The following is a 72089-nucleotide window of genomic DNA, read 5'->3' as shown; positions in this document are numbered from 1 at the left end:
CCGAGATAGTTGCTCTAACTCGGGCTTTAGAATTGACAAAAGGGAAAGAAATAAACATATACACAGACTCAAAGTATGCATTCGGAGTAGTGCATGGTCACGGAGCCATTTGGAAAAAGAGAGGACTGCTGAACTCTCAAGGGAAAAATATTAAACATGCATCAGAAATACTGCAACTTCTGGAAGCAGTCCAGTTGCCAGAGAAAGTAGCAATCATGCACATTAAGGCACATCAGAAGATAAACTCAGAACTGGAAGAAGGAAACGAGCTGGCGGATAGGGAAGCAAAAGAAGCAGCAAAAATTGAGGTAATAACTGAGGCAGCCCTGATCCCAGATAGGCAAATTTCCCTCGAAGGTAAGCCAAAATACAACAAATTAGATGAAAAATTGATCCATGAGCAAAAAGGAGACTGTAACCAAGAGGGATGGGCCACCATAGAAGGAAAATTAATTATTCCCCCCTATTTATTATGGTCCCTAATAAGGGAGGAACACCAGAAAACCCACTGGGGTATTGATGCTCTATATAAATATCTAAATGAAAGGATCATAACTAGACATTTTGCCTCCAGACCAACCCCAAGAATATTCCCAAACCAAAACTTGGCCAGATTGGGAAGGGCTGGGGCAGCAATGGCAGATTGATTTCACGGAATTGCCAAGAAAAGGGGGGTATAAGTTTTTACTAGTGCTAACAGATACCTTTTCAGGATGGCCAGAAGCATTCTCCACCAGGACTTCTAAAGCTCAGGAGGTAACTAAGGTATTGGTACAGGAACTCATACCACGCTTTGGAGTCCCGGCCACAGTCTCCTCAGATAGAGGACCACATTTTTATGGCAAAATTGGTGCAACAGGTTAGCCAATACTTGGGCATAGACTGGGAACTTCACACCCCATATAACCCACAATCAAGTGGTCAGGTAATGAAAATTAATAATTTGATCAAACCACAAATTATACAACTGGGACAAGAGGCTAATTTGCCATGTCCTTAATCCCTCCCATTAGCACTACTGCAGATTCGAATCAAACCCAAGACTAAAGAAAAGCTGAGTCCCTTTGAATTGCTTTATGGGAGACCATATGGGGTGCAGAAGGGAATGTCTACCCAAGACGTGCCATGAACCTCCGATATGATCGCTCTAAATAAACAACTCAGAGCAATTGAAAAATATGTGGCTGGAACCTGGGGTACAGGGCTCGATGCACCAGTACATGACATACAACCTGGAGACTATGTATATGTTAAGTCTCTTACAGAGAAAGCCCTGGAACCACAATGGGAGGGACCATACCAAGTGCTCCTTACTACCTTGACTGCAATAAAGATTAAGGAACAAAATGCATGGATCCACCACAGCCGTGTTAAGAAAGCTCCAGAAGCCACTTGGAGATTAACACCGGGTGATAGTGAACTGGAAATGAAACTTACCTGGACAAAATGAATATATCATGGTGGGTGGGGATTTTTGCTAAAGTGTTGTTTGCAATCATAGTTGTGATCCAAAAATTAGAAAGTACTTCTAGTCAGAGCAACTCTGAACAGCCTTGGTCCTAAGCCTTTACTCAATACACCAGATCCATGGAAAATCTTCCGATTTAAAAGGTTTAAATCTAACAACTCTGGTCATGCGCAGTAACCAAATATATAAAAAGCAGGAGTGGCAGAAACAGAGGTTGTGATCACTTCAAGGGACCATACGGGAAGTAATTAAGATAGGGTGTTGAATGATTAATGGGACTACCCATAGTAAAGCAACCCAAATCAGTGTGAATAAGCGCTGGAAGATTTGCAATCATCCAAATGAATTAGCCTGTTGGTACAACTTCATATTAAGACAAACTGTCGATGTGGTTTGCCTCTGGGCCTGCAACACTATTGGGCTGTCTTTCAAATTTATGATAAGTGCTATAGCTAAGCCCGTTACAACCCAACCCAGCACTCAAGCACAAACCCAAAATATGCCATTTAAGCTTGAACCTAAGGTTTATTAAATCGGCCCATATGTTATAAGGAATACGGCTCAACAAAAACTGTTATTTAACCCAGAATGGTCCCTTAAACGTGTCGAACTGTTAATGCAAACTAATATCTCGACGCTTCAGCCAGCTTGCTCCCCCTTCCTAAGGTCATCCTTTGAGGGATGGACAAAATGGCTACAAAAACAAGTACACTTCAGGGGCAGAATGCAAAGGCATCTAACCGGGATGTTAGGGACCGGGTTAAGGGTTTTGAATGGGATTGACTCAGAAATATTAATGAACAAATTAGCGGTAGCAACTAGCGATCTGATAACATTAAAACAGCCTTTACAATCATCTCTGTTGGCATTGGAAAATAGTCAGTGGCAAGTCTCAAGGGTGTTGCCAAGATGGAGAGAAATTGAAGATCAAGACCACAGTAGACACATTAAAGGGGGCACAGGATAACACATCTTTAGCCCTTAGCTGTATATAAACACAATTATGGATACAGTCAACAGCTGCTTTAATCATAAGAGAAGGGAGTGAAGGGGTGTTTCCAACTGAAGTATGAAAGGTTGTCTGGGACAGTGCTACAGACTTTGAGAGAGACTTCCAATCTTGGTGGACCATGGTAAATTTTACATATAATCCCACGACTAACACAGCTACTGCCTTTGTGCTCACTATATGTAATGCCACAGTTCACGCTATTCACCCCATTGTTGCCTTAGGGTTAAGTCATGAAAGGTCGGTATTATATCCCTCAGAACATAGGGTATTGTAGCAGGCAAAGGCCCTGCAAGGCCTCCCTGGCGGTCACTTGCCTAAGATAAGAAATGCATAGTCATGATGAGTGGACCAAAGCAGCCCCTCTTCCGCCCTCAGACCCTTGTTATCTCTCTGTAAGGCTATAGGTCATATTCTCCTTAACCCTGGCCATTGGACAATTTCTAACACCCCAGAATCCTACATAAAACCCATCTCTGCCCAATTCGGCAGAAGAGCTGTCACTGGAAACCTTGTCAGGAGCTGCCAATAAAGACACCGCTGTGGAACTCCATACAGGCTTCACCTCTCTCTGTCCCTGCGTCTGCCGAGGCACATAGCGAGCAATGAGCTGAAATCACTAAGAGCTGAATTCACTAGAGCTGAAATCACTCCAGAGTTGCTCGCTAGGTTGCCTGCGGCTGGGAGCTAGCCCGAGGGCCCAGACAGGCTGAGCTGATTCAGCACAGCGCTATCTGGGACAACTATGGCAGCAGCTGCCCGGGGGGCCAGACAGACCCCTGGGACCCCAGGCCGCTATAGGGTATGGGCTTGGAAAATCCAAGGGTAATGGCAAACCGTTAACTTAGAGCCTTGCATTGCTCAGGAACAACAGGGATTCATCTGTGAGAGTAATCTGATTAGTGCTCAAGACATATGCCTTGACACTGACCAAGGCATTTGCCACTTTGAGATCCACCCAGGCACCAACCAACAAACTGTACTAGTATATATAGGTGATGGCTGTGTATGTTTAAGGACTGTATGTGATGTCATAGAAATTGATAAGAACAAGGTCCCCTTAGCTATTAAGAATCATTTCAATTTTTGTGTTTGCAACTTTATTAAGGTTACCGTGTGTGACTTTGTGTATTCAGCAGCAGTCGTATCCCACCAGTTAATCACATCAAACTACACGACATACAACAAATTACCACACACACCCATTGGAATTAATTTAAACCTAGTAAAACAATTAATGAAACATCAAGATCTAATCAAAATTGTTGAAGAGATTCAAAAAAATGGACAGAGAACTCTGGTAACTGTCAATCATGATATAACCAAAATAAACAGAGTCTTGCAAAGAGTAAAACAAGACACAAGTCATAACTGGTGTGATGCATCATTTGGATGGTCACCAACTGCAACTGGGATCATGAACACCTTATGTCACCCCATTATAGTTTTATTAAGTTTAGTTACTATAGGTTTAATGATACCTATTTTAACACTCATGTGGAATTGGAGGATGTTAAAAGACATGGCCATTCTGACTTCACACTCTAGAACTCATGGAATCTTGCTGAAGGAGAACTGTCATGATGGTAGGTCAGAATTTAGATCAGGACCCTTGTAGTAAAAGAATTTACTGTATCTTTAGAAAAGGGGGGACTGAAATAGAGATTTTTGTAGTTCACTTAAGTTAACAAAATGAATTAAGCATTTATATTTTAGCTTGTAGGGTTCTGTGTTGAATTTTAACCTTTTACTTCAGAAACCTCTGCCATGGTTCAAAGGGCATAAGAAAATGCAAATTTCTGAAGCTTCTTGCATAAAAGAACAATACCCAGGGATGAAAAGAACCCAGATAAAGAAGCCCCTATGTCTCCAAGCCTATCAAGACTGTCAGACGTACACAGATAAGCACCAAAGGACCAAAAGCGCACACACAGAGAGGAAAAGTTGAAAAGTTCAGTCATGAGGAAGACCACAATCTTCAGCCTCAGAAGACCCCCCGAGAGACCCCGTGCGACCACCACAGCAAACCACGCGTGCCCAGAAGGGCGTGGACCTATTTAGCATGAGACGCGAGGACAGGCGGGGCCAGGGGTTGAATATGCATGGAAAAGTTGTGCAATGTATTGCATATGGAACGCCTTTGGGAATAAAAGTGTGGGTCAGACTGAGGCTTGGGGCACAAGTTTTCAGAGAGCTATCTCACTTGTGTCGGGTGCTGACATACATACCCACTTCATAACTACACCAGGTTGTGGAGTCTATTTATTTATTCTGCGTATTGCTTCAGGGAGTTCTTAGGGGTGCGCATGTCCTTTGAAGGATGTGCCCAGCGCTGCAAAAAACATAACGGCTTTACAGCTTTTACAAGTTGTGAAGTTTGATCTTTTATCTGCAATTCATTAGGTCCCTCTTTTAGTGAGGTAGGGTGTTAATAAGGTCCCAGCCCAACGGCTGCTCTTACGAGCAAAGGCTCACCCACAGAAAGGAAGAAGCAGTACAGGACTGTACTCCGGCGGAGACAGTGAATTCTCCCCGCAGTAAGCAACAGCTTGACGGTCCTGCTTCTGATGCTGAGAGCAAGAGACAGCAGCTACCCCCAACCCCATCCTTTACCTGCCCCCAAAACTCGAGGTATCTTCCCCTTCTGAGAGAAACTCCCAGAGAAAAAAGAAGTGTAGCCTGATGCTACACTCCTCTCCCCACCTTGGTCACTTCTTTTGTTTTTCTCAAGTACCCATAAGTACCCAGTAGTTAGTTTCCTAGCAACTTATAGGAAAAAATTCTATAAGTAAAAAAGAGAGAAACCCAACCCCCAACACACACTGAACCCGAGCCAGAAAGGTTTATACATAGCTGCCTCAGAAGAGCTTTACAAAAGGGAGATTACTGAATTTTTGCAAGCTATGCCTGTGATATATCACAATCAAAACCCACATCATGAACAGTTGTCCTATGAAATGGTTAAAGAACTAAGGAAATTGGTGAAGGAAAACGGCTTGCATTCCTCCTTTACAGTGAATTTAATAGATAGTATAGCTGAATTGCATACCATGTTACTGGTGGACTGGAAATCTCTCTTTAAAACAGTTTTAATGGGGGGGGGGCAATACTCTGTGTGGTGGATTTGGCTCAAACCCAGGCATTGAAGAATGGTAATCAGCACCCAAAAATTAATATCACGGCACCCCAGCTCTCAGGGACCAACACGTATGCCACTGCCTGTGCCCAGCTGTAATTACAACCCCAGGCCTGGGACCAAACAACAGCTATAGCTTTGCATGCTCTAAGAAAAGTACCTGATACAAAAAACCTAGAGACAGGATTTGCAGCCAGTCATCAAGGTACCCAGGAACCATACATCACCTTCATCAACCGACTGCAACAGGCAATATGGCAAATTGAAATGCAAGTGGCAGGCAATGCTGTTTTAAAATCCCTAGCTTATGGATTCGCCCTCTGTTGGGAGTTACAACAGAAGAATTGTGATAAACTGTGGTAACTTGTTTATTCATCAAAAGAATTGGAATATTAAAGGAGGAAAAATAAAAATTAATGTATAAGGGACTAGCCTTATACTAGCTTGTAGCAACTGCTACAAACCGCAAGGCTATAGATATATTGCAAAACCGCAAGATTACAAGTATGATTAATCACCATATAGGGAGCTTTTTGTAGCTTTTTTGCAGACACAGGCTAAGAATGTCGGGGGATGGCCGGAGCTGATTATGAAATCAGCGACCACCAGGCAACGGCCACCGGACTAGACAACGTAGGAGTGCTCCAGGTACGCCCATCACTGTCCAGAGCCGATTGTGAAATCAGCGATCACCTGCCTCGACACAACGCAGAAATGATGCAGAGAGATGCTCAAGCTACGCACACCGCTATCGCAAAAGACACGAATGAAGAAACCTCCAAGAAACTATAAAAAGAAACTGAATAAGGGAGTGGGGTGTGGGGCACTGCAGTGTGGGACACTGCAGGAGGGGCGGTTTGGAGACCCCTACCCACCCAGCGCTGTTTTGCTTGCTACTGCTTGCTGTAATTAATAAAATGCTAATTGACCTTAAAAAGGCTGAATCAAATTATTTGCCTCAATTTATCACAGAATTATCTCCTTTATTTCAATTGTTAAAAGAGGGTCCAGACCTCTCTTCCCCATGGCAATTGACAAAAACTGCCCAAAAGGCTTTAGAGGCTGTAAGTGATAAAATCAACAAGTCCTTTCCCAAACATCGAAACCCAGATTTACCTTTACGGCTGTTCCTGATTTTGCAATCTTTCCAGCCCTGTGCTCTTATTGGCCATTATGATGTGCAAGAACATTGTCTCTGGTTACTAGAATGGATTTTCTTGCCACACACCTTTTCAAAAACTATAACCACTCAACTCAAAATTATTATTTGTCTGCTGTTGATGGGATGACTGATGTCAGAGCCTGACAGGATATGATCCAGCAATGATACATCTGCCTATTACTGCAGCAGAATTAAAGAATCTTTTCAGGGATTCACTGTCATTTCAAATTGCCCTTGCAGTCTATATAGGACAAGTTTTTTCACACAATGCCTAGATATGCACTGTTGCAGTTCTTCAAAGAACTTCCCTTCCAAACAAACGTTTACAGTAAAACCCACCTATTCCTGATGAAAAAACTGTTTTCACTGATAGATCAGGGAAAACACACAAAGCTGTGACCCTGTGGAGAAATCATATAGGACAATGGGAACACTCAAAAACTTTCCAACCTTGTCCTTTTCAACATAATTAGAGCCTTTAAAGACACACAAAAAACAAGCTATGGTTGCACTTGCTTTGTCTATGACCCCAAAAAGTAGAAAAGGAGGAGTTGTTTGGTTTACAGGTGTTGGCGTAAGGAAAGAGTCAAACAGAGAATGACAGCAGCAGCACCAGCAGCATGTCTCTGACATAGCATGTACCTGAGACAGAAATGAACGAACGAGTTTCTACTTTTACATCTAAACATACACTCTTCATGCTCCTTTACCACGGCTTTGGAGAGAACAGTGGAAAATGCCAAGAGGACAGATTTATTGTAGGACTGTGATTATGTCTGTAAGCTGTAACCAGAGAAAAAGCTCTTACAAGTAAAGATATATATACTGATGCTTCCGAATAAACCTCAGATTCACTTTCTCTGCTGGTGGATCTTGTCCCTTCATGTATCACAAGAGATGAACTCAGGTGGAAGACTGAGCCCATGGGACTTTGCACCTGTAGGAGAGCCATGGTGTCCTGGTTAGATCTAGGGTAGAGCTAATTTCTTCTCAGTAGCTGTTACAGTGCTGTGTTTTGGATTCAGAATGAGAATGGTGTTGATAACACACTAATACTTTAGTTTCTTGCGAAGTCGTGTGTATCCTAAGTCAAGGACTTTTTTTCTTTGTCTCATGCTCTGCCAGTGAGGTTTGCAAAGGAAACTGGGAGGGAGCATAGCTGGGACAGGTGACCCGAACTGACCAAAGGGATATTCCACACCACAGACTGTTATGCCCAGTATATAAACTAGGGGAGTTACCGGGAAGGGCCAATCTGGATTCGGGAGGGGGTCTCTGGCATCGGTCAGCAAGTGGTGAGCAATTGCATTGTGCATGACTTGAGAGTTTTCCCCCCTTTTCATTATCCTTATTATTTTTATTTACTATTACAATTGTATTTTACTTTATTTTCAATCATTAAACTGTTCTTATCTCAACATAAAAGTTTTACTTTGATTCTCCTCCCCATTCCACCAGGGGAGGGGAGAATGGGGGGGGGGGAGTGGTGAGCGAGCAGCTGTGAGGTGCTTCATCTCCAGCTGGGCTTAAAACCACAACAGTCCTTTTTGGTGCCCAAACAGGGGCCCATGGGGTTGAGATAAGGACAGATACAATCAGAGTGTGTTAAAAGCAAATTGTTATAACCATTAATCGCATTGGTTTAACAGTTGCTAGTTACAGTGTGGACTTATTTGCTCTCATATTTGTGGCATTTTTTCTCTTACACCAATTAAACCTTACTTGCTGTGAAAAATGCCAATCACTTCTGTTAAAATTTTAGAAGTTTAATAGTAATAAAATAGTAATAAAAATTAGGACAATAAGAATTTGGACAATCAAACTTAGGACAATAAAAGACAATAAAAAGCAAAGAATTACGGACATCTGGATGCTCTTGGGTACTAAGCCACAAAAGCATGCTGTGGAAGGGGCTAACAGCAGGCCTGTTAGCTAAAGGAGCGAGAAGAAGCTGAGAAGCAAGAAGAAGCTGATAAGGAGCTCTCTTCAAGGCTGTTACCAAGGAGACCAAGAGAAGAGAGGAAGTGAAGAAAGATAAGGAGGGAACTTTGCAGCTGGACAAGAAAGTTAGCTGAAGTCACTGTTACTTTTCACCAATGGTGTTATGTTGAATTATTGTGGCCAATAGTTAGGGTAGAAGAAGTATAAACAATTAGAAAGTGTATAAAAGGTCAGCCATTTTACATAATAAAGAGTTGCCATCAGAAGACTGCTTGATGTCTCTGCTTTGTGTCGTGACCACTTCAACGACATCTGATGATCACCGAGTGGAACAACAGCCTGAACAACATATTCGGTTTGGACCCACACAAGGTCCTAGCAATTGGCAACCGTGACCCACTGGGGAGTAGTGGGGTAGGCGGCATTGGTGCAGCTGACAGTGGCGTGTGGAAGCCACAGGGAGGTCCGGACCTGAATTTCTCCTATCAAGACACCTGGAAGCAGGTGAGCCACCAACTAGTAATAATGGGAAATAACTTATCTAAAAAGGAAGAGACTGTTTTTGCTACATGGAAAGTTTTGTTAAGAAATAAGGGAATTAGTATTCAAGATTATGCCCTTCATAGTATGTTACTGTGGGCTAAATCACAAGATTTTGTCACTGATCCTGACACGGCATTTAGCGTTAAAGCATGGAAAAAATTCAGGGACAGACTGTGGGAAGTCATCCGAGCGGGAGATAAAACTGTTGTCAATTTAGCTGTTACTTGGGGATCGCTTTCTGAGTCATTAAAGGAATGGAAAACAGAGCGAGAACAAGCACAGCATGGAGCGGAAGAAAAATCAGGCTTGATAACAGAGACTGACGGGGAGGATGGGGTCTCTGATGGGGAACTTGTTGAATCCATCTTTGAAGAAGGTGCAGGTGCCATGGAAGTTACCAGGCAGGCTACCAAAGCTTCTGGGAAAGCTGCCAAAGCTTCCAGGCTGACTGCCAAAGTATATCCTTATCAGACTCCTAAACCTCTTTATCTCACACCTGCACAGCAGCTCGCTATGGTGCCTGTATACACTACACCGTTGCGTCAGCTAGCTGAAATGTCTTTAGCAGAGAGAGAAACCCAGCCGTCTGCCCCCCTGTTTCCATCTCCTCTAGCCCAGCCATCTGCCCCCCCACTCCCCTCTGAACTGCATGAACAACCTGTGAAGTCGTATCCTCCGTTGCCTGACAGTGATAGTGAATCAAGTGAAGAGTCACCTGCGATAACACCTGAGCAGGGGCAAAGAACTGTTGACAGTTCATCTTCTGATATATCTAGCTGTACTGCCCCATGGACTTTGCCTCCATGTCAAGTAACAGTACTTCCTTGACAGCCTCAGCAGTTTTGGGAATTTGTTAGGAAGAAAGCAGCTGAAGAAAAGAATTGGGACATAATAGAAAGATTAGATGTCCCAAAAGTACCTCAGGAGCAGAGTGCTAATGCAAATGTTGCTTGTGATAACCCTATGGCTTTTCCAGTTTTTAAAGCAGTTCCTGGAACAGGGCAGAATGATAGTCATCACATCTTTGCCTGGAAGGTTGTGCAAGATCTCCAATCGAAAGTGGCTCAGTTTGGTATTAATTCCTCAGAGGTAATGCAATTGATACATGTAATTAATGCAGATATGCTTGCACCTTATGACATCATGCATCTTGCTGCAATTTTATTCCAACCAGTAGAGTATGGTGTGTTTCAAGAAACTTGGAGACGAGGGGCTGAAAATACAGCTTTAACAAATATGCAGCTGCCTCAACATGACCCTCGTCATGCTGTGGGTGTTGATGCCTTATTGGGCACTGGGCCTTTTGCCAACCCAGATTTACAGACAAGGTGGGATCCTTCAATTTTGACACAAGCTCAGCAAATAGGCATGAGTGCTTTAATTAAAACAATGGAAATGGCAGCTCCAAAACAGAGATACGTTACTATACAACAAGGAATGAGAGAACCATTTTTGCAATTTGTGGAAAAGCTTGCTGCAGCTATTGAAAAACAGGTAGATGATGAACCTTTACAACATAGATTGTGTATACAATTGGCAAAAGAAAATGCAAACCCAGACTGCAGAAAGATTATTGATACCTTGCCTGGGGAACTCACATTACCTGAAATGGTTACTGCTTGCTCAAAGGTTGGTTCAGTAGAGCATAAAATGGCAGCTCTTGCTGCAGTTCTAAGACCTCCATCAAAATGTTATAATTGTGGACAGCAAGGGCATGTAAGGGCACAGTGCAATACCCAGAAAATAACATCTAAGTCAAATGCAAGCAGCAATGTTACGTGCAATCGTTGTGCAAAAATTGGGCACTATGCTAAACAATGTAGGAGTAAATATCATGCAAATGGTCAGCTGTTGCAGGGAAACAGGAAGAAGAATGCAAAAGGGCGCGTGGGGACACAAATACCCCGACAACCACAACAACAATTACGGGCCTTCCCGGTACTGCAAAGCTACCCATTTGCGAACAATACTCAGGGGCAACAAGTGGGTCCGCAGGGATTGATATACCCACCACTGACACAGTAACTATTTTGACAAAAGAAATATGCAAAGTGCCCCTTGATGCCTATGGCCCAATAGGACGGGGATTAAGTGCATTTTGGATAGGAAGATCAAGTACTACACTTTAAGGTATTCATGTGCATTTAGGACTTATGCTGATTATTTAGGACAGATTCATGCTATGGTATCAATTGATGACCCCCCTGTCACTATTCAGAAAGGAACTTGCATTGCTCAACTCCTACCTTTTGTGAGTTCTGTTCCCAATACAGTGGACCAAAGTCACGGCACAGGAAGTTTCAGATCAACAAGAGTACCACAAGTGTTCTGGACTGAGAAAGTAACGGAAAACCATCCAGAAAAGACATGCATCCTCACAGCCAGTGGATATTGTCCAGGAACCATATTGGTAACAGGTTTGATTGACACTGGAGCAGATGTTACAATACTTTCGCAACTTTGTTGGCCTCAGTCGTGGCCTCTCACTCGTGCAAGTTTTGGAACCCATGCAGTTGGGTGGTGCTGCAACAGGTGGCTTGTCAGCCATTGTAATTAATGTGAAACATCCCGATGGCCAGCAAGCTAACATCAGACCTTATGTTGCCGAGGCTCCTCAAAGTTTGTGGGGATGAGATTGTGTCCTAGGGGGATGGTATGGTGCTTGTATCCCAAATCGTGTGTTCTGTTTATGCCTGATATTATGTTCTGTGCCTTCAGGACTGACTCTGAAAGTGAAGGATTGTTTTGTCTTGTTATCAGCCAGCTCACCTCCCCCCATGATCTGTGTCTAGGAGAGGCTTGGCTGGCTTGCTTGCTTGCTTGCTTGCTTTGCTTGCTTGCTTTTGCTTTTTCTTTTTCCCTTCCCTTTCCCTTTACTGAATATCATCTGAGCCTGCTCTGGACCTGGACCTGAGAAACATCAAGAAACACCGAGAGTCTGCATTTTTGTGACCTGCAGCAGCCATCCCCAGCGCCGGAGACTGATAGCTGGGCGACCACTCCCAGGAGAGACTTTCTGAATTTGTCATCTCTTCAGAGCGGTGAAAGAGTTTTGTCATCTGGTGTTGTTTTTTGTACTGGGGAGTGTTTTGCTTGTTAAATAAACAGGGTTCTTTCCACTTCTTTCTGAGGAAATCCTTCCCGAACCAGGTGGGGGGGGGGGGGGGCTGTGGGGGGTTTGCTTTCTGGGGGCTCCTTATGGAGGTCTTCTCCCAAATTTGCCCTAAACTAGGACAGATTGCTTATCTCAATGGGGTGTCAAAATTACAATGGATTTTTAATAGGGGCCACTGTGATGCAGGGCAGTGAACGTCCAGTTGTAGCCTTGACATGGTTGACAGATAGACCTGTCTGGGTTGATCAGTGGTCCCTTACTACCCTGCAAGAATTAGTTACGGAACAATTGCAAGTGGGACATACTGAAGAATTTTTCAGCCCCTGGAATACACCTGTTTTTGTAATAAAAAAGAAATCAGGAAAATGGAGACTTTTACATTATTTACGGCAGATAAATGCTGTAATGGTAACAATGGGAGCTTTAAAACCAGGCATTCCTACACCCACAATGATTCCACAGGAATGGCAAATAGTTGTCATTGATTTGAAAGATTGTTTCTTTACTATTCCTTTGGCTGAGCAAGACAAAGAAAAATTTGCTTTTACTGTGCCTTCCACGAAGCATGTTGAACCCAATAAAAGATATCAATGGAGAGTACTCCCCCAAGGCATGAAAAACTCGCCAACTATTTGTCAATGATTTGTGGCACAGGCCTTGTCAAAAGTGCGGGATCAATTTAATAACTGTTATTGTTATCATTACATGGATGATATCTTGTTGACATCTGACAACAAACAACAGTTATCAGCTCTTAAAGAATGTGCTGTGACAAATTTGAAAGCCTTTGGTCTTATTATTGTCCCAGAGAAAGTGCAGGAACACATGCCTTGGAAATATCTAGGTATGTTGGTGACTAACACTCAAGTTATGCCTCAACTTGTAAAATTAGACATTGATGCTAAAACTGTTACTGATGTACAGAAACTGGTTGGTGCAATAGGTTGGATTCAATCATATTTAGGCATAACTAATTATCAGATGCAACTATTGTTTGATTTACTATCGGGGATTACTTCCTCTCCTGATGAGAGGCAATTGACTCCGGCAGCAAAGAGGACTTTAGAAGAAATTGAATTAGCCTTAGCACACAAATTTGTTAACAGAATAGATACCTCTGTTGGTGTCCAATTGTTTATTTTGAAGGACCATGAAATACCATGTGGAATACTGTGTCAATGGAGTGATAATTGGGAAGACCAACTGCATATTTTGGAATGGATATTTTTATCTTTCAGATCTCAGAAAACAGCTCCAGGCCTTTATGAGCTTTTTGCAGATATTATCATCAAAGGTTGCAGGCGTTGTCATGAGATTCTGGGATACGACCCTGTGACCATTGTGATACCTGTACAACAGTAGTATTTTGAATGGTGCTTTCAAAATAATCATGAATTGCAATCTGCCTTATCTGGTTTTACAGGCCAAATAAAATACCATTTGCCTGTTTTAAAACTTACCAAGGAGATCCCTTTTGAAGGGAAGCAAATTTGTTCTCCTGTTCCAGTGGAAGGTATAACAGTTTTTACAGATGGATCAGGGAAAACGGGAAAGGCAGCTGTGGCCTGGAAAAAGGATGATCACTGGGAGTATGAGACAATGATTCAGCAAGGATGTCCTCAATTGGTTGAACTTTGTGCTGTTCTTTTGGCTTTTTCTTTATTTTCTGATTCTGTAAATATAGTTACTGATTCCATTTATGTTGCTAATCTAGTTAAACATTTATATCAAGCAGTGTTGTATAATATTCAAGAGAAACCCTTATTTACCATGTTAGTGAAGTTATGGACAGTTATTTGCGCTCAAAAACATCCTTATTTCATTATGCATATTCGTAGCCACACCTCATTACCTGGATTTTTTGTTGAAGGCAATGCTTATGTAGATTCCCTAGTAGCTGCTGCTGCTGCAATCAAAACTGTACCTAATGTGTTGCAGCAGGCAGTTTTGTCTCATCAATTTTTTCATCAGAGTGCTCAAGCTTTACAGCAGCAATTTAAATTGTCTCCTGGTGAAGCAAAATCAATTCTTTCTTCTTGCCCTGACTGTCACATGACTCATGTTTCTCAATATTATGGTACCAACCCTAGGGGTCTATCTTCTTTAGAGGAATGGCAAACTGATGTTACAAAAATGCCAGAATTTGGTCACTTTAAGTATGTTCATGTTACAGTGGATACTTTTTCTCATGCAATGGTTGCTTCAGCATTCACAGGAGAAAAAACTTGTGATGCTATTAATAATTTTTATCATGCCTTTTCTATCCTAGGTGTTCCATGTCACATAAAAACAGATAATGGCCCAGCATACGCTTCGCAGAAAATGCAAGCATTCTTTCGTTCTTGGGACATTGAGCATTCAAGAGGCATTCCACATGTTCCCACGGGCCAAGCGACCATCGAAAGGGCTCATGGTCTTCTTAAATGTCAGGTTCAAAATCAAAAAGGGAGAATGCAACAGGAGTCGCCTCAAGTGAGATTAGATAGAGCTGTTTATGTGTTAAATTTTTTGCATCCCCTACCTGACTCACAGTTCTCTCCAATTTTTTACCATTTTTCCTCTTTGAATTCTAAGCAACCAGATTTTCGTAGAAATGTTAAGGTATGGGTTAAGGATTTAATTACTGGTATGTGGTCTGGTCCAGTGGAACTAATAACCTGGGGGAGAGGTTATGCTTGTGTTTTGACAGATAATGGTCCTCGATGGGTTCCTGCTCGCTGTATTAAACCATATCTGGAGCGTGCAGGAAGGAATAGAATGGATGGTTCCACAGCTGAAGCAGAACATGCAGATGACACTGGCTAAGGCCATATATCAGGACATGTATCTCATCAGTCTTAATGTGTTTTCATAGTAATTAAAGGATGTGGGTTTGCTTTGCACTTATCAGGATCTTCTTTTGAGCACTTTGGGTGGTTATAGTTCATTAGATATATAACTTGATAGGATAGAGTAGTTAAATTTAAAAGCACTTATAGATGGATGAAGGACGGGAATGATTGTGTTAAGAATGGTGTTGCATCCCGGGTTGCGTTCAGATTAGAGGTTTTATAATGTTAAGTTACCCAGTTCTGTGTACCCCTTTGTACAGCCCTGTTCCCCCCGTGATGGTTCGCTCCAGGCTCCCTGCCATTGGAGCTTCCCCATGTCACTCCAGTAACCACCCCCATTCTTTCCTGAAACTTCCTTTTCAGTTACCCCATCCCCGCATCCCCATTCGTCCCAGAGAGCTGTGTCCACCCCTGTCGCATCCTGGTTGGTCGCCGTGGTCCACGTCACCGCCACGGTGCCTGTCCCCATTGGGCGGGAGAGCTTCTGCCCTCCTTGGCCCGCCCCCTATAAAATCCCACGCGTTCCCGGTCCCAGCGCCATTTTGTCCATGCGGCACTAGGGAGTGAACTGCACTTCTCCCTCGCAGCTCCATGCAACAATAAAAGCTCTCCAGCTAGCCACGCGGACTGATTGGACATTCCTTCCCTCTTTGTCTCGTCCCTCGCGCCAGTAACAAAATGCGACCAGCCCCACCCTGGTGAGCGGAACGCAGAAGCGCCTTTGCCGGGCTCTCCTGAGCTGCCCAGGACCGGTGAAGACAAAGTAAAGCCGCAAGTGACGCCCAATGTAGGGGCCACGGCCAGTGGAGTCGCCGGCACAGGTGGAGATTCACCGGAGGCACCTCGAAGCCGCGCGGAGAGCCGCCGACCAGCGAGCGCTGCCGCTAAGCCGAGCGAGCTGCGGTCCGCGCCGGAGCAGTGTCTCGCGTCGGACCGAAAACAGGAGCGCAGACTCCCTAAAGTACGTCAGTGAAGACTCCACCACCCCCGAGGAAAGTATGCGGTGCTTTCCCCATGTGGGAGAGGAAGCGCAACTTTTCACGGCACTGAAAGCCGGAGGGAAGCCGTTTCCCAGGAACTGAGGACCTTGAGGCAGTTTTTGTTTGCGGACACTCTGGTTTGGTGAGTATAAAAGCAGTGGGGGAACCCGGCTAATACTCCCCTTCACTAGGGTGGGCTTTACCACATTCCTGGGGCGAGGGGACGCGCCGTGCACAGAGCAAGCAGTAGCCACCGGGGTCTTTTGCCTTTTTTGGTTCTTTTCCACTTTTCCTGTACTCAGGGGTGAGGTCAGGTGGGTGGAAATAGCATGGGGACCGTGCTAACCACTCAGCAGAAGGAATTCTATTCCCAAGTTAAAGAAATTCTATCGCTGAAGGGCCCCTTCCCCAGAAGTTCTGTTAAGAATTTTGTTCAATGGCTGTGCTTTTCCTTCCCCCGCGTTTCCATGGAGGACGCCCGCAAAAAACAGTTTTGGGAGCAGGTGGGAGCAAAATTAGCGGAGGGAATCTAGCGCAGGGATCCCTCCATGAAAGGTTGCTTCCTCAAGCTCCATCTGTTAATTTCGGAGGTTGTAAAAGTGGAATCCACACGGGACGCGAGCCGGGAAGGGGAGAAGCCATTGGGCAAAAAGCTTGCTCCCCCTGAACCCATTTCCGAACCCTCTTCTCCTACCCCTTCTTCCCCTAACCCGGGTGGGCAGGGGGGAGTACTCTGCCGCTCTAAGGCACAGGGCAGCTCCAGAAACGTGGGCCATGCTCCTGGCTCCCCTGAGCCCCCCCTGGTACCCCCGCCTTAGCGAAATTAGCCACGTTACTGAGGAACCGACCCCAAACCCTTTTTCCAATCCCTTTTTCCCAGTTAAAAATCCCAGTTTTGGGGCTACCCCGCACAGTACTGTGTCCCTGAATCCCTTTCTTTGTTCCCCTGAGGAAGCTGCAGCCACGTGGTCGGTGCCTTTGTCTCCACAAAATGGAGGATGGCCGCATGTGGGGGCTTCTTCTTCCCACAATCCTTTTCTCCCCTTTGTTCCCCTTGTTCCTGCCTTTGACCCAAGCCCTTCCTGCTTCCCTGTGGGTGTGGGCACCGCCCACTCAAGGCATCGGGTTGCTACCCCTCCCCCTCTTCCCCCTCGGGTGGACGTTCCCCCCTTGCATGTTCTGCCTGCCGTGTCATCAGCCCTGCCCTCTCCCGACAGGAAAGGCTCTGTCATCTACGCCCCGCTGTCCCAGAAAGAGGATTACCCCCATCCTGTCCCTCGCACCCCGCCCCCACATCGTCCCACTCCTCGGAGACCCGGGGGGGGAGGGGGGCAGGACCTGGCTTGTGAAATCGAGCAGTTGCTTCACACTCCAGCCTCCTACACCAGGGGAGGGGAGAACCCTACATGGGAACCCCTTCCCTATGGATCAATAAAATAGGTTTGCAAGACATTACATGATTTTGGCCAAAAAAGCCCCTTCTTTAAGGGCATTTTAAAGGCAACTTTTATATCTAAAACCATGGTGCCAGCAGACCTTAAGCGTCTGTTTAGCTGCTTGCTTCTCCCATCGGAATACAACCTGTGGGAGAGGAGGTGGAAGAAATTGGCAGCAGACCTGCTTCCCAAAATCCGAGAGGGGCTGTACAGCCTTGATTTTGTGGAAGAACCAATCACCTTAGACCATCTTGTGGGTGAGGGGGAATGGAGTGAGGGGCGACTTCAGGCTTGGGGGATTCCAACGGCTGTGCTGGACATGTCCAGGGGTGCAGCAGAGCGTACGTTCCTGGGCATGCCCACCAAGGATCTGATGGTGCCTTACACAGCAGTTAAACAATCTGTTGCTGAGCCTTTTGTAGACTTTGTAGACCGGGTCCAGGCAGCAGTTGAGAGGCGTGTGGAGAGACCTGAAATCTGGGACAGACTGGTCCTAGAAGTGGCATGCATGAACGCCAATGACGTGCAAAAGAATAATCTTAGCACTGCCGGTCTCACCACCTCTGACTCTCGACCAGATCATCGAGGAGTGCACCCTGAAGCCACACCTGATGATGGAGGAGGCCCCAAAGAAGCACAAGGACAAGCTAGTCACCTCGGCTGCTGCACCTCTAAGGAACTCAGCACCGAAGCAGTTTCCATCTAAACACCGGTGCTTCCACTGTCATCAGGAGGGACATTTTCTGGCTCACTGCCCATTTCTAGGGACTACACCGCCCGGGACTGTGGGAGGAGAGAGGGGGGACGGGAACCCCACAACTTCAAAACACTAAGGGAAAAGCGCGGACTTGCCTCGCGTGCTGATAAAAATTAGACAAGTTGCGGTGCCGCAAGAGGAGCCGAGATGCACCACCTAGTTCCATCTGTGAGCGGCTGCCTCTCAACTACTGACATCAGGGAGCCTTATCGGCTCCGACTCACTAATTCTGTCCATTTTCGTTCCTAGGACTGGCAGTTCTTCATAGCAGATGCAGAGCTTCTGTCACACATCTGCCACTGTGAAACCAGGAGGAAGGAAGACCTTTTGAACTGCAGGTACCTCATTGTCGAACACACAAAGCACACACCACTAGAGATAGAGGTTCCTCTGGTAATTTCCACCCTTAATCCGAGGCTCTTCTATCTTGCGGCACGTTGTGTACACCCCACCCCTTCCTACCTAAGGGCCAAGTGATTACACAGGCAATTCCTATTCCTCGTCCTCTGTGCAATGACCTGGAACTCTCAGTCTTTTATGCTGGGAAGTTGGGTGAGGAAAAACCCCTCATATGGTGCAAACTCAAGTGCGAGGGGCATTCAAAACATCTTCAGGGGATGATGGACACAGGGGCAGATGTGACGGTCATCCCACCACACAAGTGGCCATCACACTGGGAGCTGCAGAGCGTGGCCACGCCAGTCTTAGGACTAGGCGGGCCCCAGCCAGCGAGACAATCCAAAAACATCGTCCAAATTAAGGGTCCGAACAGGCTGCTGGCCTCAGTACGTCCGTTCGTGATCAACTGCAAATTTACCTTATGGGGGAAAGACACCATGTCGCAGTGGGGAGCCAAATTGGAATTTCCAGCCCCCCAGCATTTTTAGGTGTGGCCACTGAGGAGCGCCCCACACAGAAATTGACATGGCTCACAGATAAGCCTGTCTGGGTGGAGCAGTAGCTGCTGAGTAAGCAGAAACTGCAGGCATTCACCAAACTAGTAGAGGAGGAATTGGCAAAAGGCCACATTGTAGAAACAAACAGCCCCTGGAACTCTCCGGTGTTTGTAATTAAAAAAAACGGGGAAGGACAGGTGGCGATTCCTCCACGATTTAAGAAAGATCGATGAGGCTGTGGAAGATATGGGCTCTCTCCAACCGGGTATGCCATCTCCATCTATGCTACCCCAAAATTACAATTTGGCTTTGGTTGATATCAAGGATTGTTTCTTACAAATCCCTCTCCATCCGGATGATGCTCCTCGCTTTGCCTTCTCTGTACCCTCCATCAACAGAGAAGCCCCAATGAAGCACTACCACTGGACGGTACTACCCCAGGGTCTCAAATTTTCCCCTACTATATGCCAGTGTTATGTCGCTGGGGTCCTGTCCCCAATGCGTGCCAAGTGGACATCCTGTTTTTTCTATCATTTCATGGATGACGTGTTGATTTGTGCCCCTGACAGCGAGGTCCTACAAGTATCTCTGGAGGACACTATTAAGGCCTTGTCGGTGGCAGGATTTGAGTTGCAGAAGGAAAAGGTACAGTTGCTGCCACCCTGGAAGTATCTGGGCCTAGAAATTAACAACAGGACAGTTAGGCCTCAACAAATTCAGATAAATGACAACCCTAAGATGCTGAATGACCTCCAGCGCCTGTGCGGTTCATTAAATTACATCAGGCCATGGCTGGGGCTCACCACGAGGGAGCTATCCCCTCTTTTTCACTTGTTAACAGAAAGGGAGGGGCATGAGGGTTTAGGTTCCCTGAGAGCCCTGACCCAGGAGGCCAGAGGAGCACTCGAGAAGGTCCAGACCACCATTGCGAGCAGGCAGGTCCATCGTTGCCAACCAGGGCTGCCGTTCCGCTTCATCGTCCTAGATGAGTTACCCCATTTGTATGGAATGATATTTGAGTGGGACAAGGGCCAACGGGACCCCCTCTTAATAATAGAGTGGGTGTTCCCTGGCCACAGACAGTCCAAAAGTATCACCAGGCCACAAGAGCTGATGGCGCAGCTCATAATGTGGGCCTGGGCTCGTCTGCAGGTACTAGCAGGCTGTGACTTCACATGTATCCACCTCCCCATCAAAGCATCCATGGGGAAGATGACCAAAGAGATTTTTGACCACCTTTTGAGGCAAAATGAAAATTTGCAGTTCGCTCTGGACAGTTTCTCAGGCCAAATTCAGATTGGACATCCTGGCCATCATTTGTTCAACACCGAATTCAAATTGTTACCAAAAGAAATGCAAAGTAAAAGATGACTTAGAGCCCTGACAGTGTTCACAGATGGGTCAGGGAAGTCCCACAAGTTGGTGGTGACTTGGAAGGACCCAGAGACTCAGTTGTGGGAATCTGATGTTAAGGTAGTGGAAGGTTCCCCACAGGTGGCTGAGCTGGGTGCTGTAGTGAGGGCTTTTGAGAAATTTGACCAACCTTTTAATCTGGTAACAGATTCGGCATATGTAGCAGGAGCAGTGTCAAGAGCTGAGCATGCAGTCTTAAAGGAAGTCTCAAATCAGGTCATTTTTGGGTTGCTCGCAAAATTAGTATACCTGGTTTCTAACCATGAGCATCCCTTTTATGTGGTGCATGTGAGATCACACACGGATCTCCCAGGCTTTATTGCCGAAGGGAACCGCAGAGCAGATGCCTTGGCAGCCCCAGTACAGCTGGGATGCCAGACGAATATAGTCGAGAGGGCCAGGCTCGGCCATCAGCAGTTCCATCAAAATGCCCCAGGTCTGGTATGCCAGTTCCGTCTGAGGCGTGACCAAGCCAGGGAAATTGTGGCCTCATGCCCCAACTGTCAGGAGGCATCTTTACCAACACTGGGAGCAGGTGTGAATCCCAGAGGCCTCCGCAGTTGTGAGGTATGGCAAATTGATGTCACCAAAGTCCCTGAATTCAGGAAGCTCAGGAATGTCCATGTAACTGTGGACACCTTCTCAGGAGCAGTTTTTGCCTCAGCCCACATAGGGGAAAGGGCCACAGATGTAAGGAAACACCTTATACACAGTTTTGCCACCTTGGGGGTCCCAGCCACAATTAAAACCGACAGTGGTCCAGCGTATACTTCCAAAGTGTTCAGCAACTTCCTGCAGGAATGGGGGGGTCCAACGTAAGACCGGGATTCCTTACTCCCCCACCGGCCAGGCCATAATAGAGAGGACTCATCAGACGCTGAACCAGGTCCTCTGGAAACAGCGGGGAGATGTGCGAGTGCTGTCACCACATGAGAGGCTTTGCAAGGTGTTATTTACCATCAATTTTCTAAACTGTTTCTTTGACAGACCAGAACTGCCAGCCCTGAGGCATTTCAAGCAACATCAGGAGCTCCAGCCAGAGGACCGGCCTCCAGTGTTAGTGAGGGATCCGGACTCTAAAGAAATCCAGGGTCCATTCCCACTTTTGACTTGGGGACGGGGATATGCCTGCATATCCACATCCTCAGGAGTCAAGTGGGTTCCCAGGAGGCATGTTAAACCTTGTACACCAGGGCAGTTAGTGAGTCGCAACGATAAGGTGCCTGTGGATGCAACCAATGATCCCACCAACCAAGGGGTTGCATCCAATCATAAACGCTGCAAGGAGGGAAGGAACTCTACATCTCCATAAAAAACATTTTTCTTTCCAGCTACCTCGGTCTAGTTATGCCCCCAGTTCATATGTTTACAATAAAGTTGTTTTCCCAGTTCCCCTATCCCCAAACACCCAAAGAAGAACCAGATCCAGCATCATCTCCAGGCCCTCTCCAACTGCAAGGTAGTCACCGCAGTCACAGCAGCAGAAGAAGCTAGGAGAAGGGGCCACCGCACAAGAGACAAAGAAGTCAAAGCAACTGTCCTTTTTATATTTTAAAAAGCGGGGAGAAGTTGCATCCTGGGGTCCCCGCGTCCCGGTTCGTCCCAGAGCCCTGTGTCCACCCCTGTTGGTCGCCGTGGTCCACGTCACCGCCACAGTGCCTGTCCCCATTGGGCGGGAGAGCTTCTGCCCTCCTCGGCCCGCCCCCTATAAAATCTCACGCGTCCCTGGTCCCAGCGCCATTTTTTCCATGCAACAATAAAAGCTCTCCAGCTAGCCACGCAGACAGATTGGACATTCCTTCCCTCTTTGTCTCATCCCTCGCGCCGGTAACAGAACACGGCCAGCCCCACCCCGGTGAGCAGAACGCAGCAGCGCCCAGGACAAGTGGCACCCCGGTCCCGCCGAGAAGCAGCGCCTTTGCCTGGCTCTCCAGAGCTGCCCGGGACCGGGGAAGACAAAGCAAAGCTGCAGAATGGGAATGTTAATTTTTGTTGATGGTTTTGATTATTGTTTGTGTTTCCCCTGTCTGCTTGGATTTTTGCAAAGGACCCTGCAAAAATCCATAGCAGCTGTATTTACAGTTCAAAAACAAAAAGGGGGAATTGTGGAAGGGGCTAATGGCAGGCCTGTTAGCTAAAGGAGCGAGAAGAAGCTGAGAAGCAAGAAGAAGCTGATAAAGAGCTCTCTCCAAGGCTGTTACCAAGGAGACCAAGAGAAGAGAGGAAGTGAAGAAAGATAAGGAGGGAACTTTGCAGCTGGACAAGAAAGTTAGCTGAAGTCATTGTTACTTTTCACCAATGGCGTTATGTTGAATTATTGTGGCCAATAGTTAGGGTAGAAGAAGTATAAACAATTAGAAAGTGTATAAAAGGTCAGCCATTTTCCATAATAAAGAGTTGCCATCAGAACATCAGAAGACTGCTTGATGTCTCTGCTTTGTGTCGTGACCACCTCAACAATGACAGCATGCCTCGCTAACAAAGCATTAACCCTTAAAAGCAATAGTCTGTTGCATAGTCATATATCTCATACATGATTCAAAAATTCTTTTCAAACAAAGGGTATTTTCTGGTTATTGTCAATTTCTCCCCTCATCTTGTAAATCAATGTTTTGGCTCCTCGAAGTCTGGAAGAAGTCTGGTTCTTCCCGATAAGGAGGCAATAATTCTTCTCTTGGAATTTCGGTGTCTTTTTGCTGTTATCTCTATGTGAAGAATTTCTTGATTATCTTATCCATTCCCTAAGCTAGTTAGAAAAAGTATCTTACATTGTATAGTTTCTATTTTGATATTATGTTATAGCCTAAAACTATATTTACCACACTACTTAAAAAAGATTAATACAGCATTCTGGTAGTGTGATTTTGAAGTTTATTTGCTTAAGAAATTGTTTAAAATGTTGTAATGGTTTGTTCCTATTCACCCCTGTTCAGTTTTCCTAATAGTCTCTCCCCAAAGTTGTTTACCACCTATTTTCCCGCCTTTCCCCATGTCAGTCCTGGTGTATACCTCCCTTATTTCCAGATCCTTCCCTGTCCATCCTCCAAATCCTGCCTCTGCAGCTTATCTGTCATTATTTGCTACACCTATTTATCTAGAAGCTTTGTTATCAGTTATGATATTTCCCTTCACTCATTGGTGTATTAAGTATGCACTCCTCCCTTCTCCTTCCCTATTGCTTTTATGTTTATGTATATCCACCCCATACTCCTCCTATCTAGCCCTTGATTTGTTGTTAGGCTGTCTCCCCCCTGGGGACAGCCCCCCTTTAAAAGTTGCCATTTTTTTCTGCTTCGTGCCCTTTTGCCTCTGCCCCCCCCCTTTGAGCTGCTACATTGTGTCACCTGTACTGCTCCCTGCACAGGGAGGAATAAAGACAGCTCGGAGACACAAGCAAGGGTCCTTCCTTCTTTCCTTTGCCTCAATCCTTCGACATGGGTCCACTCTTATTGGCCGCTTCTCTCGGTGAGGGAAAACAGCCTGCGGCCGAACCGCTACCCTCTGCCTGCCGGTGGCTGAGGCGGGGAGCGACCGCTCGTGACGCACGCCTAGGGGAAAGCGGGTTGGAGCTAGATGGCAACCAACATCACCCCCTTCTCCTGTGACTGAGGCAGCATAACTTTCCAACATAGCACATATAGTATTCATTTTAATATTTGCAAAAAGCCAATCATATAATATGCATCTATAACACTTACAGAACGTGTTCTCTGTGGGGTATTTCGTAGGATGGGCTTATGATGTGATAGTGTTGCTGGTTGGGACACCACTCTGGTATATGTACTCAGTATTGTGGCACCTCTGTGCTTTGGGAGTCTTTTACTGGGAACGATTATTAATTGTGGAGTTGTGTTTTTAGGTTCCACTATATGTATGTTCAAAATGGTTTATCCCTCTGTACCCCCCCTTGTGCCTTTTTGGTTCATCCCAGGTTTTCCCATCAGCACCTGTGTGTCCATCAATCCTAAGAACCCTGACTCATGCCCCTGACCCCTCACAGGTGACTTGTCCATCCTTCCCCTTTGTCTGGAGGCTTCTGCTGGGGTTGCTGGGTGACTGGACAATGGCCTGGGGTCCCTCCCCTCCTCCTTCCTAAGTGGATACCCCGGTTGTCCTTCCCTCGGAGGGCCACTCCCATGTCTCCTCCCATTGGCTGATCAGGTTTCCCCACCCACCCTATATCAGGGCCTGTTCGAGGCCCAGAGCTCACTCTCTTCTGGGACTTCTTTGAGTGCTGTTGGGCTCTGGGGCTCTCCTCGGAGTCACAATAAATCTTGGACCCATCCCCAGAAGGGTGTTGCCTCCTTCCTTGTCGGTGGGATCAGCAGTGTCCTCGGACCCACGAAGGCACTCTCTAAAGCCCAGCTGGGTTCAGCAGGGAGTGCCTCTCGCTGCCCTATTGCCCTGAAAAGAGCTAGCCGGGGCTAGCAAGAGATCTGCTCTTGCGAAGTTGGGACGAGATGTGGCAATTAATCACACCTTTGATTTTTTTTTTCCTTCCTCAGAGGAACAAGCTATGGCAGAGACACCTTTCTATTTTTTTCTCCCCTCCTTTTTTCCTTCCTTATCCTCCAGGCTGATTATGACAGTCGAGAATTTTAAAGATTCTGAATATCCTTTGACTACCCTTGAATCCAACCTGATCTTTTTGCTCGGAACCAGCATGTTGTTACATATGGTACAGGTCTTTTTTAAGGTCAGACAAATAATTAAGAACATTACCCAGACATCTGCCCAAAAGCTGGATAGTTCTGAGTGGCAGAGTATGTGCGGATACAATTTTTATATGTTTAGTAAATTAGCATAACTGACAAGAATTCCCAGTTAGAGACATAAGTGATGAGGTAATTCCCCTCTGATTCTACTCTTTTCTGAATTCCCCCCCCCCCCCTTAGATAGGAACTAAACTTCATTTATGAAAATGTGTCTCTGAGAGCTGGTTTCAACCTTGGTTCCCAGAGAGACTAGCCTTGGACCCCCAGGGCTTGGAGCCGCTGAAGAATTTATTTTGTCTTTGTCTCTAATAGAGTAAGTAAAATGCTAGCTATGAATACAATGATAGGCTACAGAGCTACAAATTTATGTATAAAAAATACAGAGAATATATAAAAGCAAAAAAGGAAAAAATCAATTCGGCATCAAAACCACCAAAACAGAGAATCAGCATGTGTTGGTGTCTATGGCCCCTGCACAGAAGCAGAAGAAATGTACACGAAAGTGACCTGGAAAAAAAGCTTTAGCAAAAACAGTTAAGGAGGACAAGGAGAACAAAGAGGATGAAGAAGCAGGACCATTCCAAGGGTGAATTTCAGAGCCATCATCAAGTCCATCACAGGAACAGAAAGAGGAGACAGAAGAGACAACCACAACTTGATCCCTATTCCTGAGTGAGCTGCGGGACACGTGAAAATACTTCAGCCATCATCCACATGAGCATATTACAGCCTTGCTGCTCTGGTGCTGCAACAACAGATTCAACAGTGTGGCATTAGAGGGTAAAGAAGCCAGGCAACTGGGATCACTTGCTAAGGAACCAGGCATCGACAAAGCAATTTGGCAAATCCAGGAATATGAAGGCAGTATTCCTTCCTCCATTGTTGTGGCTGTTGAGAAGCTGTCAGATAAACTGACAGATAAACTGACTCTGGAGTTCTAGCAACTAAGAGAGGATCTGTCCTACTCGCCTCCTGTACGGACCCGTATCTCAACAACTGACAGCAGGCATCCTCTTGCTCAAGAGAGAGGATATAAAAGGTACACACAATGGGGTACCCTGTGGTTTTGCCTGTGGGACCACAGAGATGATATGAGAAAGTGGGATGGACAACCTACATTGATCCTAGATGCATGGGTCTGGGAATTGCAGGGAAAAACAAACACAAATGTTTTTGGTTTTTTTTTTTTTTTTCCAGGAAAGATGCTACTCCAGCCTCCAGCAGACAGTTCTCCAGGCAGAATGGAAGGTCTGATCATACTACTGGCTCTATGGAGAGAAGTTCTAGTCAATTTCTACAAGATGTTATCTGGGAAGTTTATGATCAGTATAAGAGGGGCCCTGCTTCAAGCCAGGTGGAGGAGAGGGATAACCAGGTTTCCTCTATCATATGGATTTGATGGCCTGGCACAGCAGCCCCACAGGAGTACAAGGCTTTAGCAGACACTGGAGCACAGCGTACCCTAATGCCATCAAGCTCTGTAGGGACAGAATCCATTTGTAGTTCTGGAGTGACAAGGGGATGAAAACAGCTGACTATTGGAGGCTGAGATCAGCCTGACTGGGAATGAATGGCAAAAGCACCCTACTGTGACTGGCTCAGAGGTTCTGTGCATCCTCAGCATAGACTGTCTCGGGAGAGGGTATTTCAAGGATGCCAAAGGGTATTGGTGGGTGTCATGGGTTGACACTGGCCAAACACCAGGCACCCATGAAAACCGCTCACTCACCCTCCCTTGCCACAGCTGGACAGAGGAGAGAAAAACTAACGAAGGCTTCATGAGTTAAGGACTGGAAGAAAACACTGCAAGGGCAAAACAGGCTCAGCTTAGAGATACAAAGTGAATTTATTACTAACAAAATCAGAGAAGAATGAGAAGTATAATAAGCCCTTAAAAAACCACCTTTTTTCCCCCAGCCCCTCCCTCCTTCCCACTGACAGTGCAGGGAGGCAGGGGGTGGGAGTTTTGGTCAGTTTGTCACCCGAGGATTTTCTTCCACTGCTCAGGGAGAGGAGTCCTTCCCCTGCTGCAGCATGGGGTCCCTCTCACAGGAAGCAGTTCTTCATGAACTTCTCCAGCATGGTTCTAACTTCATGAGCAGAAGTCCTGACAAAACTGCTGCAACGTGAGTCCTTCTCACGGGCACACAGTCCTCCCAAAACTTCTGCGGCGTGGGTCACTCTTACATGGGATGCAGTCCTCCAAGGACAGGCTGGTTCAGCCTGGAAGCAAGGGCCCTCGGTCTCCACAGGCTCTCCCACTGGACCGCAGCCTCGTTCAGGCATCCACCCGCTTCAGCGTGAGCATCTTCCTATTGTAAATGCAGGTGAACCCAGTGGGAAGAAATTATGTCTGACTCCAGTTCAGAAGGCTGATTTCTTTATTATAACTATACTATAATACATTAATATACTATTTAAAGGAGATACTAAAACTACATACCTACTTTTCTAACTACCATATCTAACTCACTAACAACTCGTGACCCTCTCGCGAGAGTCCAGACACAGGTGGATTTGATTGGCCATCAGGCTCAAACAATCCTCACCAGAATCCAATCAAGCAATCATCCCAGGTAAACAATTCTCCAAACACATTCCACATGGGAAAAACAAGGAGCAGAAATAGAAATTGTTTTCTCTTTCTTCTCTCTGTGCCTCTCTAAGAAAAATCCTGAGAGAGAGAAGAATGTGCCTGCCACATGTTCCCGTCACATGTTCCCACGGGCTGTCGGTGGATCTCTGCTTCCTCATTGATCCTCCATGAGCTGCAGAGGGACAGCCTGCTTTACCATGGTCATCACCATGGCCTGCAGAGGAATCTCAGCTCTGGCATTTGGAGCACTTCCTCCCCCTCCTTCTCCACTGACCTTGGTGTCTGCATGCTGTTTTCCCTCACATGTTTTCACCTCCTCCTCTTCTCTGACTAGAAGAAAACCTGTGTGCACTTTGTTTTGATTTTCTTTTCACAGAGGCAATACCAACCTCTCTAATTGGCCCAGCTTTAGTCAGCAGCATGTCCATCTTCAGAGCCATTAGGGATTGGCTCTGCCAGACATGGTGGAAGCTTCTAGCAGCTTCTCAAAGAAGCCTCATCTGTGGCCCTCCCGCTACCAAAAGACAGGCCATGCAAAACCAACACAGTGGGCTTTCAGTACAGCTTTCTGGGAGACTGAGGAAATGAAACAGTTGTCTACCTTGCCTGGTCTCTTGGATAACCCTTTTGTTGTGGGGTTACTGAAAGTTGAAGAACAGGTGCAATCACTTCCACAACAGTGTACCAGAGGCAGTATCACACCAACTGAGATTCCATTATTCCCATCCATGAACTAATTAGTCACCTGGAAAGCCAAGGAGTGATCAGTAGGGCCATCTCACCCTTTAAAAGCCCCATATGGCCAGTGCCAAAGTCTAGTGGAGAATGGAGACTGACAGGAGACTGGTCTGAATGAAGTCACAGTGCCTCTGAGTGCTGCCATACCGAACATGTTGGAACTTCAATATGCTCTGGAGTCCAAGGCAGGCCAGTGGTGCCATCACTGATATTTCTAATGGGTTTTTCTCAATCCCTCTGGCAGCAGAGTGCAGGCCACAGTTTGCTTTCACTTGGAGTGGTGTCCAGCACACCTAGAACCTACTGCCCCAGGGGTGGAAACACAACCCAACCATCTGCCATGGACTACACTGGAACAGGGTGAAGCTCTGGAACACCTGCAATATATAGATGTTATTATTGGGTGGGAAAATACAGTAGAAGTTTTTGAGAAATGAAAGAAAATAATCCAAATCCTTATAAAAGCTGGTTTTGCAATAAAACAAAGTAAGGTAAAGGGACCTGCACAGGACACCCGGTTTTTAGGAATAAAATGGCAAGATGGACATTGTCAGATCCCAATGGATGTGTATTGCTGACAGCCGATGTGAAAAATGACCAGATAATATTTGCTTTGGCATTTATGTATTAGCTTTTGCATGTTGTTAGTGATTATAAGTATATAGAAAGAGTACCAATTATAACTCTTTTTAGCTGCTTGTTGATATAATCTATCAGCTTAAATATGCACTGTATTGCTCATAGAAATAGTAGTGTAATGAATAAAATATCTGTGTATCGCTTATGGAAATAATAGCATGATGAATGTATTGTATTATAGACCTTAGCAAAACCCAAGGTGTAAAAGGCTTTTGTGTAACTAAAAACAGTGTAAAGCCACCCACTGCCTGACCTGTCCAAGTGATAAGATAACTGTGACAGAAACCTGATTTGTGGAAAAAGCGGAAACAAACTAACTTCACAACTTGTAAAAGTTGCAAAGCCAGTATGTTTATTACAGCACTGGGCGCATGTGGGGATCATCCCCCCTTAAAGAACATGCAGGCCTCTGAGAAATCCCGAGCCTTTTTTATTCCCCCTTACTAGTACATATGCATAGAGTTTCACAATAGGTTCATGCATATTCATTTTACTGGTTTCGCATTACAACTTACAATTAGTCCTTGTACAGAGAACAGTCCTTGTACGGAGAACTCTCTGGTCACTTTGTCCATCTCTTGCAGACTCAGCTTTGGGGTTTTTTTTCTTAATTTCAAAGTTCAAGGGGCCTCTCTTATCTCTTCAGCTTGGAAATTCACATTCTTTCTCCTCTGCTGAGGCAGTTTTTACTAGTGCAGCAGAGCTACCAGACTAAACAGCATATTTTACCTATGCTAGCAAGCTACTAATAATTCAAAGCGGCACATTTCACCTAAATACAAATGGATTTCTACTCTGTTTCAACCAGAGCACCAGAGGACAATTAGAGAATACCATGTTAATTTAAGGAGGACATACTAGATCTTTATCAGAGGATGTGAAACAGCAGGATGGAGACACAAGAAGAAATAAAATATGTTGACCTGACACCAAGGATATCATGCAGATAAGCCAGAGTGTGAATAAGTAAAACAAAGGAGTTCCCAAAACATCAGAAAGTTCACAAGAATGTTTGAATAATGTATGAAACACATGAATATGCATGTATCTCAGTGATGTAACAGTATAAAGATAAACACTGTCTGTATATACTGGAGTGCTTTTTGGCTGTTTGTCAAAAGCACCCCAGCGCTGGAAATATTATCCTTCTTTTTTCCTATTATTATTAAACTTTTAAAAATTCTAAGGAGTGAACACTGTTTTTCACACTGAGGAGCTGTGATCATCCAGAAGAGGACATAAAAAGGGTGATCCACTGCTGGGAAGATGGGTGGTCAAATTTCTGCAGAGGACAAAGCTATAGTGAATATTTGAACTCTGATCTTAAGTAAAAGACGGGTTGAGCATGATGAAGAGGCTCTAGAGACTTTGCTACAGTTTTGCAAGAGCCAAGGTGTAGAAATCACCACAGATGCCGCCTTTAGTGTTAAAATCTATGAACAAGTCGGCCAATTGATTTTTGACTCTGACTTTAGAGGTGACAAAATTGCTATAAGTGTTTTAACTACCTGGAAGATACTGATGGATACGTTAAAAATTATAAAAGCTGAGAGAAACGCAAAAGCGGCTGCAAATACACCATTGTAGGTTGCTCAAGATAGTGGAGAGCACACGGCACGAGAGCATGAAAAACCCCAAGATGGCAGATGACACGTGCTGAGAGAGCCACTCGCCCAAGATGGTGGACGCCACCTGGTGCGAGAGCTGGTCCCCCAAGATAGCAGCTGCCATGTGGCCCAGGAGCCGCCCACTCAAGATGGCAGAGCCTGTGCACTGTGGGTACAGCCCGCTGAAACATCCCACAGGGGAAAAGATGCTACACCAGGCATGCAGGAGGAACAGCTAGAGGGGGAGCGACTGTTATTTGAACTCCCTAGCCCTACAGTGCCAGCGTGCCACGCTGTCAGGGCTGGAGCCCGCCCCACCGTGGGCACCAGATGCATCTGCACAGCCCACACAGCAACTGCCAAGCTGCTGGCATCAGAGAAGCCTGCACTGCAGCCGGGGTTGCCCCTGCCACAGTGCCTGGGACTCCCCTCACCACACCTGCCAGAACCTGGAAGAGGGACGGAACCCGAAAGGCAAGCAACTCTGAAACCAGGAAATGCTGCCAGCGTGCTGCCAGAGCCTGCTGCCGCATTGCTGGTACCAGCTCCATCCCCATTCCTATCAGGTACCACCCACACACATGATCTGGTTATCTTCTGGAAGGAGGTAAAATGGATGGTGGTTGTGTCTCTGCAGCTCTCTTCACAGAGAGCAGCAGGCACAACTTTCCCAGGCATTGTCCTGGGGAAAGCGGTGAGAAGATCAGAGAAAAGAATGAGAAACAATTCTTATCTTCACTTGCTGCACCTGTTGTTGTACACATGTGGAATGTGCACAACATGTGGAGATTTGTTTACCAAAGGGTGATTTCTTAATTGGCCACTGGTGATGGTGTTTAGTAAGAGCCTGAATGAGAGATGCAGGACTCCAGGCGGCTCTTCAAAATGCAGTTTATTGTATCCAAGTCGTTACAGCAGTCCAGGGTCGTGGGTGACAGAGCCTGAACCTACAGCTGTCAGGTCCAGCTGCAGACAAGCCTGAAGACCCTTTAATTTTGGTTACAATGCATTATATACTTTTCTTTGCTGAGCATCTTAATACAGAAGAACCAATCTATACCTTAACTTTTACCTATAGCCCATCATAACTACTATAATTACCATATTCATGTTACTATTCTCCAATCATTACAAGTTAGTATGTTACAGTTTAAGCTAGAAGTTGTTTTTCAGTTTTCTTACAGTGGAAGATTCTGAGACCTTTTTTCTACTTGCAACATTAGCAGTCTTATTTGCCTGTGGTATCTTTTTACTTGGTAAAAACATTTTTTTGTTTGTGGTCAGCTTATCCTTTGGTCTAAGTCATAAAAACCCCTTCAAACTAACATACCCTTTGCCTTCTTAGTTATCCAGTAAGACTGGCTCAGCAATTCTTTTCTTCTATATCAAAACTTGCTTTCATTTCTATTCCTTCTTCAGATTCTACATTCAAAAATCTTTCTGCCCAGCATACATATCGGTGAGAATTTCTTGTCAAACTTTCATCCTTCCCAACAGTGTTTGGATTCAATTGACCAATCTGGTCAAAGCTGTATCGGACTGTCAGCAAGGGTGATGGGTTTTTCTTATTAGTATAGTATAGCATAGCATAGCATAGCATAGCATAGCATAGCATAGCATAGCATAGCATAGCATAGCATAGCATAGCATAGTATAAAAAAGCGATTGATCAGCCTTCTGGAATCATGGAGTCAATGCTAATTATTACCCAGTGGGGACCATGCTATGATACGGTTGCAAGTGGGGATATCAGGGGGCCGACCGAATCTCTGAATTGCATTGGAAACCTTTATCACCTGTGTTTCTGCCTGTACCTCCTTCTTCATTCTAGAATGAAGAGTGATTAATTGATCTTTTTGCATTTCACATCCCAAAGACCATGAAATGAGCATTGGTACAATTACTGGTAACATTCTTGAAACAATTAAACACATCTTATCTGCAGCTTTGTTGGTCCCACAGTTTACATGGTCCACAGTCCGGGATGGATTTTCTTCACTCAGGTGTAGTGTATCTAGGGGTCCACTCCAGCTACTTTGACTGCTGTAAAGGTGGTCAGCAGTACCTGATGGGGTCCAGTCCACCTTTCTTTTAGTGGTTCTTCGTTCCAATTCTTAATGTACACCTCGTCCCCCAGATAGATGTCATGAACTGGGTTTTCGAGGGACAGCGACCTATTCCACACGAGGGCGCTCCGAAGCCGTGCTAGAGTTTTTCCGAGAGACAGAACATAATTATATACTTCCTGCTTTCCCGTGACATGTATATTTGGATTGGGTCCAGGAGATTCGTATGGTTTCCCATACAATATCTCATAAGGACTGACTGACATCCCACTCCTAAGCTTTATCAGAATTCTCAGCAATGCTATTGGTAAAGCCTGTGGCCACTGCAGTTTGGCTTCCTGGCATATTTTACTTATTTGCCTCTTTAATGTCTGATTCATCCTCTCTACCTGTCCACTTGACTGGGGTCTCCATGGTGTGTGAAGATCCCAGGCAATTCCCAGCAACCTGCTTACTTGTCTTACTACTGTGGCTATGAAATGTGGGCCTCTGTCTGATGATATCTCTAGAGGCACCCCGAATCTGGGAATGATTTCTTGTAGTAACCACTTAACTGTTTCTTTTGCTTGGTTCGTGCGACATGGCCATCCAGAAAATGTGTCAACTCCCACTAGCAGATATTTGTATCCTCGAATTCTTGGTAATTCTACAAAATCTACCTGCCAATAATCTCCTGGTTCTATTCTTACCCGAATCCTTCCTAGTTGTGCCTGTCGCCTAGCCACTGGGTTGTTTTTTAAGCAAATCTCACATTTTGACATTATTGATTTAGCCATTGTTAACATTCGTACTGAGATCAAATTGCATTTTAGGAACTTTACCAATGCCTCTGCACCCCAATGACATTAGTTATGTTTAATTTGTAGAACTTCTCTCATTACCAAGAGGGGGGTACCACTATTTGTCCTTGTGTAGTTACATACCACCATTCTGAATTCTTCCAATGCATTCAGCGAATATCCCAATTTCTCATCTTCTGCTGAGTATTTTGGCTGTGGGGATAAATTGAATTGAGATGCATTAAGTTTTAAAGGTACCAATGCCATTGCTGTTTGCACCTTTCGAGCAGCCTGTCGGGCTGTCCAGTCTGCCTTTTGATTTCTCTCACAAATTTTGGAGCTTCCTGATTGATGTGCTTTACAGTGCACAATTGCCACTTGTTTAGGTTTTTGTACTGCTTTTATCAATTGAAGGACTGCATCTTGATGTTCAATGTGCATACCTTGAGAAGACAGAAGTCCTCTTTCTTTCCACAGTGCTCTGTGCACATGCACCACTCCAAAAGCATATTTTGAGTCAGTCCATATGTTTATCCTTTTCCCTTCCCTCAGTTCTAGTGCTCTGGTTAAGGCAACCAGTTCTGCTTTCTGGGCGGATGTATTTGGTGGTAATGCTTTTGCCTCTACCACTGTACTGATTGTCGTTACCGCATATCCGGTGTGTCTGTTTCTGTTCTCCACGAAGCTGCTTCCATCTGTGAATAACTCCCACTCTGGTTGCTCTAGCGGGATGTTTTTCAGGTCTTGTCTTGCCAAATAGGTGTACTTTATTACTTCTACACAGTCATGCTCTAATGGGCCTTCTTCAGCTATGGTACCTAGAAACAAAGTTGGATTCAAAAGGTTAGTTGTTTTTAATGTTACATCATCTTGCTCCATTAGGATTACCTGGAATTTCATGATTTGACTTGGGGATAGCCAATGGCCCCCTTTTTGCTCTAAAACAGTGGATACCATGTGCGGTACATAGACATCTATGTGCCTTCCCATAGTGAGCTTCCTGGCTTCTTGTATCAGCATCACAGTGGCTGCGACTGCCCACAGACATGGAGGCCATCCAGCACTTACGTTGTCAAGTTGTTTGGAAAAATAGCCCACCGGCCTTTTCCAGCTTCCCAGGACTCCTAGTGCCAGACACAGCCTTTCATGTACAAACAGCTGAAAATCTTTAGACAGATCAGGTAGTCCTAATGCTGGAGCAGTCGTCAGTGCTTCTTTTAATTTTAGGAAGGCTTCTTTCTGTGGTTTGCCCCAGGTGAATGGCTGCGTCTTCTGGGCTTTGTACAGGGGTTTCACAATTAGTCCATAGTCCATGATCCACAGACGGCACCACCCTGTCATCCCAAGGAAGACTCGCAGCTTATGCAGATTCTGGGGCTCTAGAATAGCACAAATAGCTTGAATACGGTTAGTACCTAGTTTTCACTGCCCTTGTGAAATTTCACATCCCAGGTAGATCACAGTCTGTTGGGCAATTTGTGCTTTTTCTTTAGACACCTTATACCCTCCCATTCCCAGTGAATTTAAAATCTCGATTGTTACCTTTATGCAGGTTGCTTTCTCCTCTGTGGCTATCAGTATATCATCAACATACTGTAGCAGCAGGTATTGTCCTCTCGGTACTTGGCCACTCACAGTCCAGATCTCCAGCTCCTTCACCAGCTGGTTTCCGAATAGGGTCGGACTGTTCTTGAATCCTTGTGGGAGTCGTGTCCAGATGAGCTGGGTTTTTCTTCCGTTCCCTGGATTTTCCCACTCAAAGTCAAACAGTTTCCTACTTTCTTTGTCAAGGGGTATGCAGAAAAAGGCATCTTTTAGATCAATTACTGTAAACCATTTATATATCTCTTTCACGGATGTCAGCAATGTGTAGGGATTGGCAACCACTGGATAAATGTCTTTAGTTATTTCATTTATTGCTCTCAAATCCTACACTAGTCTAGATTCACCATTGGGTTTCTTCACTGGAAATATAGGTGTATTATATTCTGATTCACATTCTTCTAAAACTTGGTATTTCAATAATTTATCAATAACCTTTACTATTCCCTGCCGTGCTTCTGATTTTATAGGATACTGTTTGACCTGTACTGCTCTTGCCCCTTCCTTTAATTCTACATGTATTGGTTGTGCCAATTTAGATTTTCCAGGTATACCTGTTTCCCACACTGAAGGAATCACTGCATCTTCTACCTCCCTAGGAATAGAGGGGACTGGTTTTTCTTTTATCATTAAAATTTGTCCCATCTTTTATTAGGGTATTTTCATTAAAAGTTCCCCATTCTCAAAGGTTATTACTGCATCAAGTTTTGCTAATAAATCTCACCCTAGAAGTGTGATTGGGCACTCAGGCACATGTAAGAATTCATGTGTTAAAACTTTATTCCCAAAACACAAATCTAGGGGTTGTAAGAGTGGCCGATTCTCCTCCTTCCCTGTGGCCCCAACTATTGTTGTTTGTTTGTCCCCAATTTGCCCTTCTAAATCATTTAGCACAAAATACGTGGCCCCTGTATCCACCAGGAATTTTACTTATCTCCTAACTGTATACTTACTAGAGGCTCTTGTGTAGATTGTTCTGATTCTAGTCAGCTACTGTACTCTCCCAGCACCATTAATTTCGAAACATCCTGATCCCAGCTTGGCTGGTTGCCCTGGTAAAACCGGTTTGGACACTTGTTCTTCCAGTGGCCTTTTTGTTTACAATACGCACACTGGTTGAATCCCAACTTCAGCATACTCGTTCCCCTGCACCCCCTGCCAAGTCCACCCCTCCCCAGTCCGTGGCCACCCCTGCCCTGTCCCCTGATGCCTGGATTCCCTTTTCCTTGTATCACTGCCAGGAGATTCTGCTGCTGTGTCTTAATAGTCTCCTTTTCCCTATTATTGTATACCTTCCAGGCTACTTCAAGTAGTTTATCTAGATTTCTTAGTTCTTCCCCTTCTAATTTTTGCAATTTTCTCCTAATATCATCCTGCAACTGCCCCAGGAAAATGAGAGCGAGCTGGATTTTTGCTTGTGGTGTATCTATTTGGAGATCTGTATATTTTCTCGCTGCTTCCTTAAGCCTTTCCAAAAAACGCAGTAGGAGAGTCTTCTCCTGCCTTATCTCATACAATTTAGACCAATTCATAGTCTTAGGCACAGCATTCTGAACCCCTATCTGGACCCACTCTTGATATTTCTTCAGCCTCTGCATATGCCCAGGTGCATTAGTATCCCACCCTGGATCCTTGGTTGGAAAATTATCATATAGAGTTCCCGTTATGAGCCTATTTCTGATATCTTCCCTTGCCCTTTGCTGCCTTGAGCACCATTTCTTTCTCAGTAGAATCCATCAAGGTATCTAATATTACTTGTATATCATCCAAATCTGGATTCTGAGTTTTCATAATCATTTTTACCACCCTTGTCACTTTATCAGGATATTCCCTATAGGTCCCAGCTGATTGTTTCCAAATTAATAAATCTGCAGGGGAAAAAGGCACTTTTACAAACACCGGCCCCTCCACTCCTACTCCCTGTCGCAAGGGGGCAATCACAGTCCGCTTTTGTCTGCCCAGGTCTTTTCTAGCCAAGACTGGGGCAAGCTTTAACCGAGTCCGAGTTCTAGGAGATACTGGTGTCACGGATTTGCTATCATCTCCACTATCGCTATCTTCTTCACTTACATTTCCCCCCTCTTTCCTTGTATCACAGTTAAATTTTGATCTCCCAAAGAAGAGAGATCAGGTGACAGTGGCAGAGGAGTGTACAGAGGGAGGGGTGAAGCGGGACTAGGTAAAATAGAATTAGGCGAAGTAGGGGCCACTTTTTGCCACCCTCTAAGACATATTCTGGCCACTATGTATTACAATAATCAATTAACTTGCCCCTACATAAATCTTGCCCAAAATTGCCCTGTTTCCAATGTGCTAATAAGCACCCCAAAGGAGAAGTACGCGGTATGGGGGCATTGCCACCCAAAATCCCTTTAAGCTTCTCCATGTTTACAGTTACAAAACACCACTGATGCCGAACCTGCAACGCTTTCGCGGTTGTCTAAAAGACGGCGCCTAGGCAATACCACCAGGAATTCCTTTAACCCAACCGTGTGCAGCTTTTGCTGCATCTTATCAGCAGGTACCAGACCAGAGTAAAATCACCTTACCTCTCTCCAGGGGACATTGTGAGCTGCGGGGGGTCATGGCACTGATGGGCTTCCCGAGAATCCCTCGGTGCTGGCTGGAGCGTGATCGTGTCGCGGAGTCCTCACCAGCACTCACAGGGTCCCATCTGGGTCACCAAAATGTTAGCATTCAGGAACACATAATCACAGAATATGATTATATGCAGGTGCTTTTATTTGAAGAGCTCTGGAAGTCAAGGGTTTCAGACCCAAATCTGACTCCAACATGGTTTCGAGCTGAACATGTTTTATATTCTATTGTTATATAGCTACATATTAATTATTAAATTTATATTGTTCTATTGTATACATTGATTTCATCCAAGCATGGATTTCTCGTGATTCCCCCAAACATAGTTCTCATGATTCTTGTTACGATCAAACAATAATTATATCTAATTACTAAGCAAGCATTACATCTAACAATCATATCATTTATCTAATAATTACGCAGGTGCAGCACAGTTTCACATGCTCTAACAAAGACAAGGACTAACATTTTCCCAGGTCCTACTAAGCTCAACTCCCCGAATTCCCATGATTTTAGAAACTTTTTACTATCAGCATGATTTTTTCCATCAAAGTGCACATACCCTGCAAGAACAATTTCATTTGATGCCAACTGAGGCTCGTGACATTGTCAATTCTTGTGCTGACTGTCATGGACTTTCTGCACCTTTACCAGCCGGGGTGAACCCCAGAGGCCTAAAGGCCTTGCAGCATTGGCAAACAGATCCCTCACATCACTGAATTTGGCTGACTTAAGTATGTAAACGTGCCTATTGACACATTCTCCTCCACCATGTGGGCATCTGCTCACACTGGAGAAAAGGGTCGCGACATGATTGCCCATTGGAGGATGACTTTTGCAGTCTTGGGAATACCTTCTTCTGTAAAAAATGACAATGGCCCCACCTATGTCTTATAGAAGACGCAGCAGTTTCTGTGCTTATGGGGAGTCTCTCATAAACTTGGTATCTCGCACTCTCCAACAGGCCAGGCCATTGTCGAACGTGCTCATGGTACCTTGAAGCATGTTCTAGACAAACAAAAAAGGGGAATGCCTGGAGAAACACCACACAGTCGATTAGAAAAAGCTCTATATGCAATCAATCATCTTACAGTGCCACAGAATTCAGAGAATCCTGTCACTCTAAATAATTTTCTCTCATTGCATTCTTCAGGTGAGACACACCTGCCTCGAAGGAATCACAAAATCCGATCTCTCCGACCCTTTTAAATCAGCATCCGACTGAGGTTCTGATTGATAACTAGAAACTGCTAGAGGAACCTCTGGAGTTGTGTTTGTTCTCCTTCCTGCAAGGGGCCCCGCAGAGGATTACAAACACTGCCTCCTCCTTTAAACAAAAAGGGGAACCTATGGATGTGACAGCCTGGTCAGAGAGTGAGAAAATGAGATAAGTTTTCTCACGATTGGCTTGTGAGACTTTAGGGAGTTGCAGAGAAAACAATGATTGCTTGTTATTATAAACAACCTGCAGGTGGTGTTTTCTTGCTCTCTGTTTTCCTGTTTTTCTCAAAGATTGTTTATAAGAAAGGTGTTTTTGTTAATTAGCCAATCAGGTGAAATGTATTGATTAATTGACCAATCTGTTCTGTCTGTATCGGAACAGTCTATAAAAAGAGAATTTCATACTAAAGGGACGCTGTGCAAACCAGCCTTCTGGTGACTCTGTGCCGCTTCTTACTCAACAGTGACAGGTCCTTCCCCTGGATCATCATTGTCCACTGGCTGATCAGTTTTGGTTTTGTGCTTCTTTCCCGTGGTATTGACTGCCAGTGGCTTTGGCTTACAGTCTCGTTTAGCTACAACCTGAGTAGCTGGGGTGTTGGCTGCTGCCTGAGTGACTGGGGTAGCTGCTGATTTATCTCCCTGCCCCCCTGCCTCTATCTGCTGCCCTACAGTATCTAGCAGCCTGCAATAAGCATATGCCAGGGCCCAGCTTATTGCAGTGAGCTTTTTCTCATTAGAATCATTATGGCAGTTCTCTTCCAGATATTTCCTCACCTCATCTGGGTTCTGAATTTGCTCACATGAAAATTCCCAGGCTGAGGGATCAGAAAATTCCTTCAGGGTTCAGCCCATTCTCTCCCATGCTTCTCCTCTAACAAACTGGGTGTAATTACTAATAAATCCCTAAAACATCCTACTGGTACTAAGACGCAGGGTAGGATGAAGAAACCATAAACCATTCATATCTTGAACAAACCCCAGTACCTTTGTAAACTCCCTATAAATCATTATCACCAAGCCCAGCATATCAGCTATTCTAATCTGTGCCCCTCTTCTGTAAAAGCTACGTGTTGAGGCCAGTACTTGAGCTATCTCAGAATAAGAAATCAAGCCTAGGGACCAGAAAGGTATTAAAACCTCAAAAAAGCCTAGGGACCAGAGACACATGAAGGCCTCCACCCAGAGAGACATTATGAATTCAAGCAACATGGCTACTGACTGTTTTATCCCAATACAGAGTAAAGTGAAACCAAAATGAAATCAGTACAGGATTTTTCCACTTTTTTGAGCCACACGCTGGGCGCCAAGAATGTATTTGTCCTGGTTTAGGGCAAATTTGGGAAGAAACTTCCAAAGGGATCCCTCTAGAAAGCAGATTCAAGTGGCCCCTCCCCCATCTGGTTCGGGAAAAGATTTCCTTGGAGAAAAGTGGAAAAAACCTGTTTGTTTAACAGGCAAAGTATTCACAAGCATAAAAAAATTAATACTATTAAACAATAAAACCCCTCGCTGTTGTGAAGAGATGGCAAATTCAGAAAGTCCTTGTCATGGGATGTAGCTCGGCTCGCTCAGTCTCTTATCAGTCCCTCCTGTGTCAGAAAATGCCACTTCCTGGGCCCCGGTGGGCCACAGGCATGAGCTCCTGGTGTTTTTCTGGATTTTCAGTCAAGAGCAGGGACGATCCATGCCAAGAAATAAAAAAGCCACAGTCTGGGGAACCTTTCTGCCTCAGCTAGCTAAAAAAAACCCTAAAAGGCAAAGGAGAGCTGTCTCCCACTGTCCATGCTGCCGACAACACAGTCTGTGAGAAGGAAATGCGGGGGAGCAAGTGCAGTTTCTGAAAACAAACTGCATGTGTCTTCTCCCCTCTTCAGTCTCAGAACCAGTCTTAAAGGTGCAGAACTTACTATCTAGCATAAACAGAACAGACAATTGGGGATACAAGCATCATAAAGTCACCCTAGGAAACAGGGAATGGGGGTTATGGTCAGTTCATCACCCATAGCTTCTCCTGCTGCTCAGGGAGAGGAGTCATTCCCCTGATGCCCCATGGGGTCCCTCCCATGGGAGACAGTTCTCTGCGAACTTCTCTGACATCAGTTCATCTCATAAGCAACAGCGAACTGCTGCAACATGAGTCCATCCCATGAACAGCAGTGATGTCATTTGGGTTTTCGTCTGTTTTTTCTTTTATATGTTCTTTGTATTCTTCACACATATATTTGTAGCTTTGTAACCTATTGCATTAGTAGCTAGTTTTCCCAGTAATTTTCCATGGCCTTTCCCTAGGCAAAAAGACATAACAAATTCCAAACTCCAAGCTCCGGGAAGTGCAGGGACCCACTGCTACCTTGGTTGTCCTGGGAAACCAAGGCTGAGAACAACTGTTCGAGATACATTCTCACGGTAAAGTACAGCTAGTGCCGAGGGGGGAGGCTCCAGAGAAGGGGCTTGACCTGGGGGGGATTGCATCACCACTTGTCCTCCTAATTGGTGCTTTTTATCAATTGTGGTAATTTCCTAAAACCTATAAAAATGTATTCACCCCTGTGGGGGTGGGCTTTTGTGGACATCTTTCCATAACTGCCTCTGAAGACCTTCAAATAAAGATCCCTTTCTATATTACCTCCTTACTAATATTATCTCAAGTTTCATTTCCAGGTTGGGAAAAAGGCAACACCCCTCAAATTGCTGCAGCATGGGTCACTCTTCCACGAAGTGCAGTCCTTCAAGGACAGGCTGCATGGGAGCAGGGCCTCTCCCTCCAAAGGTCTCCCACAGGATCACTGCCTCCTCCCAGCCATCCACCCACTCCGGCATGGAGCTTGTCCATGGGCTGCGAGTGGATCTCTGTTTCCCCATGGACCTCCGTGGGCTGCAGGGGGACAGCCTGCTTCACCATGGTCTTCACCATGGCCTGCAGAGGAATCTCAGCTCCAGTGCCTGGAGCACCTCCTCCTGCTCCTTCTTCAGTGGCCTTAGTGTCTGCAGAGTTGTTCTTCTTATATGTTCTCACTCTGCTTTTTTCTGGCTGGAATTAAAAGTGCCCCACAACTTTTTTTTTTTTTATTTCTTTGTAAATATGTTATCACAGAGGCATTACCATCATTTCTAATTGGCCCAGCCTTGGCTAGTGGCACATCCATCTTTGGAGCCATCAGGGATTGGCTCTGCTGGATGTTGTGGAAGCTTCTAGTATTGCCTAGAATCAGAAGACAAACTTTCCAAACAATATTAAAGTGGTAACATAAAGAGTAATTATTTAATGAAAGCTTTCAGGTGCACAAAATATAGGTATGCGCATGCGTGGCATCCAATTTCCACAATTTTTATAAGTTTAATTTATTAGTATATCTAGCAAGTACACCCAATAAGAGATAGGTTGCCCTGGTAACCCACGCTTGGGCCTGCCCCTTGAAGTCTCTCCAAGGGTTCTTAGCCCTACATTTTGTTATGTCTCCCAAGTGCTGGTGCAAAACAGGGTATCCTTGTTAGAAATTCTTTTCTTAAAAATAAGGCTAAACAGAATTTCAAGAAGGTGTCATAATGTGTGAGAAAGGGTAATCTACTATTCTAAAGTATAAGAAAATGCTAGAAACTATACAGCTATATATTAAAAATCTACAAAGCTACAAATATATTAAAAGCTCAAAATCTTTAGGCATCAGTTGCAGCTTCTCACAGAAGCCACCTCTGTGGCCCCCCTACTACCAAAAACCAGGCCATGCAAACCCAATACACAGCAACAGATGTAAAGTCAATCTGTTTTGTATGGTCATTTTAGTTGTGGCTTGCAATTGTTAATTTATTTCAGTAAATGCCAATTGAGTTACATTTGTTACAGTTTCCACTTGCAGAGTCAAATTGTGTATGGCTAGTCTATTCCTGAAAGTAGATATTTGCAGAGTGAAGATGGATTCTAAAATCCATCCCACTATGGTTCTCTTATCCTTCCCACGTGTTCCGAAATTTTGCCAAATTTCTTACTGAAGTTCCCCACAGAAATGGATTTTCTACAGAGGTTGATGTTGGCAAACAAGCTGTTATAGAAGTTACATTCTGTAATTTGCCAAAATCTTGCACTAACTTTAAGATCACATTCCCTCTTCCAGAGATCAGCAACATAGTTTCTATTATTATTGTAAAGATGCAATTATTTATCATTTTCATCAAGATCCAATGATTAATATCCCCCTAGATAATCATATCCTATACCTAAAACAATAGGATACATAGATAAATTTTTAAAAACCCCATGATGTTAGTCAGTCTTTTTTCTGCTGTATTTAATGTGTGGTTTCTGGTTTTATCCTAGTGCGATGAACTGAGGGTTCAATTCCTTCCACCCTGAGTGCAGTGTAGGTTACCATGAGGACTTGATATGGTCCCTTCCACTTCTCCTGGATTGATCCAAAATTCTTGGTTCTGATGCACACTGTATCTCCTGGTCAGAAAGGATGTACAGGCAAGTCTAGCCCCAATGATCTGTTGAGGACAATGTACATTTTAAGACTTAAATGAGTTAGTTCCAGTGCTATTAAATATTAATTTCAGCAAAATCTTTGAGACTTCCCTTGCCTTGTTGGGGCGACATGGGAAAGCTTCTGGCCATCCAGAAAAAGTATTTATCAATACCAAAATGTACCAGTCCCCATTCTGCCTGGGTAGTTCCACAAAATCAATTTGCCAATAATGACCTGGTGAATTCCCCTGTTTTATTAGCCCTGAAGGCAGCCTTCTTCCTTTCTTGGGATTATTTTGCAAAGCAAATCACATATTTTTCAACAACTAATCTATTAATTTTTGTCATCTTTGTGCTTACTATATTCCTTTGTAAACTAGTTATCTGTTTCCTAATGTGTTTTCTAATGTTTTAGTTCTGTTATACATTAATTGTGGAGGTACAATTACCCGCCCACATTAATTTATCAGTCACCTGCTGGGATTTTCCTTATGATGGGGTCAACTCCCTATCCTGATTACTATAATTTGTTTTTGTTCCCAGACATTCGACCTTTTGCTAGGTATTAGTGCAAGGATACCTTTTTCAGCAACCTCTTTAGCTGTTTTGTCAGCTAATTGATTCCCTGTATTAACTGGGGAGTGTCCAAACTGATGGGCTTTACAAAGACATCACAGCCACTTGTTTCAGCTTTTGCACACTCTGTAGTAATTGACTAATTTCTTTTTTGTACTTAATAGGAGACCTCTGTGTGGCTAACAATTCTCTTTCCTTGCATATGGTTTCATGGGTGTGTATTATTTCAAAAACATATTTTAAATCAGTTCATATATTTTTATTTTTTCCTTCAGTGATTTCTAGATAAGATATTAATTCTGCTTTTTGTGACCAAGGCTGCCAGAGCAATCCTGATTTTTCTTACTGAATATATTACTTTCTCAACTAGTTTGGGAGGTTTTTTGTTGTGTTGATTGCTGGGTTGTTTGGTTTGGTTGGTTTTGGGTTTTTTTTTGCAAACAGTGTATTATAAGTGTTTGTGGAATAAATAGTTTGTCTAAGTCTTATACATAAATCCTGAGTTTAGACTCCTACTTACAAAGGTACTAATGTAAAAGTTACCCTCTTAGTCACAATGCTTTGAAAAAAATGTTGTTAATTTTATGTAATGAATTAACTTGCATCTGCATTGTATGTAAATTAAGCATCCTGAAAACCTGTGTATAAAAATCTGGATTTTCCCTCTCATGTCAGTACCCCTTGGAAAGATATTTTTTGGATGTGAAGGTGAAAGATTTGTTACTGTACTTGTCACTGATAGTTATTGATATAGGCATAACAGGTGTTCAGAGGCAGAAGGTGCAGGGTAACAACTGTCTTCTCTGTCTACCTCTTACACTGTCTTGGAATCAGTTCTTCCACGGGTACTTTCCCAATTTCATATACTGTTTTGCTCTCTGATATGTTGTCTTCCTGAGGTACATGTCAGGTATTACCTTACAACAAGTTTTTTTATTTTATCATAGCTTCTGAAAGGCAGAAAGTACCTGGCATTATGCTGGAAAGACACAAGCTTTTCGTCAAGAACATTGGAATGTGTGTGTTTAGTGTTGGTGGTAGTTCTATTGATGCAACCAGGATATATGCAAGTAGCATATTTTTGTTTAAGAAAGTGATGAACATAAAGCATTTCAAGAATTTGATAGGAGCCAGCTGTAAACGAGGCATAGCAAGCTGAGAAGAACAGCTAGAAATAACTCTAAGACTGCATTACAGAGACCTTTTGTCTAAACAATCCCTTCACAAAATAAGGTGGCACAAGGAGTCTGTGTAAGGATACGCATAGGTGAACCATTCTTCTTTTGGGACTGCAGGAGAGGGATAATGCCTAGTAGAAAAAAATGGGAATAGTGTCTGTTCCCCAAACATGGCAGATATCCAAGGACAGATGGGAGTCTCAATAAAGATTGCATGGCTCTGTGCCCCCCACACTTTCGTTTCAGCTCCAGAGAGCACAACAGGCACAAGAGTAATTCTGGCTAGTAGGTCTGCTTATAAATCATAGTGGACGCCCATTTTTACAGCTTTAGAAATTCTCTACAAGATGGAAAGAGATGATGTGTATTTCATTTATTGCTCTTTCTTTATTCTGCTGTTATACTGCTTTCTCATATTGAGAGAGCTGTAAACTGTATTTGAATGTCTCCTAAAAACCACATTAAAAGCAATGGATGGTGGGACATTTAAACACTGGGATTTACATTTAGCAAAGGTCACCTGGTTAGTTAACACTAGACGCTCTACCAGTCGAGCTGGCCCTGCCCAATCAAAACCTCCACACACCATACATGGGATAAAGTCCCCATGGTGCATATGAGGAATATATTAGAGAAGATAATTTAGAGAAATCATGCCTCAAGCAAAGACAAACCCATCTGTGGGATTGTTTTTGCTCAAGGACCAGGGTGCATTTAGCGGGCAATTCAGAAAGACAGGGAAACAAGATGTGTACCTCAAGGGGATTTGATTTTTGGGTAAGAACAGTCTGTAATGTTAAATTGTATAATATTGGTTGCTGAATGACACTGCCACTTTATGTCATAACTACCTGTAACGACTAAAGCATGGACTCAAACCAGCAGGGAATGTGAATCACTTATTCAAAGAAATGAGCTGGTTTTATACACTTCTTCCAGACACTATTTCCTTACATGGTAATTCTCACTAAGTGACCTATCACACATTGCCATGTCAGCAACACACTTTCTTAATGTGATCACATGCTATTCACCTGTCTGGCAGCTTCTGGCAGGGTCCTCTCTGCTGGGGTCTGCCCTGTGGCACCTCTTCCCCCCAAGGTCAGGCAGAGACAAGCCTCTCTGTGCTGCCATGTGCTTCTCTGTGCTGCCATGGCATTCTGCAGGTGCGTCCCACAGCCTGTAACTCAATTCTATCCTATCTCTTCCCACAACTACCCTGGACAATGAGTATGGACTGCTCCACATACACCAGTTGTGAGCTCCTGATGAGCAAACAGCTGACAGCACACCAGCCCTCCTGCCCTGGAAGACATTTAGAATGGATAGAATCCACAGTCACGAACTAAGTGAACTCAACAGACAGTTTGGAAGGATGGCTATTGACTAAGGGAATTATACCCCTGCTTATGTGTATATATATATGTATATTTGGAATGTGTGGAATCTGAGCATGGTGTCTATGGTATAGAATAAGGGGTGGATAATGTCCTGGTTCCAGCCAGGACAGGGTTTACACTTGAGCAGCCAGGAGGGGCACAGCCAAGAGCCTGGGGTAATTCTATACCACCGCATGCCATGTGCAGGGGTATAGTGTCTTTTTCAGGTTTGCCTGAGTGCGGTCAGGTAGCACCAGGTTCTATGTGGTGAGCGAATCGTTCACTTGTCTTGTACACTCTGTTTTTAGTATTGTTGTATATTGCTTTTGCACAGCCTGGTTCTTGGTAGTAGAGGGGGCCACAGAGGTAGCTTCTGTGAGAAGCTGCTGGAAGCTTCCACCATGTCCAGCAGAGCCAATCCCTGATGGCTCTGAAGATGGACATGCTGCTGGCCAAGCCTGGGCCAATTAGACACAGAGGTAATGCTTTTGTGATAACATATTTAAAAAGAAAATCAAAACAAAGTTTGTGGTGCAGTTTTAATTATGACTAGAGAAGAGCAGAGTGAGAATATGTGAGAGAAACAACCATGGAGACACCAAGGTCAGTGAAGAAGGAGCAGGAGGAGATTCAGGTGATGCCTGAAGAGGCTACCTAGAACAGAGGCTAAAAAGAGTTAAAAGAGAAAAGATAAAAGTGGGTATTTATTGAAAGGCCTTTAAAGGGCACACCTTGGGCAGTGCAGGAGTCTCTCAGAAATACACCCAAGATGGATGACTGTCACATGTTTTTTGGACAGATATAAGTTTGGTCTATTTGCATATCAGAGGTTAATTGTCCAATTACAGCTTCAGGTAATGGAGTCACATTCCCCCAGGTTGCCCCCCTACTTCACTGTTGTTTACATTTTTCGGGGCATGAAAAAGTGCGGTGTCCTTGAGTTTCAGGCCTGGAGAGAAATTGCTTTGTCTGAATAAAATGGGACAACAGTAGCTGACAGGCTATGGAGTTTTAGAGTTATACACTAAAGCAGTACTGATTTGAAAAATATAAAAGCTAAAACTTAAGGTATCAGAGGCACTGGAGCCAAAATTTCTCTGCAGGCCGTGGTATAGACTATGGTGAAGCAGGCTGTGCCCCTGCAGCCCATGGAGGTCCATGGGGAAGCAGAGATCCACCTGCAGCCTGTGGGGGAGGTGCCCATGCCAGAGCGGGTGGATGCCTGGAGGAGGCAGTGATCCTGTGGGAGACCTGTGGAGAGAGGGGCCCTGCTCCCACGCTGGACCAGCCTGTCCTTGAAGGACTGCACTCTTTGAAAGAGTGAGCCACGCTGCAGCAATTTGAGGGGTACTGTTGTCCATGGGATGGATTCATGTTGCAGCAATTCTCAGAGAGCTGTTGCATGTGAGATGAACTCACCTTGGAGAAGTTTGGAGAGAGCTGTCTCCCATGGGAGGGAGTCCACAATGCAGCAAGGGAACAACTCTGTCTTCCTGATCAATGAAAGAAACCAGGGGTGATGAACTGACCAAAACCCCCACTCCCTATCTCCCTGCACTGTCGGTGGGAAGGAGGGAGGGGTGGGGGGCGGGGGAAAGTGTGTTTTTAAGGGCTTATTTTACTTCTCAATATCCTGCTCTGATTTTGTTAGTAATTCATTCGCTTAATATCTCTAAGTCGAGCCTGTTTTGCCCTTGATGGTAATTGATGAGTGTTTTCTCAGAGTCCTTACCTCAGCTCAAGAACTCTTCATTAAATTTTTCTCTCCTCTGTCCAGCTGCAGAGGGGGGTGAGCAAGTGGCTTTGGTGTGTGCCTAGCATCCTGCCAGGGTCAAACCACATCATGTTGTTACTGTTCATTTTTCTTTTTTGATTGCTATTTCCAGTAAACTGTTCTTATCTCAACCCATGATCTTTACCTTTTCGTGTCTCCAATTCTCCTCTCCATCCCACTGCAGGGGAAGAGTGGGAATGAGCAGGAAGAGGGGAGGAAGTCAGTGAGTGGAGCATGGTCTGGGATGTTTCAGTGGGAACACTACATTGCGGAATACCATTCTTAAACCATGACAACATCCTAACATCCCCACCTTGGGCTGGTTATTGCAGTCTCTAGGGTGTCCCTGCTCCCCATGAGGGACAGAGAAGAGCCCATTTTTTCCCATCATTGTGCTGGTTCATTTCCTCCATACTTGCATTGTCCCTTCTTGCTCAGAAAGGCCCAGAGAGAAGGTCCTGGTAGTAACCATGTACCTAGTATGCCTTCACCCTGAGATCTCTCTAGCCCAGAATCTTCACGGCTGGAGCCCACCAGCATGTCCCTTGTTCCCACATCCCCTCACAGAGGCAAGGTACATTGGAACTTGGACAACTGAGGTGTAACCCATGGGTGTAGCAGTCAGAGGCCCTGCAAGGCCTCCATGGCGGTCACTAGCCTAAGATAAGAAATGCAGAGTCATGATGACTGGACCAGAGCTGCCCATCTTCTGCAATCAGACCCCTGTTATCTCTCTGTAAGGCTATAGGTCGTATTCTCCTCGACCCCAGCCATTGGACAATTCCCGATCCCTCAACAGTGTACTTAAACCCATACCTTGGCCCTGTTCAGCGGAAGAGCTGTCACTGGAACCCTTTGCAGAAGCTGCCAATAAAGACATCTCCACAGAACTCCACACAGCCTTCACCTCTCTCCATCCCTGCGTCTGCCGAGGCACTTTGCGAGCAATGAGCTGAAATCACTAAGAGCTGAAATCACTAAGAGCTGAAATCACTCCACAAGTGCTCACTAAAGTAGCCAGAGGCTCGGAGCTAGCCGGGGGGCCCAGACAGGCTGCGCCTCATCAGCACAGTGCTATCCGGGACACCTACGGCGGCTGCTGCCCCAGGGGCCAGATGGACCCCCGGGACTCCAGGCCTCGATACATGGGTGTCCACAGGTAAAGCTGCTCCATGCCTCAAGGGGCTTTGCCACCACACATCTAAGCAGAGACCTCAGTGCCTAGAGGGCCTTCTTCCTCATGAGAGTGGGTGATATGGATGCAACCTCTGAGGCTCCTGTCTGGTTGAACTTGCAGGCCCCCTCCAGGGACGTGGCAGGTCTGGTATGAGATGGGTATTTGCTTGGGTCTTGCACCAATCTGCTGGGTGCATGCTTGCAGGGCGCACACTCTGCAAAGCTTCTTAATACTCAGAGAGGACAGACTCTGCAGAAGTGGCAAGCACGGATTTGTGCCACCATGGCCAGTTTGGCCAACTGACCCAAGACAGTGCTCCCTTGCTCTTCCTTGTGCCTGGTGTGACGGTGTCCTGCAGAAGGTCTTGTCCATCCTGTAACACTGACCCAAGCACAGCAAGGGCAGCAGCCTGAGGGGAGGATGTGCATCCCAAGTCTGTAGGGATCGAGGACACCCTGGCAGGGTAGGACCGAGCCCAGCTCCATTTGCCCCAGGCACCAGACATGGCCCTGCTAAAAATAAGCTGGTTTCTGTTTCCGTTTTCTTGTCTTTTGCATAAGATCGCCCCTGAACATGGAAAATCACCTAATTATTTTACAGCATTTTCTGAGTTAGTTGCATGAAAAAGCATTTCAACATTTCACAGTCTATTATGCTACTGACACGGGGTTAGGAATTAGAGGAGTATTGATTAGAAATAGATATTTAGATGATATATTGCTTAATATTTGCTGCATTTTACTGTGCTAACTGCCTGTAAAGGGAAGACAGGGTGTAAAGGGAGAGACAGGGTGTATGTGTGAGAGCAATATGAAAGAATGCAAGGATGTGTGATAAGGGAAGGATGATGGTCACCAAAACAGGACAAAGTTACAAGGCTACCAAGATAACAAGGCTTCTCGGACTCCCAGACCAGATTAGACCAACCTCATGGTTTGGACTGTGACCAAAGGATCAGTAAGCATGCACAAGAAGATGGGGTGAGAAGGTCAACTTTGATGAAGGCCATTTACTTCATCCCATACGACCCCCAAGACGACTACCAGAGACAAGTACGCAGGTGCAAGGGATTGATAAATTAATTAGCATAAGAAGCGGGACAAGGTGGAGCCAGGAAATGAATATGCATAGATGTATTGCAAAACCTAATGTATATGTAGCATTTTAGAGGATAAAAAAGAACACTGAGAGCGGGTAGATGTGCATGCCTTTGCAGAAGTATTCTGCATGCGCCCGGCCGAAAAAACATATACCTACTTTATAATTCACTTTGAGTTTTAGAGTCCTTCTGCATATCATTTCTGGTGACTCTGCCCAAGCCATAGGACCGGCTGAGCAGCAGACTTCCTAAGGTGCTCCCCAGGATTTTCCCTGGAAGGGATTCCGCTTCTCACATCACTCACTGTGAGGACAGACAATGACCTCCTGAGCAGCAGAGAAACTGTATGTATTTCTCTTAAAAATGGACACCCCGTAGGGACCACTGATAAGCCGCTCAGAGACGTCTGAGCGCACAGAAAGGGTCCTGGTAGGTTTGGGCTTGCAAGCAACCGTGTGCAGCCAGCAGGGGAAGGGGTTCGCTGACTGGTGGAGAGGCCACTAGTGGTTCTAGGGGTGGACTGAGTGAATTCCTGTTTTATTGCTGCTATTTTGGATGTGTGTGGGTTTTAAAATTTCAGATGTGTGTTGTGTTTGGTTGTGTGCGTGCCTGAGACACACCTTTGGTGCAACGTGAAGCTGTGGAGTTAGCTTATGTGAGGGAGACCGTGGTTTTTGGATCTGTGATGTATTTTTGATGTAATACTGCCATCTTGTGTCAAAAGTCATAATTGCAGCAAACTGCCGTCTAGACAGTCTCTTACTGTGTGCACTGGTAAAGGGGTAGGGGTTGCAACTGAGCCCTTTGTGTTTTACCTTGCAGATTCCCTTTTACCGTGTGCTGTCTTTAGGGCTTGTTTGGTGTTGCTTGCCGAGACTACTATTTCTTTAAGGGTTTTGCGCTTTACTTTGGCAAAGTGCTGTCTATAGGGTTTGTTTGGCTTTGCTTGCTGTATTTTTTTTTGGGTTTGCCGTGAGGTGTGTTTTAAGGAAAGAGCAAAGGCGTATGAGAGGGTTGTGGAGTTGCGGTTGTCCCAACTGTGGCGAGACGAGTGGAAGGAGTCCCTCTCTCCCAGTGGGTTGGACTCGATTCCTGGGAATTCTTAACTCCCAAGAGTAATTGGGTGATAAGGGAAACAAGCGGATTTATTTAGAGGGACTATATGGGACATCTGCAGGGAAATTAGTTGCACTAGGCTAAGAACAACCAGCACCAAAGGACTGAATATCCAGATTAACAGGAAAGGTGGAATCACCTGTTTCTGCAGGTAAGGGCAACATCATGTGTGGGTGTTGGTTAAGTGCAGGTCCTGCGGAAAGTGTTGGTACTGTTTCTCTGGTAGAAGACACATTGCATGTCCACAGTGTTGGCTGCAGGGTCAGGGAGAACCTGAACCAGAAATTTTAGAGCATTTCTGTGGAAGATCGCATTTAGTCCCGGAGATTTGGAGTGTAAGGGAAGAGGATTGGGAAAAGACTGCGAGAGTGTGAGAAGAGATTTGGGTGGAAGCAAAACAGGACAAGGAGGAAATAATAATGGTATCAGGAGAGGGTAAAGAAATCCCTAGGGCAAGCCCTCTGGGCTGTATTTTAACCCACTAGAAGGAAATTGCAGGCCAGGGAGGCACAGAATCCAAACGCACCCTCATGAAGTACTGCATGCAGTGGTGGCCCTTATACAGACTGGAAAGTGGAGCAAAATGGCCACAGACTGGGACCTTAGAATATAACACCTTGTTGAAGCTTATGCTGTGACTCAGGCGTGAGGAGAAATGGAGTGAGGTTTCATATGCGGACATGTTCTTCTCCCTCCAAAATCATCCTGAATTAGAGCCCCCCTGCCAATCCCCTGGTATTAACTCTTGAAAAGGAAAACAAAGGTAATAGAGGGACACCTAAGTGATGCTGCACTACATGCTCAATCAACCAGCGCTGTGTGCATCGTGACAAGGTTTATCAAGCAGAGACACAAAAGCAAGGGTCACTGGACCTGTTTGGGCTACCCCCTGAGGAGCAAGAGGGACTAAGGGGAGGAGCAGCTTCAGCTCCCTTGGAAGGGAGACAAGTTGGGCCGTCTGATCCTCCACTTACTTCCGAATTACAAAAAATATTGTATCCCCTATTGCCTGATAGTGATAGTGATGATGAGGAACCTTCCAGAAGCAGTCCCATAGCATCCTGGACTAGAAAGCAAACAAAGGAAAAATACAAGCCCCTTTATGAGAGGCAGTAGGATCTGGGAACCAAAGGATATTAGTTAAAATTCCTTTTTCTACAATTGACTTAGAGGGCTGGGAAAGAATTACCAAGAACTACAGAAGTGATCTGATAGGAACAGCCAAAAGGTTAAGATAGATGATGAAGCAACATAAACCTGACTGGTCTGATCTGCAGTAATTGTTGGAGGCGTTAACAGAGACAGAAAAACAATTCTGAGAACAGCAGGGGACTTAGCAGAGAATTTTTGTAGAACGACACAAGAGGCTGTTAAGGATGTTTTCCCTCTCCGGGATCCAAACTGGAATCCAAATGAACCAGGGCAACTGGTAAAAATACAAAACTACCAAGAATGGGTAGCAAAGGGGATGGAACAGGCCATCCCCAAAACTATAAATTGGTCAGCTTTGTATGCAATTAAGCAGACCCCCTCCGAAACTCCTGCGTTTTTAGATCACCTGAGAGATGTGGTGCACCACCATACACCATTAGATCTCAGATCCAATATAAGGATACAGCAGCTAGTAAGTTTATTTTTAGGGCAGTCTACGGGAGACATCAGAAGAAAACTTCAGAAACTCTGGGGACCAGAAGGAAGGAATTTAGAGGCCTTGTTATATGAGGCATAGAGGGTTTTTAGCAACTGAGAAGAAGGATACAAGTGAGGGATGAGAAAGTTAGTAGCAGTTGTAAAATAGGAAGGGAAAGGAAAACATGGACGGGAACCATCTAGGCAGGGACCACCGGGACTGGACAAGAATCAGTGTGCGATTTGCAGAAAATTTGGACACTGGAAGAATGAATGCCCTGAACAGAGAGGAAATGGGAAAGGGAACCGAGGAAGGGAGGTGGTGGTCACTAACGTGAAAAATGTCTGAGAGGGACTGGAGGATCTTACCCCAGGAGATCCACTGGTTATAAAAATGGAACTGGGGAAGGAGGCAAAAGAGGTGGAACTTATGGTAGACACCAGAGCAACATTTTCAGTTTTAAATAAAGCTTTGGTACCAGTGGGGAATGATTATATTAGGGTGAGGAGGGAAACTGGCCAATCTGAAATAGCATATTTTTGCAAGCCACTGAAATATAAATATGGAAAACAATGGGGCATCCATAAGTTTCTATATATGCCCAACTCTCCGGAGTCAGTCTTAAGGAGACACTTACTGGAGAAATTACAGGCAACCATTTCATTTAAAAATGGGGAGGTTACTCTGGAAATGAATGAGCCAAAGTATGTAGAAGTGCTGAGTTTAATATTAACAGCTCTTTGCAAATATTAAAATGAATACTATATGTGTTATGTTGGAAAGTTATGCTGTATTAATCTCTTTTAAGTAATGCTGTATTAATCTCTTTTAAGTTGTGTGGTAAATATAGTTTTTGGCTATAGCATAATATTAAATAGAAACTATGTGATCTAAGATACTTCTTGTAACTAGCACAAAGAATGGAAAAGATAGTCAAGAAATTCTTCGCATTATCCTATCTGGATAGAGAAAACAGCAACAGACACCAAGATCTCAAGAAAAGAATCATTGCCTCCTTATCGGGAAGGCACAGATTTCGAGGAACCAAAAATATTGATTTACAAGATGAGAGGGGGAAGCTGAAATTAAGCAGAAACACCCTAGTTTGAAAGGAATGTTTGAATTATGTATGAGATATATGAATATGCAATAGGCTATTGCTTTTAAGGGGTAATCCTTTGTTAGCAAGATGGGCCTTTTGGCAGAATGCCAGGCACACAGACATCTGTAATTCTTTGCTTTTTATTGTCTCTTATTATCCTAATTTTTATTACTATTTTCATTACTACTTTATTACTATTAAACGTCTAAAATTTTAACACAAGTGAATGGTGTTTTTCACATATAGTTGACATAGTAATTATTTTGACAGGATATATATGTAAAGTGCTTCTTGATGCCAATGCCTATGGTCCCATAGGACAGGGTTAGAATGCTTTATTATTGTGAGTGTTCAATCAATGTAAGCTATAGTAGTAAGGAAGAGAATAAGGAGAAAAAACGCAGACAGAACATGTGAGACAAACAAGCAATGAAGACCTTTTAAATAGCATAGTAAAGGTTAAAATAAGAGCAATTGATGAAAACTGTAAGCTTGCCTCAACAGTAATACCTAACTTAAAGAACTAAACAGCCTGAAATTACAGACAGGACTTTCCTATAGCTAGAGATATTTGCTTAAAATCAGTACTTAGTCTACTGTCAGCAAGTTTTGATGTGTTGAAAACTTTAGAAATTTAATAAGAAACAATCTTTAGATTCTAGAGTCTGATAAAAAACAATAGAAAAAATCTAAAGGGAACATTGCTAAATATTGTAACAATGAAATGCTTAGTTTAAAAACCAATATCATCAGTGTATGTGATGTACTTTGTTGTATTGTGTTTTTATATCTCTGTAACAGTTCTGCAATGGTTTGCCCCTTCAGCACCCATTTTCTCCCAATGGTTCCACCCTGAGCTTTCCCGCCTTTCCCTCAATGCCAATCTCCCTGAAAATGCTCAGTCATTCCCCTGACCCCTCCCTGGTACCCTGTCCATCACTTGGCTCCCCATCCCGCTCTCCCAGAATCTTTCACCTTGGGCATTGAGTGAGTGGATGAGGGCCAGGGGTCCCTTCCTTGAACTTCCCCCATTGGTTTGTGTGTCCGTCTGTCCCTCCGTCTTCCACTCCCCCGAATCCCCTCATTGGGTGGTGGGCGTCCCTGGTTACTGCCCCGGTATTTAAGACGATTGCGAGAGCCTCAAGGGCACTTTCGGCCACCGGGACAATGGCATTTGGAGCTCCCCGGAGCTTGCATTAAACCTGAGACTTTTTCCCTGGCCTTGAGTCAACTCCCTCATTACCTCCTCAGACGCCGCCTCTCCTCCTTACAAGGCAAACAGCGAAGCACTTTGTCTTAGCCGCTCCCCGAATCTCATCGAGAAACAGAGGAGTGTCCCCTGCTGCTGACCATGCCTCGGCCAGGCAGGCGAAGCCAGGGAGCTTCAGGCAGGCACGGTGGCAGTATTTGATATTTGTATATTATTTAAGGTATTAATGTACATTTAGGCATTATTGATTCTGATTATGTGGGACAAATTTATGCTATGGTATCTGTTAGTGAACCCCCTGTAACTATTCAAAAAGGAATTTGTATTGTTCAACTTGTTCTTTTAGTGAGTTATGCTCCAATTGCAGTGAATCGGAGTCGTGGTACAGGAGGTCTTGGATCTACAGGACCACCTCAAGTATTTTGGACTCAAAAAGTGACAGATCAATGCCTGGTAAAGGAATGCATCATTACAGCCAAGGGACATCATCCAGAGACCATAATAATAACAGGTTTGATTAACATGGGAGCAGATGTAACTATAACTTCACAACTTTTTTGGCCTCAGTCATGGCCTCTCACTCAAGCAGGTTTTGGAATCATGGGGTTGGGTGGCTCTACTACAGGTGGTCTGTCTGCTATTGTGATTAATGTAAAAAATGCTGATGGCCAACAAGCTAACATCAGGCCTTATGTTGCCAATGCCCCATGTAATTTATGAGGATGAGATTGTTTATCCCAATGGGATGTTAAAATTACTATGGAATTTTAGTAGGGACGACTGTGATGCAAGGCCTTAAATGTCCAGTTGCAACCTAGACACGGTTGACAGATAAACTTGTCTGGATTGACCTGTGCCTCCTTCCTATTGAAAAGCTTTCTGCCCTGCAAGCATTAGGAGCAGAACAGCTATAAGCTGGACATATTGAAGAGTCATTTAGCTCATGGAATACCCCTGTTTTTGTTATAAAAAGAAATCAGGAGGCTTTTGCATGATCTATGGCAGATAAATGCTGTAATGGTGTTCTGGTTTGAAAGCAAAACCAGTGAGAGACTCCAAGTCAGAAATACAATTTATTAGGAAAAGGGAAAAAAACCAAAACCATGTAATAATACAAAAGAAAAACCACTGACAAAGTCAGAATACAACCTGAAACCCCTTTGGCCAGCGTGTTGGTAGCAGTCCAAATTGGAGTGGCTGCAGTCCTCCTGGAGTGGCAGATGTGGTTCTGTTGGAGCAGTGGTCCTGTAGAAGGTGTGTAGTCTTCCTCTGAAGGTCTAGTGAAAAAACCCAAGCTGTTCCTCTTGGAAACCTGTGGAAAGGCTGACTGCTCTGTCTCAAAACCCCTGAATATATCTAGGTGGGGATGCTTAGTTCCTCCCCCCTGGGGGGAGCATCTCACAATGGGCTGATGTCATTCTGAGTCATTCGGTGGGTCCTTGATTACCCATTAAACAGAAATGGCTCCTGGAGGGAGTTATCTCTGAGTCATGTGGCAAGACATTGATGGGCCCATTAACAGGAGATAAGGAAAACTGCCCAGAAGAAAACTGCTACACAGATGGTAATAGAAAACATCTTGCTTCTCAGTCTGGACAAATGGCTACAATGGGACCTTTACAACCAGGTCTTCCAACACCTACAATGATTCCACAGGGATGGGAGATAATTACCATTGATTTAAAAGATTGCTTTTTTTTGCCATTCTATTGGCTGAACAAGATAAGGAAAAAATTGCTTTTACTGTGCCATCTTTAAATCATGCTGAACCTAATAAAAGATATTAGTAGAGAGTTCTTCTTCAAGGAATGAGAAATTCTCCCACTCTTTGTCAATGGTTTGTGGCACAGGCCTTATCAAAGGTGTGAGAGCAATTCAGTAATTGCTATTGCTATCATTGCCTGGATGATATCTTGTTGGCTTCTGATAATAAACAACAGTTGTCAGATCTTGAACTATGTGCTGTAACAAATTTGAAAACTTTTGGGTTTAGTTATTGCCCCAGAGAAAGCATGAAAATAGATGCCTTGGAAATATTTGGGATTGATAATAACCAATACACAGATTACGCCTCAACCTGTAAAATTAGATATTGAAGTTAAAACTGTTACTCATGTATAAAAATTGGTTGGTGCAATAGGTTGGATTAGGTCATATTTAGGGATAACTAATCATCAAATGCAACCTTTATTTGAATTATTGTCAGGGATTACTTCTACTGATGAGAGATATTTGATTGATGTAGTAAAAAAAGGTAATGGGAAGAAGTTGAATTAGCTTTGACATGTAAACTTGTTAACAGGATAAACACTTTTGTTGGTGTGTAATTATTTATTTTTAAAGAACAAAAAAACCATGTGGAATATTGTGTCAATGGAATGATGATTGGGAAGATAAATTGTATATTTTGGAATGGATATATTTATCTTTCAGATCCCGAAAAACAGCTTCAGGACTTTCTGAGTTTTTTGCAGATATCATTATCAAGGGTCATAGATGTTGTAATAAAATCTTAGGCCATGATCTTGTAACTATTGTGATATTTGTATAATAATAGTATTTTGAATGGTGTTTTCAAAATAATAATGAATTGCAATGTGCTTTATCTTATTTTACAGATTAAGTAACTGTCATGGGTTGGCGTTGGCACAGTGTCAGGGCACTCATGAAAATATATTTTTTTCAAATGGCTATTGTGAGATGTGACTAAAGTCAGAGTAGAGCAGGCTTAAGCTTAGAAATAAAGGAAAAAACTTTATTAACTTATACTATAATAAAAGAAACATAAGATTCAGAATGAAAACCTTCTAAAACATTTCTTCTCACTCAATTTCTACTAAAGTACAGTGAGACAAAACTTTGGACTCTTGATTAAGTTACTACTTCTCAGATAATCAATTTTCAGTTTATCAGGGGAGAGAGGAGTCCTTCTTGTACTATAGTCTTTTACAGGAAACACAGTTGAAACTTTTTATGTTTCTATGTCACACATGGCACTGCCCAGAGAAAATCTGCCATTGTGATATCTTTTTTCTATGTGCAGTGCTGTCACTACTGTCTATGGACTATAACTGCTTATAGGGTTCCCTTTAAGGATGCTTTGCCAAGTACCAAAACACAACAATTTCTTATTTTGGGGCAACAGTCCCACCTATTTTCTCCTCTCCTGAGGCTGGGGATCTTGAGAACAGAAATCTTCCTCTTCCCTAAAGACAGAGGGCACCACCACAGCCTCCTTATCTTTCTCTGTTCACTCCACTCCTGCCCTGGCAGTCACTGCAGCAGGTCACTCTCTTGGCTCAAACCATTGCATCCCCCTAAATGCAGTCTCTGTGTTGCCAGAGAAATTGGTTTAGTCTATGGCTATACAAGAAAAAGTTCAGCCAAAAGCCACTCCATCACCTCTTCCCACTTAAGATTCTTTCCTATCTTCTTCTGAAATCTCAAGCCCCAGGCTGTCTGTCTTCTCTTTTATATTAAAGAGGATTAATGTTTCACAAAGCTTTCTTTGTCTAAGAAGGGGTTAAAGTCTCAGCCTCTGCTGCCCCCAAGGATGGCTGAAATCTCACAGCAGGCTGCTTAAGACTCCCACGGCTGAGCACCTTTCCCCCCCCTTCTCTTTTTCCTCTGCCGGCACATGATATCAAATTTCCAAGTAGTACAGGCTCTCTCTCTCTCGCTCTCTCTCTGGGCGGGGGGATCAAAAACCATCTTAGTGTTTCGCTACCCTTCTCTCTTGCAGGGGTTGACTCAGTTCCATTCCCTTCATCCCCTTTCTCTGTCCAGGGCTCCTAGCCTACCTCAGCCTAAGCCGCATGGCTTCCCCTTCCCCACCCAGCCTGTGGCTGGGCAGGAGAGGTCTGAACTCTTCTCTGACCGGAACAAAAGAGAGAGTTCCTCTGGGAGTTCTCTACTTTTAACCCCCTGTGTTCTCAAAAGCATATCCATAACTTCAGTAGTTATACCAGGTGTCAATATTCAATCTGACCACTGATTCGTTTGACTATAATTTCCTGAAAAAACTCACTTCCTTATCAACCTACAACAGTAATGTATCATTTACCTTCTCATCCTATTTTGACTTTGACTAGGGACATTCCTTTTTAGGGGAAACAAATTTGTTTTCCTGTTCCAGTGGAAGGTACAACAATTTTTGCACATAGATCAGGGAAAACTGGAAAAGCAGCTGTAGCCTGGAAAAGGGATGATTTTTGGGAATATGAATTTATGATTCAACAAGGGTCTCCTTAATAGGTCGATGTGGATTCCCTTGTGGCTATTTTGGCAGTAAAAATGGTACCTAATGTGTTATCTCATAATTTTTTTCCCCAAGGTGCTTAGGCACTATGGCAATAATTTAAGATGTCACAAAGTGAAGCAAAATCAATTATTTCTTCTTGTCCTGATTGGCATATGACTCTTATTTCATAATATTATGGTACCAATCCTAGACACCTACTTCCTTTGTAAGAATAGCAAACAGATGTTATAAAAATGCCTGAGTTTGGCCATTTAAAGTCTGTTTATGCTACAATTGACATCTTTGCTAATGCCATGGTTGCATTAGCATCAGCAGGTGAAACAGCTTGGGCTGTTATTCGTCGTTTTTACTATGCCTTTTCTATTTTAGGTGTTTCATCACATATAAAGACAGATAATGGCCTGGCATGTGTTTCACAAAAACTGCAGATGTTTTTTCATCCCTGGGGTGTTGATCATTCCTCATATTTCAATAGGCCAAGCAATTTTTGAACATACTCATGGTGTTTTGAAGTGCCAGGTTTAAAAATAAAAAGGGGGAATATATAGGGAGTTACCTTAAGTGAGATTAGATAAAGCTGTTTATGTGTTAAACTTTTTACGTCTTTTACCTGACTTACAACTGTCTCCTATATTCTATAATTTTTCTTCTTTGAATTCTAAATAGACAAATGTTCACAAAAATATTAAGGTATGGGTTAAAGATTTGATTACTGGAAAGTGGACTGGCTCAGTGGAATTAATAATGTGAAGGAAGGAACATGTGTGTTCTGACAGAGAATGGCCCTCGCTGGGTTTTTGCTCATTGTGCTAAGTCTTATCTGGAATATATAGGAAGGAACAGGATGAGTGGTTCCACAGCTGAAGTAGAATGAGTGGGTGACACTGGCCACTAGATGGATTGAAGCATGGACCCTCAAAGAACATGCTGTGAAGATGATAATTCAAGGCAGAGTAAATGGAAATATTGACTCACCCTGAAAACTCGAATTTAAATTGGTGGATGTTACCTTTACTTTTTTTCTTCTTATTTTTCTACAGAGAGGTTGGTAGTGCTGAGTAATGTGTTTTGTACCATTTCCCTTTGCATGGCACTGCCGTTCCCAAAATAGGGGAATTTAATGTACCTAGCGGAGAAGTGTTGCCTTTGCATAGGGGTGTTGAATTAGCAAAGGTTCCACACTTTGAACAACTAGGTTAGCTGCCCATTATGATAGCAGCAACCAGTTGTGAAGTTAAGTGGATGCTACTTAGATCTAAGTGGTGACTAGGCAGATGACTTGGTCTCTAATTCTGTGTGGAGAAAAATCTATTCAACTAAAAGTGAAAGTGACATCCTGCCATAAATGTGTCATTAAGTGACTGCGGGGTCTGTAACAGCATTTGAAAATTCATTTTCTATGTGCCTTGTTAGTACATCTTTATTGTTGGTGCATGGTTATGAACATCAGGATTTTGAGGGTATGTGTTGTATGGGCTTGCTAGATCATAGTGGACCAAGTTCACAGGAGTTTTGGATTTGAAGGAAGAAGTTAGTAATTTGCAGGTGAATGTAGGATGGAAATTGTTGAGTGGTTTCCTTGCAAGTTGGGGTATTGTTGAACGGTTTGGGGTATTGTTGGAAGTTGTGTTTTTAATTTTGCTGGTGGTTGTCATCATTGTTTTGTGTGTCCCCTGTCTGCTTGGATTTTTGCAAGGGCCCTGGAAAAGTCCTTAGTCCTTGTGTTTGTGGTTCAAATACAAAAAAAAGGAGGAATTGTGGAAGAGGTTGTACAGCGACTTCTGTGAGCCAGAGAGAATTTTGATAAGAGGATCCATGTTTACCCCTGAATTTTCTACCAAGGTTGTTGACAAAGAAACCAGGAAAGAAAGAAGGATAAATAAGAGAAACTTGCAACTGTCTATTCCAATAAGCACTTTGTCTCTTCTGACCAATGAGTAAAGTGTAAACTTATGAGTCTTGCAAGGATGTATAAAAAGCATGCATGCTAAAACAAAACAGTGTTTGAAGCCTTCTGAAAATGGAGTGTGTTGTTTTGTATTGTCTCAGTCTCAACTATGACTGTCTCAACTAGGACAGGTGATAATGATTTATAGGGAGTTTACAAAGGTACTGAAGTCTGTTCAAGATATGTCTGGTTTACGGTTTCTTCATCCTGCCCTGAGTCCTAGTTCCAGTATCATGTTTTGGGGGTTTATTAGTAATTGCACCCAGTTTGTTAGAAGAAATGCAGGAGATGAGGCTTTTCAGCCTTTCCTTTCCTTCTTCTTTAAGTCTGTTACATCACTTTTTGAGAATGTTCAATTTCCCCTGAATGTTAAAGAGACCACCTTCCTAGTATTTAATCTAGTAGGCTTCCTCTATATAGTTTGCAGCTTCTCTAGAGTGGGAGCTGAGATGTCCAAAGGAGCTGATGTGACCCCTGACCCAGAAGTAGACCCAGGCATGGAAAATCCTGTGTAGTGCGGAGAATGGGAGGATATGGGCCAAACCCTTAAAGAATTTTCTGACCCTATAGCCTGGGACTTTCCACATAAACAAATACAAAAGCCAGCTAAAGAGGAGAAATACCTGAAAGAAAAGTGCCATGATAACTCTAAAGCGAAAAAGATCATTGCAATAAGCTGCGCCCTGGCCTATACTTATCGCACGCTGCTAGATACTGTAAGGCAGCAAATAGAGGCAGAGGGGCAGGGAGATAAATCAGCAGCTAACCCAGTTACTCAGGCTGCAGCCAACACCCCAGTTCTTCAGGTTGTAGCTAAACCAGAAAGCGAGCCTAAGCCACTGGCAGTCACCATGGGAAAGAAGCACACAAACAAAACCAATCGGCCAGTAAATAATGATAATCCAGGGGAAGGACCCTCAAAGCAAGCTCCTGACACAAAATCAGAAGTCAAAGCAACTGACACGAAATCAAAAGTCAGAGCAACTGACACAAAATCGAAAGTCACTATTGAGTCCTTTTCCCTAAAAGACTTTCGTGGCTTAAGAAAGGATTATACCCTATGACCTGATGAATCTATAATTAGATGGTTAGTCCGTCTTTGGGTCGCTGCAGGCAAGGCTACAATTCTAGACAATACTAAAGCGAGGTATTTAGGATCCCTGTCACATGACCCAGTTATCAATTAATTATGAGAATTATGAGGATGGCTGATCCTCACAGTCTCTAGGCACGGGTCTTAGGAAGTGTGGCACAAAGATATCTATATGCAGTCAATCGCTAGATGCAGCAAACCCAGTGGAAGATCATAAAACAAGGAATTCAACACTTGAGAGAAATGGCAGTGGCAGACATTATCTTCTCAGATAACCTAACAGCTAAGAATCCAAACTTAGTACCACATACATCGATAATGTAGCAAAAACTTATATGACAAGCCACAAGAATATGCTCCTACTTTAGCAATAATGAAACGGGATGACAAAGAGGGGACTGTTGGGAAGGATGAAAGTTTGACAAGAAAGTTTAACAGATATGTATGCTTGGCAGAAAGCTCTTTGAATGTATAACCTCAGAAAGGAATCGAGATGGAAGCAAGTTTTGATATAGAAGAACAATAGATGTCTAAATTGACAACTGCTGAGCCAGTCTTACTGGACAACTAAGAAAGCAAAGGTTACGTTGAGTTGGAAAGAGATTTGATGACTTAGAGCAAAGGATAAGCTGACCACAAACAAAAGGATGCTTCTACCAAGCAGAAAGATACCACAGGCAAACAAGACATGTTGATGTGGCAAGTAGAAAAAAGGTCTCAGAATTTTCCACTGCAAGAAAACTGAAAAACAACTTCTAGCTTAAACTGTAGCATACTAACTCATGTGATTGGATAGTATTAACCATAATATGGTAATGACAGTAGTTATGATAGGCTATAGGTAATAGTAAAGGTATTGTATATGATGCTGATTGGTTGTTATGTATAAGATGCTCAGCAAAGAAAAGTATATAATGCAATGTAACCAAAACTAAAGGGTCTTCAGGCTTACATACAGCTGGAGCTGACAGCTGTATGTGTGGCTCTGTCACCCACGACCCTGGACTGTTGTAACATCTTGGATACAATAAACTGCATTTTGAAGAGCTGCCTGAAGTCCCGCATCTCTCGTCTCAGGCTCTTACTGGACACCGCGCTTAATGGAGCAAAGAAGCTCCGAACATATACAGATGCTGCACATAGCCCAACACATACAAGAATCGCAACTGTAGAAACATGTCTGCAGAAATTAAAAGATAAGATAGAAAAGAATCACAAGAAACTCAGAGAGGAGGTTAGAGAAGAGTTGAAAGAGGGATTTCTCCAAATCTTGGCAGTACAGATCAGAAGTTCTAGTACCAAACACAGATGTCCCCCAAATAGGGAGTGAAGGTACACACAAAAAGTAATAAGAATCAAAACAAACCCTTCAGAACACTTCTTCTCCTCCCACAACCTTTTCTTTCCCACTGTCAATGTAAAGAAACAAAACCTAAAATTTCCAGTTGGTTTACCACCTCTAAAAGTCTTTCTTCATTCCACTTAGGGAGAGAAGTCCCTCTTTTTAAGGTTATGGAGAATTCTCCACAGGAGGGGAAAAAAATAGTTCTCTCGTGGCTCTCTCACGACTAGCAGCCGCCTGGGGGAAAATCTGCTGTGGTGAAGCCACATCCATTTTCCACAAGCCTTCCCACAGCATGTTGATGGGCCGTGTCGACTTATGGGGTATTGTTTTAAAGATGAGCTGTTCAAAGGCAAAAGTTTTTATTATCTATCTCTAAAATCATCTTCACCCCTGGGAACAGAGATCTTCTCCTGGGGGCACCGGACTATTCTTCTCTCCTTCTCTGTTCAAACTTCTCATGGGATCACAGCTACTTTAACATCTGCTTACTTTAACATGGAGGCCTTTGATCAATATCAATTTGAACACTTTCATCTCCCCATAGTTTCATGCATTATAAGGAAAAAGAGTCCTTTCTCCATAGCTTACAACAGGATTTCAGCTCCAAAATCAAAGCATCTCCTTCATCCCTCCCATCTGGATCTTAACTTCTTCCTCACTGACCATGATGTCTTCATGTTGTTCCTTTACATGCTTGCATCTTGTTCCTTTCTCTCACTCGAGGGAGAATTGAAGCACTGAAAGGGTTAACATGTCGCCTGGGCCCTTCAAATAGTCACCTGACCTGCCGGTAACTTGAATGTATGCATAACCATGAAGTATGTATGAATATGCAACAGTGTATTGTTTTAAGGGTGATTCCTTTGTTCACAAGGTATGCTTGTCATGGCTTAAGTGCCCGAGAGCATCCGGACGTCCGTAATTCTTTGCTTTTTATTGTCTTGTAATTGTCCTAACTCTAAATTTTATTACTCTAATTGTATTACTATTTTTATAACCATTTTATTATTATTAAACTTTTAAAATTTAAAAACCAAGTGACTGGCGTTTTTCACACCTTCTTGCTGGCCAGGAAAGAAAGAGGAAGTTCCCTGTTTTTTTCATCTTTAACATGTGTCTTTCACAGAGGTGTGTCCAGCTTCTCAGTGGTTTAACAGACTGTCAGTTACACAAAAAGCTTTTGCATCACTTCCCTAAATTTCCTCCCATTTCAAACCACAACACTAAACTGTCAAAGAACCCATCTGAAATAAAACTTCTGAATGGGGAAGAACAACGAGTACCAGTTGCCACCTCGAGAGTACACCGCCAACAGTACAAAACAACTCAAAATGCTATAATTCCCATCCATAAGATAATCCGTGAGCTAAAGAGCCAAGGGGTAGTCAGCAAAACCCACTCATCCTTCAACAGCCCCATTTAGCCTGTGTGCAAATCTGAAAGAAAATAGAAATTGACTGTAGACTATCATGCCTTAAATAAAGTGACTCCACCATTAAGCACTGCTGTACCAGACATGTTGGAGCTCCAGTACAAGCTGGAGTCCAAGGCAGCAAAGTAATACGCCACTATTGACATTGCCAATGCATTTTTCTCCATTACTTTGGCAGTAGAATACAAGCCTCAATTTGCCTTCAGGTAGAGGAGAGTGCAGTACACCTGGAACCAATTGCCCCAGGGGTGGAAGCACAGTCCTACCATCTGCCATGGACTAATTCAGACTGCACTAAAAAAGGATGAAGCTCCAAAACATCTACAGTACATCAATAACATCATTGTGTAGGGAAACATGGCAGCAGAAATATTTTTAAAAGAAAAGAAAATTATCCAAATTCTCATGAAAGCTAGGTTTGCCCTCAAGAAGAGTAAAGTCAAAGAACCTACCAAAAAAATCCCATTCCTAAAAATAAAGTAGCAAGATAGACAGCATCAGATTCCCACCAATGTCATCAACAAAATCACAGCAATGTCTCCACTCACCAACAAGAAAAAACACAATCTTTCTTAAGTACCATTGGCTTTTAGAAAATGCATATTCCTAAATGCAATCAGATTATGAACTCTCTCTACCTAGTCACCCACAAGAAGAACACTTTCCAGTGAGGCCCTAAACGGCAACAAACCTTTACTCAATCCAAGCAGGAGGTCACTCATGCAGTAGCCCTTAGCCCAGTCAGGACAGGACCAGATGTGAAGAACGTGCTCTACTCTACAGCCAGGAGCCATAGTCTGTCCTAAAACCTTAAGCAAAAGGTGCCTAGTGAAACTTGAAGCCAACCATTAAGATTTTAAAGTCAAAGCTACACAGAGTCAAAAGCCAACTATACTCCAACAGAAAAGAAAATTTTAGCAGACTATAAAAGAATCCAAACCACTTCAGAAGTAATAGACACTAAAATACAATTCCTCCTGGCACCCCAACTACCAGTGCTGGGGTGATGTTCAAAGCAAGTGTTTCCTCTACCCAGCATCCCACCAATGCCACATGAAGCAAGTAGATTGCCCTCATCAGACAGCACGCCCATATTAGAAAAGCAAATCACCATAGGATTTTAGAGATAATTACAAATTAGCCTAAAAGTAAAAATTTTGATCTCACTAATAAAGAGGAAAAACAAGTGATACATGCTTAAAGAAGCTCCACCATACAACCAACTGCCAGCAGAAGAAACACATTATGCTCTTTTTACTAATAGTTCCTATCACATTATAAAAATGAAACAAAAATAGAAAGTAGCCATATAGAGCCCAACATGACAGGTCACAAAAGCTACTAATAAAAAAACTAAATCAAGCCAACTCACTAAACTCAAAGCCATTCAATTATCCATAGACATTATTAAAAGAAAAAAAGTAGCCAATGCTCTACTGATGCCGTTGAGCAGGATGGGAACAGAGAACTCCAGATCAGAAGGCAAAGAAAATGAACTCTCCTTTATTTCAAATGCACCACTCTATATATAGAAAACATCGTTCAGATTAATTTCATTGTCTTAGAGTAAAAGCATCTCACACCATTGGTGTGCAGTGAATGATGCACACTGGCAGAACATATCTATAAACAATGTGAACAACAAGATAGATTAGAGAATTATTTACATTCTTTCCCAACTGCTTCCCAGGCTCTTGGCTGGTTAGAAAACCTTTCTCTTTCTCTCTGACTGACCTGAGAATATCCACACTCTACCTCTACATTAATTCATAGATAGCAACAAAAACTCTGTGGGGATGGCTGGAGAAGTAGAAAAAGGCTAATTAGCAACATAAGAAAAAGCCAATTTGAGTTGCTGAAAAGTAGAAAGACATCACTACCAGAGTAGAGAAACTACCTGTGCAAGTCCACCATATAAATGCCCATATCCCCAAGAGTAGAGCCAATGAAGAGCACTGAAATAACAAGCAGGTAAATCAAGCTGCAAAGATAGAAGTGTCAAAGATAAACTTAGATTAACAACACAAGGAAAAGTTGTTCCTAGCTAAATAAGCTCATGATGGCTCAGGTCATCAGAGCAAAGATGCCATCTATAAGTGAACACCAGACCAAAGAGTAGATTTAGTCATAAACAGTATTTCTCAAGTTATCTATGACTTTAAAACGTGTGCTTCAATCAAGCAAGCCAAACAGTTAAAACCCCTGTAGTATAATGGGCAGTAGTCCAAATATAAATATAAGGAGGCCGGTCAAATTAATTACATTACGCTCCCCCAAACACACTAAAATAAGTGCTATATGCTCACAACAGTAAAAGCCACCACTAAATGGTTGTCCCAGATTGAGAAGCAAGATGTTTTCTATTGCGATCTGTGTAGCAGTTGTCTTCTGTTAAGTGAGCAGTTTTCCTTATCTCTTTCACAACCAATCCTCTCTCAGGGGAGACATCTTCTGATAGTAGGCTATTGAATGACACTGCATGACTGATAAGAACTATAATATCCCATTGTGAGATGCTCTACCCAGAGGGAGGAGCCAAGCATTCCTAACTGGATATAATCTGGGTTTTGGGGACATCAGAGTCAGCCTTTCCACAGGTTTCCAAGAGGAACAGCTGGGGTTTTCCACTGGACCTTCAGAGGAAGACTACACCCTTTTCTACAGTATCACTGCTCCAACAGAACCACATCTGCCACTCCAGGAGGACTGCAGCCATTCCAATTTGGACTGCTACCAACACGCTGGCCAAAGGGGTTTCAGGTTGTATTCTGACTCTGTCAGTGGTTTTTCTTTTGTATTATTGCATGTATTTTGTTTCTTTTCCCTTTTCCTAATAAATTGTATTTCTGACTTGGAGTCTCTCACTGGTTTTGCTTTTAAACCAGAACAATGGTTAAAAGCCTGCCCTGAGCCTCAAGCCACTGCCTGGAACACCATCCTAACCCTTAAAAAATAAGTCCTTTAAAGTCATAATACCCCTAAAAAATTAAATCAGACAACAGGACTCATTTCAAAAACATCCTTATCAGCACCTGGGCTACGGAACATAGCATTGAGCAAGTGTACCATATCCCATACTATACACCAACTACAAGCAAAGTAGAAAAGTACAATAGACTGTTAAAAACCACATTAAAAGCATTGAGTAAGAGATCTTTCAAAAATTAAAAGCAACATCTAACAGAAGCTACCTAGTTAATTAAGACCCGAAGTTCTACCAACCAAGCCAACCCTGCCCAATCTAAGCCCCTACATACAGTAAACAAAGTCCTAGCAGCACATGTCAAAGATTTGTTAAGAAAGACTGTTTAGATCAATTCTGCCTCAAATATAGACAATCCCATTTGTAAGGTTATCTTTACTCAGAGATCAAGTTACACATAGTAGATAATACAGAAAGATAGAACAACACAATATGTACCTAAGAGAAATCTAATTGTTAAGTAAAAACTATGTGTAAATATCACTATTTGATGTTACTGCCAATGTCTACATATAGCTACATACCATATATGTGCACATGTATAATGTATGTATTTGTAGAGTTAGAATATATATTAATTTTAGTAGTAAACTGACAATATGAGGATAAAAAGTAGAATGTCCTGGGATAACCTTTATGATGCTTATATCCCCATTTGTCTATTTAGCCCAAAAATAAGTTTTACAACTTTAAAACTAGTTCTGAGAGCAAAAGAGGGGAGAGAAGAAGTGCAAAGTTTGTTATCAGAAACTGCACTTACTCTCCTGCATCCATCTCCTAAACTGTGTTTTCTGCAGTAGACAGCAGGAGAGAGTTCTCCTTTGCTTTTTAGTTAGTTTTTAGCTAACTAAGGCAGAAAAGTTCCCTAAACTGTGGTTTTTCTTTTTCTTAAAACTATTTAAACCTACTCTAGACTAAAAACCCAAAAGAGCACTGGCAGCTCGCACCTGTAGCCCACCTAGGCCTAGCCTAGGCCGCAGCATTTCCAGCACCAGAGACACTAATAAAAAACTGAGTAATCCAAGCTACAGCCCACAAAAAGAACTTTCTAAGTTTGTCATCTCTTCAAAGTGGCGAGAGGTTTTATTATTGAATATTGTTCATTTTTTATGCTAGTGAATGCTTTGCCTGTTAAATAAACAGGTTTTTTCCACTTTTCTTCAAAGAAATATTTTCCTAAACCAGTTAGAGCAAGAGCCGCTTAAATCTGCTTTCTAGAAGAAACCCTTTAGAAGTTTTCTCCCAAATTTGCCCTAAACCAGGACATTAAGATAAGTGTGACAAGTTGCTCTTCTACACAGGACTCTCATTAAAGCCAGGATGGCTGCTTCAGGTGGCTGCTTCTACAATTTTGAGCACAAAATTGTATTTTGGAATACAAATAACATTTTGGCTTACCCAGAACAGTGGTGTTTTGGGATGCAGCAGTGCAAACCTACTCTGTCTACCATGGAGCTGGCAATTCAGCATGTTTCATGGCAGCCTTGCCTCATCTCAGCTGTAGGGCTGGAATTTTTGGGTGCTGAAAAGCAGCCCTGTCCCAAATTGTCTTCTATGCCAAGGATCCTGCTAGAGCGGTGTGGTAGTCTGTTATTTTACAGTTTGCTCTTCTGTAGTAGGTTTTAAATATTCCTTGTTATAAGTTTGTAATGGTTCATTCCATATACCCCATTTGGCTTCCCTGATGGTTCAGTCCTGAGTTGTTTACCCCAAGATTTTCCAGCCAAGTGTATGTGAATCCACCTGTCAGTTTCCTTGTACCTCCTTTGTTCCCTTCTGGAATGTTCCCTGTCCTTCATCCCTTCCTCGAAGCAAGATTGGGGTGCAAGGTTTGCTCCTTCCCCTTGGTGGCTTCTCTTGCATAGCCCTTACCCTGCACTCCTCCCCTAATGCCTTCCTACTGGTAAAAGGTTGTGTCCTCCCTTTATTCCCGCCTCTCCTTAAAAGCAGCTTTTTGGCCTCAGTTATTGTCACTTGTCCCTGAATCCTCTGGGGAAATAAAATTTCCTTGGAACTCAAACAAGTGATCCCTCTCTATTCCTTTGCCTTGGTTTCTTGTACTGGGTTGCTGCTGTGTTACCCATGCCACAGCCATCTGCTGCAGGGAGCTGCAAACCCCCTGTAAGCACCACCACCCGGGAGGACTCAGTAGAGATCCGGGGGTGGCCGCTTTTGTGACTGCCCACTGGTCTCGGGGAGTGGGCTGGCTGGAGAACATCTTCCCTGTGACCGCAGCGCTCAGTTACAGAGCAGGGAGGGCTGGCCGCACCTTCCATCCCCTCTGCATCCCCACATGCAGGATGTATGATTGTAGACAGTCCCATGACCCTGCCTTCTCCAACATGTGATATGAGTCTGAGCTCATCTCACACAAGGCAGGAGTCAGGAGTGCTCTTGCTGCACTCTTGCCTATGCGCAGGCTGTGGTGGTAATGGTGTGGCATCCCTCTCTGTCTCTGCTTTGCATCTGGACATGGAGCAATGGCTGTACCTGGGGGCAGGAATGGAGAAGTCTTTGAAGGAGTAGTGAGGGGAGTGCCCATTCCCACCTGCTTCCTTCCTCATCCCTCTTCCTTCCTTGTGGCCCTGAATCTGCCAGCATGGAGCATGTTTTGTAATAAACCTGCTAAGTGACTGCAGGCAGAGTGAGACCAGGAGACTATAAAGATTTGCAAGCCCTACCCATGCCCAAATCACTGCAGCAGTGTGAGGCATGGGGTCCCCACACATCTTAGTAGCAGTTTGTACTGAGGATGTGAGTTGGTGAATAAGGACTTTACAATTAAAATTGTAAAGCAGGTATGTTTTATTCCAGCTGGGATGCATGGGGGATATTTCCACCATACATATGTACCTGGTGAGACAGGTTTCAGGTCTAAGTACACATTGATCCCACAAGCCCATACCTCCCTGCCCGCCCATTCCCCGCCCACTCTCCACCTCCTTGCGCTTCATATTATAATTAGTCTTCTGTGATGCCAGGCCTCCTGGGGGTCGTGGGCCCGGGGCCTTTCGATGAAGAAGTCTTCCTCAGGTGTTTGCTGCTTGACCTTCGTCTCTGGGCATGTGCTGTG

This window comes from Vidua chalybeata, assembly GCF_026979565.1.
Source record: "Vidua chalybeata isolate OUT-0048 chromosome W unlocalized genomic scaffold, bVidCha1 merged haplotype SUPER_W_unloc_2, whole genome shotgun sequence".
Classification (NCBI taxonomy): Eukaryota; Metazoa; Chordata; class Aves; order Passeriformes; family Viduidae; genus Vidua; species Vidua chalybeata.
The sequence above is the reverse complement of the archived record's forward strand: the minus strand, read 5'-3'. Positions refer to the sequence as shown.